Source organism: Cygnus atratus, chromosome 1 (assembly GCF_013377495.2).
Source record: "Cygnus atratus isolate AKBS03 ecotype Queensland, Australia chromosome 1, CAtr_DNAZoo_HiC_assembly, whole genome shotgun sequence".
Lineage (NCBI taxonomy): Eukaryota > Metazoa > Chordata > Aves > Anseriformes > Anatidae > Cygnus > Cygnus atratus.
Window position 1 is genome coordinate 107,259,176 of NC_066362.1, and position 72,089 is coordinate 107,331,264.

Consider the following 72,089-nt stretch of genomic DNA (forward strand, 5'->3'; position numbering starts at 1 on the left):
TATGATGTATTTACCTGCTGATGAAATTTGTAGAATAGCATAGCATAGCATAGCATAGCATAGCATAGCATAGTATAGAATAGAATAGAATAGTTCAGTTGGAAGGGATCTTCAAAGATCATCTAGTCTAACTGCCTGATCACTTCAGGGCTAAACAAAAGATAAAGCATATTATTAAAGGCATTATCCAAATGCCTCGAACACTGACAGGCATGGAGCCTCAACCACCTCTCAACCTCCTGTTCCAGTGTCTGACTGTCCTCACAGTAAAGAATTTTTTCCTAATGTCCAATTTGAACCTCTCCTGGTACAGTTTTGTTCCTATATGTCTTTTCATTGATAACTACAGAAAAGAGACTGGCACCTCCCTCTCCACTTCCCCTCCCCAGGAAGATCCAGAGAGCAACGAGACTGCCTTTCAGACTTCTCTTCTCCAGACTAGACAACCCAAGTGCCCTCAGCCTCTCCTCACGGGACATGCCTTCCAGCCCTTCTACCATCTTTGTTGCCCTCCTCTGGACACTTTCAAGTACTTTAACATCCTTTTTACATTGTGGAGCCCAGAACTGCACACAATATTCAAGGTGAGGACACACCAACACTAAATAGAGTGGGAGAACCACCTCTTTTGACAGCTGGCTATGCTGTATTTAACACACCCCAATATGCTGTTTGCCCTCTTGGCTGCTGTACTGGGTCTGGCTGGGATGGAGTTAATCTTCCCTGCAGCAGCCCATACAGAGCTGTGCTCTGCACTTGTAGCTAAACAGCATTGGTATCACACCAGTGTTTTTGTCTACTGTTGAGCAATTCTGGCACAGCATCCAGACTCCCTCCAAACCCCCCAAAGCCAGTAGGCTGGGGGTGGGCAAGAGGTGGGGAGGGGACATCACCAGCTGACCTAAACCGACCAAAGGCATATTCCACAGCATGTGGTGTCACACTCTGCGGTAAAAGGTGGGGAAGGGAAGGAGGCGGGTGGGGGAGGGGTGGGGGTGTTCTCGTTATGAAGATGTCTAGCCTCCCAAACAAGCGTTATGCGTATTGAGACCCTGCTTCCTGGGTGTTCTCGTTATGAAGATGTCTAGCCTCCCAAACAAGCGTTATGCGTATTGAGACCCTGCTTCCTGGGATGTGGCCAAACATCGCTCATGGATGGGAAGTAGAGAGTAATTTCTTTTCTCTCTCTGTACTTCTGAGTGGCCTTTGCTTTTTTTTTCCCCTATTCCTTTTCCCTTTAACTAATTCATTATTATCTCAAAAAAAAAAAAAAAAAAAAAAAACATACAAACAAACTCCTGCGGCCTGTGGAGAGGCTCCTGGTGGAGCAGGCTGTCCCCCTGCGGCCCATGGGTCCCATGGTGGAGCAAATCTCCACGCTGCAGCCCGGGGACGAGCCCCTGGTTGGAGCAGGTGTATGTGGCCTGGAGGAGGCTGCGGCCCATGGAGAGACCCCGCAGGAGCAGGCCCCGGAGCTGCAGCCCATGGAGAGGAGCCCAAACAGGAGCAGGGGGTCTGGCGGGAGCTGCCACCCGTGGGGGACCTGTGATGGAGCAGTTTGCTCCTGACGGATGGACCCCATGGTACGGACCCATTTTGGAGCATTTCTTGAAGAGCTGCTGCCTGTAGACAGCCCCCGCAGGCTCAGTTCGGGAAGGATGGCATCCTGTGGGAGGGACCCCATGTGGAGCAGGGGCAGAGAGTGACCATGAAGGAGCAGCAGAGACGAAGCGTTAGGGACTGACTACAGTCCCCTTTCCCCCATTCCCCCGCATTGCTCTGGGGGAGGAGGTGGACGATGGTGGATGGGAGGAAGGTGTTTTTAGTTTCTTTCCTTTGTTTCTCACTTTCCTAGTTTGTTAGTAATAGGCAATAAATTTTACTAATCTGTTTACACTGAGTCTGTTGGCCCGTCATGATAATTCTTGAGTGATCTCCCTGCCCTTACCTCAACCCTTGAGCCCTTTTCATCATATTTTCTCCCCTTTCGCTTTGAGGAGGGGGAATGAGTGGTTGTAGTGGAGCTCAGCTGTAAGAGCACACTGCTGGCTCATATTTACTCATCCTCCAGTCTGTACTTGTGTCCAGCCTTACTCCATCCCAGCTGCAGAACCTACCATTTACCTTTGTTGAATTTCATGCTGTTGCTTATCACCCAATGCTCCAATTCATTTAAATCCCTCTGAAAGGCCTCTCATCCCTCCAGGGAGTCAACAGCACCTTCTAGTTTACTATCATCAGCAAACTTGCTGAGGATGCATTCCACTCCTGCATCCAGGTCATTGATAAAAATGTTGAACGCAACTGGCCCTAGAGCTGAACCCTGGGGAACACCTAGATCGATCAGATGCCAGACAGATGTAGCCTCATTCACTACAAACTTCTGAGCTTTGCTGTTGAGCCAGTTCGTCACCCAGTGTAATGTTAACCTTTTTTTTTTTTTTTTTTTTTTTTTTCTCACAGTTGGTCAAGTTCTCCAGAAGGATGCTGTGAGGGACAGTACCAAAGGCCTTACTAATATAGAAAGATTACATCTACTGCCTTCCTTTCATCTACCAAGCAGGTGACCTTATCATAGAAGGAAATCAGATTACTTAGGGAGGACTTTCCCTTGATGAAAACATGTTGACTATGCCCGATAAGAGCTTTGTTCTTAAACTGACTTTCAATAACCCCAGGATATCCTTCTCCATAACTTTTCCTAGGACTGAGGTTAGATGAACTCCTCCATAGTTTCCTGAGTCTTCTCTCATGCCCTTTTTGTAGATGGGTATAATGCAGGCTGGCTTCCAGTCAGAAGGGACCTCCCCAGATTCCAATGACTCTTGGTAAATAGTTGAGAGGGGTTCAGCTATAAAGTCTGCTAACTTCTACAGCACTCAGGGGTGAATCCTTCTGAAAACTTCTAAAATGTCTTTCTCGTATACAATCTAAGATCTATACATCCATTCCCATATAAGAAAGTGTGAGTGCTCCCTACACTTGAGATTATTGTACCCAGACACATGCACACAATTTTCACTTAATATGCATTTTAAGGTTAATTGGAGGGTAGCAGAGAAAGGGAAACAGTCCTACCGGTAAGTTGGATTCTTTTTTTGTTTTCCCCATTATAGAAATGGGTCTATAGAAATGGGTCGCCACTTGATGAGGCGACCGGCTCCGGGGCAGACGGGCTGGGGCAGACGGGCTGCCGTCAGCTGGGCTGCAATGGTCTCCACCAGGCACGGTGCTTTCTCTAGGAAGTCAGTACACACCCAGACCGACTGCCCGTCCAAACATGCGGCAGTTCAGGTCTCCGGATGCGGGGAGTGTCTGAGCCTCTTGCTGCCATCGGCGGGAGGCAGAGGGACTGCTTGCATGAGGTGCGAGCAGGTGGACGACCTGGTCCGCATGGTGGTGGAACTCAAGGAGGAGGTGCAGAGGTTGAGGGATATCAGGGAGTACGAGCGGGAGATAGACTGGTGGAGTGACTCCCTGCAGGACCGGAGGGAGAGGGACCAGGGTGAGACGCCCCAAAGGGGGGTGGACCCCCTGCCCTGTCGCCATCGGGCAGAGGGAGGGGACCTGCGAGTTGAGGAGGAATGGAGACAGGTCCCTTCTCGACCTCGCAGGAGATGCCCTCCCCTTCCGGCGCTGCCTTCCCAGGTGCCCTTACACAACAGGTTTGAGGCTCTGGAGCTTGAGAGACCGGTGGGTGAGGACGAGGTAGGAAGCCTACCCAGGAGGATGCCTGAGGTGAGGAAGTTGACTCCACGCCTCAGGACTGCCTCCACCAAGAAAGAAAGAAGGGTGATTGTTGTGGGCGACTCCCTCCTCAGGGGAACGGAGGGCCCTATTTGTCGGCCTGACCCCACACATAGGGAAGTCTGCTGCCTCCCTGGGGCCAGGGTCAGAGACGTTACCAGGAAGCTTCCAAACCTGGTTCGCCCCTCTGACTATTACCCGCTTTTGATAGTCCAGGCTGGCAGTGATGATCTTGAAAAGAGAAGCCTCAAGGCTATCAAACAGGACTATAGGGGGCTGGGACGATTGGTGGAGGGAGCGGGAGTGCAGGTGGTGTTTTCGTCTATCCCTACGGGGGAAGGGAGAGGCACGGAGAGGACACGGAAAGCTCACGTGGTTAATAGGTGGCTCAGAGGCTGGTGCCAGCACAGAAATTTTGGGTTTTTTCACCATGGGGAGCTTTACTCGGCACCCGGCCTGATGGCCCCAGACGGGTCCTTATCTCCAAGGGGAAAACGGGTCCTAGGCCAGGAGCTGGCGGGGCTCATAGAGAGAGCTTTAAACTAGGCAAGAAGGGGGACGGGGCTCAAACAAGGCTTGTTGGAGCTGTGCTGGGGGAAACAATGGCTAGGCTGGGGAAGAAGGCGATGGCCCAGCTGAAGTGCATCTACACTAATGCACGCAGCATGGGTAACAAACAGGAGGAGCTGGAAGCCATCGTGCAGCAGGCAGGCTACGACTTGGTTGCCATCACGGAGATGTGGTGGGACCGCTCCCACGACTGGAGTGCTGCAATGCCTGGCTATCGGCTCTTCAGGAGGGACAGGCAGCACAGAGGGGGTGGTGGCGTGGCTCTCTACATTAGAGAATCTTTTGATGTTGTGGAACTCGAGACTGAGTCTGGGAATGGTAAGGTTGAATCCCTGTGGGTTAGGATCCGCGGGAAGGCCGGCAAGGCTAGCGTCCTGGTCGGGGTCTGTTATAGACCGCCGAACCAGGATGAGGAGACGGATGAGGGGTTTTATAGGCAACTGACAGAAGTTGCAAAATCGTCGGCGCTTGTCCTCGTGGGGGACTTCAACTTCCCGGATATATCCTGGAAACACAACACGGCACAGAGAAAGCAGTCTAGGAGGTTTCTGGAGAGCGTGGGAGATAGCTTCCTGACGCAGCTGGTCAGTGAACCTACCAGGGGTGGTGCCCCGCTAGACCTTCTCTTCACAAACAGAGAAGGACTGGTGGGAGATGTGGTGGTCGGAAACTGTCTTGGACAGAGTGACCATGAAATGGTAGAGTTCTCTATTCTTGGCGAGGCCAGGAAGGGGACCAGTAAAACTGCTGTATTGGACTTCCGGAGGGCTGACTTTGAGCTGTTCAGGATGCTGGTTGGCCGAGTCCCTTGGGAGGAGGTTCTGAAGGGCAGAGGAGTCCAGGAAGGCTGGGCGCTCCTCAAGAAGGAAATCGTGATGGCACAGGAGCGGTCCGTCCCCACGTGCCCAAAGACGAGCCGGCGTGGAAGAAGACCGGCCTGGCTGAACAGAGAGTTGCGGCTTGTGCTTAGCAGAAAAAAGAGGGTTTATAATCTTTGGAAAAAAGGGCGGGCCACTGAGGAGGACTACAAGGATGTAGCGAGGCTGTGCAGGGAGAAAATTAGAAAGGCCAAAGCTCATCTGGAGCTCAACCTGGCTACTGCCGTTAAAGACAACAAAAAATCCTTTTACAAATATATCAACGCGAAACGGAGGACTAAGGAGAATCTCCATCCTTTACTGGATGCGAGGGGAAACCTAGTTACTAAGGATGAGGAAAAGGCTGAGGTGCTTAGTGCCGCCTTTGCCTCAGTCTTTAGCGGCAATACCGGTTGTTCTCTGGATACCCAGTGCCCTGAGCTGGTGGAAGGGGATGGGGAGCAGGATGTGGCCTTCGCTATTCATGAGGAAATGGTTGGCGACCTGCTAAGGAGCTTGGATGTGCGCAAGTCGATGGGGCCGGATGGGATGCACCCGAGGGTACTGAAAGAACTGGCGGAGGAGCTGGCCGAGCCGCTTTCCATCATTTATCGGCAGTCCTGGCTATCAGGGGAGGTCCCAGTTGACTGGCGGCTAGCCAATGTGACGCCCATCTATAAGAAGGGCCGGAGGGCAGACCCGGGGAACTATAGGCCTGTCAGTTTGACCTCAGTGCCAGGGAAGCTCATGGAGCAGATTATCTTGAGGGTCATCACGCGGCACTTGCAGGGCAAGCAGGCGATCAGGCCCAGTCAGCATGGGTTTATGAAAGGCAGGTCCTGCTTGACGAACCTGATCTCCTTCTATGACCAAGTGACGCGCTTGGTGGATGAGGGAAGGGCTGTGGATGTGGTCTACCTTGACCTCAGTAAGGCTTTGGACACCGTTCCCCACAACATTCTCCTCAAGAAACTGGCTGCTCGGGGCTTGGACTGGCGTACGCTTCGCTGGGTTAGAAACTGGCTGGATAGCCGGGCCCAGAGAGTTGTAGTGAATGGAGTCAAATCTGGTTGGAGGCTGGTCACAAGTGGTGTCCCCCAGGGCTCAGTACTGGGGCCGGTCCTCTTTAATATCTTTATCGATGATCTGGATGAGGGCGTCCAGTGCACCCTCAGTAAGTTTGCAGATGACACCAAGTTAGGTGCGTGTGTCGATCTGCTCGAGGGTAGGAAGGCTCTGCAGGAGGATCTGGATAGGCTGGACCGATGGGCTGAGGTCAACTGTATGAAGTTCCACAAGGCCAAGTGCCGGGTCCTGCACCTGGGGCGCAACAACCCCAAGCAGAGCTACAGGCTGGGAGATGAGTGGCTGGAAAGCTGCCTGGCCGAGAAGGACCTGGGAGTATTGGTTGATAGTCAGCTGAATATGAGCCAGCAGTGTGCTCAGGTGGCCAAGAAGGCCAACAGCATCCTGGCCTGTATAAGAAGCAGTGTGGCCAGCAGGTCTAGGGAAGTGATTGTGCCCCTGTACTCGGCTCTGGTGAGGCCGCACCTTGAGTACTGTGTTCAGTTTTGGGCCCCTCGCTACAGGAAGGACATGGACGTGCTCGAGCGAGTCCAGAGAAGGGCGACCAAGCTGGTGAGGGGTCTGGAGAACAAGTCTTACGAGGAGAGGCTGAGGGAGCTGGGCTTGTTCAGCCTGGAGAAGAGGAGGCTCAGGGGCGACCTTATCGCTCTCTACAGTTACCTTAAAGGAGGCTGTAGAGAGGTGGGGGTTGGTCTGTTCTCCCACATGCCTGGTGGCAGGACGAGGGGGAATGGGCGAAAGTTGCGCCAGGGGAGTTTTAGGTTGGATGTTAGGAAGTACTTCTTTACCGAAAGGGTTATTAAGCATTGGAATGGGCTGCCCAGGGAGGTGGTGGAGTCACCATCCCTGGAGGTCTTTAAAAGACGTTTAGATGTAGAGCTTAGCGATATGGTTTAGTGGAGTACTTAGTGTTAGGTCGGAGGTTGGACTCGATGATCTTGAGGTCTCTTCCAACCTAGAAATCTGTGTCTGTGGCTGTGTCTGTGTCTATAATGAACACTTAATCTTCCTTTTCCCATAATCATCATAGAACAATTTCTTCAGACATTTTAAAAATTCGATTCTAGTACTTATAAAATGGACTATAATGTCCCTGAAACCCTAATACTGTAATGCAGAAAACACTGATAGTTTAGTCCTCTACAGAACATCATTACTGTAGTATTTGACCACCTCAAGACTTCTTTTATATGTTTATCTATGAGGTAGTCAACTACTTTGTCATTTTATAAATGAGAAACTGAGTTCCAGAAATACTGTATAGCAGAGGAAATGTTTGTTTCCTTATCTCAGGATTTAAAACAAATGTTTTAATGAATGGCATCCTGGAAAGATTATTTGTTAGCCTCCATTTCTTCCTTTAGCAGCTCTTAATGGACTATTTACAAGTAAGGTATACATCTAAAATTTAAGTTATGCAAGGTCTTTTCCATAAATATGTTTTATCATCGCCTAGTGCAGGAGGAAAGGCCAACTCTGAAGATATAAAGACACAGAGGAAAAAAAACAAATTCATGATTGTATCAGTAAAACACCAGTTGCAGTAGCACTAAGCATTGGGAAGTGTCTGTGTTTGAATGGTATTGGGAGAGAGCTCACAGAAAAAGGCTTGATTCAGAACATACTTCTCAAAAGCCGTAGGGAGAGAATATTACAGTGTATGATGATATTTTTACCCATTTCACAAAATCCATAGTCAGTGATAAACACTGTGCATAAAAACCATCTACTTGTTTTAGCTTGTCCTACGAATATTTATACTGATGAGCTCCATCTCTGCAGTTCTGCATCTTAAGATACTGTGTTTAACTGGGGGGTGGGGTAGGGAGGAAACGTAGAATTTCATTCAATACTGTGTAGCCAAGTAAAGAAGATAAATGAGTGGAGCAGGCTGATAAATGAGTAAAAGAACCATGCAAATCTGAAGACAGGCAAGACTGCTAAATCCTAACAAAAAGACAATAGCAAGCATCTGTGCCAGAAAATTGAAGATTTCCTGAACGAGGGAAATAAAAGATGGATGGGTCCCTCTGTGAGTCATCACAGGCAGGCAACAGGAACGACCACAGACTCGTAGCTAAAATGCAAAGAGTAGATTTATTCTTGTTACCTCGCCAAGCGGAGAATCCCCGAGCACCCGAGTACAGGTACACAAACACAGGCACACAAGTGGGAATGCAGGAACTGCTAAATAGGGTCCATGCTAGGAGATCACCAGCCTGCTGGTTTCACCTGTTTTTATCAAGAGTTCATGCAGGCGCAGTTTTTACCATCATGCTATGATTCTCACTGTGCTTCTTTGATCTTCTCTGTACCAAGGCCAGGAGCTCAAGCACATCCGATATGGCACCTCCAAGTCCACCAAACACCTATGTTATCTACGCACAGGTGTGCTACTTGTCAGACACACAGAGCACAAACAGCAGCAGACAATTTACATGTTTTTCTACATTGCTGCTCCCCAGACTTTACACATTCCCAGCTGCAAGGTCACTTGTGTGTATTTACAATCCTCCTTGCCAGTCTTCAATTCTGATCCCATCCTCCTCACCAATCTTCCGTTTTTAACCCATTCCTCCCAATAGTCCTACTGAGGCTCCAGCTACTGAAAAAAAAAAAAAATCACTTGCATCTGTCATCTGAGATTCTGAGAAAAAGGAAGGGGTCAAAATGTCACAAGCTTTAAGCTGTGATCAAGTTGGGTAGGGGCACTGCAACCTGGTGTCAACACAGATGCAAGTGAAGCAGGAGCCACATGGGGAAAGACAGTGGTCTGGGGGCTAAAAGAGCCTCAAAAGGTGTGAAGGCACTTCGGCAAGAGCTCAGTGCCTGTGGTGTGATGGAGGAGGTGGTATGGACTTGGAGTGCAAAGCTTTGGTCTGCAGCAGGTTAGAAAGGAAAATGTTAACCTGGGGCTTTCTTTAGAGTAGACAAGGGTTCTGAGCTACACAAAAGTTATGCCGTGTTACTGAGTGTAGAAACTGCTAGAAATGTCATAATAATCTAGGTAAGGGCAGGGGTCACAGAAATACCATAGATACAGAATAAAACTTCACATGATGATTGTTTTGCACTTCTAAGCAAAATATTGACCATTCAAATGAAAGAGGAAAACATAGAATGAATAGCGAAAGTCCTCTCTGTTAGAACTTCAGAATTTCTGCCCTGTGCATGGCAGGGGTTCGGATGATCTTTAAGGTCCCTTCCAACCCAAACCATTCTATGATTCTATGATTAGTTTTAACCTGTTTATAAACTTATGTGTGTGTTTGGCAGAAGACTGAATGTGATGAAGGAAAACACACACTGAGAATTTTTAGGTTCAATCCAGATTTTGTTATTTTAATTTGTTCTGAAATGCCAAACTGTAAGCATAGACTTAACAGACTGAAACAGAAATCCAAAGCGGAAGGTAGCTGGACTATGGAAAAATATATTTAGGAAGCTCAGAAATTTTTAATTCAGTTCAAATCATGAGTTAATCCTGTAATGTTGTCAAACTGAAGAAATATTATGACCAAAGGGTTCATGGCACTGACACTGACTGGAATGAAGGCAATTTATTGCCCCAAACTGAGGAGCACTAGTAAACCTATGCAGTAAATAAAAAGCATACTTTTAATCATTTTATTCATACTTTTTATACTCCCAAATTTTATTTGAAGTACTGAAATCTGGTGAAAGCTTGAAATTATATTTGGAGATGTTACAGAAACTCATTCCTCTATATGTTAAGGGATAATTTTAGATAAATGCTGTTTTTATGTTGGGGAAAAAAAAAAAAGAAAAAAAAAAGTTAAATAATGTTTAATTAATTTACCATTAATTAAAAACCTCTAATGATTTGGATTGTTAATTACTAGAATAAGAAGGCAATTCTGGAGTGAATGTGTGAGTAAAATATCCACAACAGAAAATACTTTTCATTTATCAGGCCAATATGTATACCTTAGTCATTAGAGAATATTCACACCTATTTATCCTATGTGATTATAACACCAACCAAAAATAGTTATACACAATCAGCACATCTGTATCTAAAACTCTTCTAAATTTCCAGTTTTAATTATTTTATGCATTGGACATAATTGCAACTGGGAAAATTCTGTTCAGGTTGGTCTTGGAGAGAGGTCAAAAATTCATGACTGAAGAAAATCAGCACCTAAGGTATAATCATCAGATCCTTCCTCTTTCAGTGGACCCTGTTCATCTTTGAGATACTGTGATACAGAAACTATAGTAGAGATATTACACTGTACTGTAAAACCGTTATCTTGTGCTCAGACATATAATAGTTTTACACCGTAAAGAATTGCTATACTATAGCGTAAATCCTGCATATTTTCTATATTGTTTACATCATTATATTCACTGTAATATGTGATGCAAATGTATAGAAAATTTGAGGCAAGAGCAGTGAATCCATTTGCACCGAGTATTCAGACATTTAAAACATAGCTACTTATTTTAAGATTCCGTTGTGTTGCTATCAAGATCATTTAATGTTTGACTGTGCCTGAGGATTTTAAGAGGTCTAATTCTTTTCTCTTTTGCAGTCTGTGAAAAAATGAATGCAGAGTATGAGATCACACTAATGGGATCACACTTCATCACCTATCTGAATGTAGAAGTGAAGCAGAAACAAGACCTTGCTACCTCAGGTTGCCCTGTCACCACCTGCTAACCACTCTAACCTGGGATCGTAGAATCATAGAATCGCTGAATCATTTGGGTTGGAATAGACCTCTAAGATCATCAAGTCCAACCAATCTAGCACTGCCAATTCTACCACTAAGCCATGTCCCTAAGAACCACATCTTTTGCATACCTCCAGGGAGGGTGACAACCACTTCTCTGGACAGCCAGTTCCAATGCGTCACAACCCTTTCAGTGAAGAAATTTTCCCTAATATCCAGTCTAATCCTCCCCTGGAGCAACTTGAGGTCATTTCCTTTTGTCCTATTGCTTGTTGCTTGAGAGAAGAGACCGACCCTCACCTCACTACAACTTCCTTTGAAGTAACTGTAGAGAACAATAAGATCTCCCCTGAGACTTATTTTCTCTAGGCTAAATAACCCCACTTCCCTCAACCACTCCTCATAAAACTTGTTCTCTAGACCATTCAGCAGCTTTGTTGCTCTTCTTTTGACATGCTCCAGCACCTTGATGTCCTTCTTGTAGTGAGGGGCCCAAAACTGAACATGGTATTTGAGCTGCAGTTTCACCAGAGTTGAGTACAGAGGGACAATTGCTTCCCTAGTTCTGCTGACCATATTATTTCTGATACAAGCCAGGGTGCTGCTGGCCTTTTTGGCCACCTGAGAACACTGCTGGCTCATATTCAGCTGCCTATTGACCAATACCCTCAGGTCCCTTTTGTGGTGGTTTTACCTTGTTGGTCAGCTGAACTCCACCAAAATCACTCTCTCACTCCCCCTCCTCGAAAAAAAAGAGGGAAAAATATGACGGAAAGGGCTCAGGTGTTGAGATAAGGACAGGAAGATCACTCAAGAATTATTGTCGTGTAAAATCAACTCAGCATAGGGAAGTAATATAATTTATTGCCTATCACTATCAGACTAGAACAATGAGAAAATAAAAGCAAACTGAAAACACCTTTCCCCACCATCCACCCTCTTCTACCTCCTCCCCCTGAGCAGTGCAGGGGAATGGGGAATGGGGTCTACGGTCAGTCACTAATGCTTCGTCTCTGCCGCTCTTTCATGGTCAGTCTCTGCCCCTACTCCACATGGGATCCCTCCCATGGGAAGCTGTCTTTCCTGAACTGATCCTACTTGGGCTTCCCACAGGCAGCAGCTCCTCAAGAAATGCTCCAACATGGGTCTGTACCATGGGGTCCATCCATCAGGAGCAAACTGCTTCAACATAGGTCCCCCACGGGTGGCAGCTCCCCCCATACTCCCTACTCCTGTGTGGGCTCCTCTCCACTGGCTGCAGCTCCGGCCTGCGGCCTGCTCCTGCGGGGGCTCTTCATGGGCCGCAGCCTCCTTTAGGTCAGATCCACCTGCTCCACTGGGGGCTTCTGCACAGAATGCAGTGTGGAGATCTGCTCTGCCGTGGTACACCATGGGCTGCAGAGGGACAGCCTGCTCCACCAGGGGCCTCTCCACAGGCCGCAGATGAACTGCTGCTCCATTGCCTGGAGCACCTCCTGCCCTCCTTCTGTGCTGATCTTGGTGTCTGCAGGGCTGTTTCTCACTCCTCACTCTCCCAGCTGGTGTCGTGCAGCAGTTGTTTTTCTTTCTTAAATCTGGTCACACAGAGGTGCAACCAGCATTGATCCTTGTTTTGGCTCTTGCCAGCAACAGTTCTCTTCTGAATCCATCTGGAGCTGGCCCTTATCTGACCTGGGACAGCTGCTGGTCTCTTCTCACAGAGGCTACCCCTGCAGCCCCCTGCTACCAAACCCTTGCCATGTAAACCCAATACAACTTTCCACTGGGCAGCTTTCAAGTCACTCTTCCCCCAGCCTTTACCTTTGCATGGGGTTGTTGTGATCCAAGCGCAGGACCTGGCACATAGCCTTGAAATGCTACAGAGAAAGGTGTTAGAATTAAATCCTTATGGAAGTGGGGATAAAGGGATAAAGGACGAAAAAAATATAGACAGAACCCTTTTTTTTTTTTTTTCTTATGACTAGGGCAACAAAGATCTATGAGAAATGTGTACTGGGATGTAAGCTGCGCCAGGGGAAGTTTAGGTTGGATATTAGGAAAAATTTCTCCACTGAAAGGGTCGTAAAGTATTGGAACAGGCTGCCCAGGGAAGTAATTGAATCACCATTCCTGGAGGTATTCAAAACACACATAGATGTAGTTCTTGGTGATATGATTTTATGGTGGACTTGACAGTGCTAGGTTAAAGGTTGGACCAGGTCTTTTCCAACCTCAGTGATTCTATGACTCTATCTCACTAAAATCAGTCATACTAATTTACAATCTACTGCAGAGACAGAGACCTGGAGCATATTTTGAACCAAAAGCTTGAACTCCCAAGGCTTGATACCAATGAATGAAATTTAAGTGAGACAGAATGAATATCTATGGATTCATATCCAATGCAAGACTCAGATGAGTCTTCTCATCGCAATTTGAGGATCACGACCATCCTTTAACATGTTTGTGCTGCTTCATTTTTATGGTGGGTTGACCTTGCCTGGCAAATAAGACCCCACCCAGCTGCTTACTCACTTCCTCCAGCAGCAAGGCAGGGGAGAGAATCAGAAGGGAAGAAGGGAAAAACCTCATCTTGATGATAAAGACAGTTCAATAAGTGAAGCAAAGCAAAATAAAGCGTTCATTCACTACTTCCCGTGGACAGGCAGATGTTTAGCCATTTCCTGGAAAATGGGGCTTTGGCACACAAAACAGTTGCTTGGGAAGACAAACATCATAACCACAAATGTTCTTTCTTTCTCCTTTTTCTTGAACTTTTATGGTGAGCATGTCGTATAGTATAGGATATCCCTTTGGTCAGTATGGGTCAGTTGTCCTGCCTGTGTCCCCTCCCAGCTTCTTGTGCACCTCCAGCATACCTAATATGGGGACAGAGTGGGAGAAAGAAAAGTTCTTGATTGTGTGCAAACACTGCTCAGCAATAAGACACTGGTGTCTTACTGTGCTGACGTCTCTTTGACATCAGCACAGTTTTGGTCACAAATTCAAAACACAGCACCATAAGGGCTGCTATGAAGAAAATTAACTCCATCCCAGTACAAAACCAGTACAATTTATTAAATAGTGTTGTAAAGTGCTCTGTGATTAATATAATTCATGTATAAGCTCAAATCTTTGAAAAATACATGTTTTCAGTAAATTAAAATAATTCTTGTAAATTTGTGTCTTTTAACATTGCAGTAGCTTCAGAAATGTGTCAAGATCCTCGGAGAATACTAAGAGATCAGAAATTGAGTTAACTATGCAGATTTCATAAATTTCATTACATCCTTGGCTTGGCATGTCACCATGCCAACAAGACTGAGCATATACTAGTACTATCAACCTTATTTTGATTAATTTATGGAAAAAAGGTATGATCCCTTAATGACTAATGGCAGGGTTAACATGCTGCCTAAAAGTGATAAAACTGTTGTCATGCAACTCTGAAAGACACTGTTTATTTTAATCTGAAAGTCAAGTCTATGATATGTCTTCTACTGTATAACAAAATAATGTTTTTGAATTACGTGCAGTTTCACAAAATTTATCTTCTTCCTTGATTTCTTCCCTATTGTTTTACCTCATATGTTTTTTCTCCTTTGATAAATATACCCAGAAAAAGCTTACAAGATTTTGTAAGAAACTTCTGTAGTGATAATGACTCCACTTGAAAAAGACCGCAGTTTGGTATTAAAGGTTTATAAAGAATTAAAGCTTAAAATAAATAAATATATGTATATATATATTAATGCAACTTAGCAACTTTCCTGGAATTTTTGAACTACAGAATTTTCACTCTTTTTATAAATGCTCAGTAATGTTGATACCAGAACAACTGATGTCAGTGAACCTGAAGAGTTAATAGGACTCTGCGAGCTTGTCAGCAACTATGAGAGATGCAGTCTAGACAGATGTCTAAGAGAGAGACGTGTGGGATGGAGACTAAAGGGGACTGAATTGACATTCTGAGATAGAGTTCATCAGATTACTCAAGCTCTTCTTTTTCTTTTCCTCTATTTTTGTCTTTTTACCCCTAAACTAATTCCAGTTTGACTAAAAGCAAATTTGATTTTAACTACACAGAAGACAGTTATATCCTTTGACTCAATCTCCTTTCAAAAGGTGAAGAAAAACACCTTTCCAGCAGTGATCAAGGTTTTGAAAATATTTCACAACTACAATGCTGCATCATTACCAACATAATGTATTATTTTGCTGTAGAATAACAAGCCACATTGTACAGTATTTAAGCCTGTGATTTTTTTTTTAATTTTAATTTTATGTTTTTTAATTTTATAGGCAGACATGAAGAAACATTTTGGCCACTTGGATATTTTTTATTTGTTCTCTACTGAAATAATCTTCTACCAATTGTCAGAGATGAAAAAAAAAAAAAAAGCTTAAACTGTGAATACCAACAGGAAGCACATAATTGCATATATGTGTATGTTGAGGGGATGAATGTCCAAACATAAACAGAAGCCCACCAGTTGCAGAACTGAAGAAATTTCAGGGTTTTGTGCCATGGAGCCAGAAGCCGGCCGCAACAAGTACCAAGTAGACTGAGTACAAATTCTAGGTTCTGCTTCTTATACAAGTATCTACTAACACTATTTCCTCATCTAGCTTTAACACCTGAGACATTTCTAGTAAGGAAAATAGATCGTCAGTGGGTACATCTGCATCACAGATCACAACAGCTGTGTAATAGGGTGAAATTTTTGTTACTGCCACCTCCAGATATATTGCTTCCAAGGCTTGAGCTTGCTAGGCTGGAACACTTCAGGTACAGCTTCAACAACAGTGTAAACAGTGCAGTGTGCACAGTACTCATATCCTTATTTTGGTGTTTTCATCTTAATGCTGCACCTAGGGAAAAAAGAATTTTTTTGTTGTTTGTTTGTATTTTCAGCTAAAGCCTTAAAAAAAAAAAAAAAAAAAGCATACAGTATTCTCAGGAAAAAAGTGAAACGTGGAAATTCATGGTGAGTTTTGGGTCCCAGAAGACTTCTCATTCTAAATTTTATACCTGTTTCTTCACACAGCCTGTTCTCAAATTAAACTGCAGCTCACATAATAAACTCTTCTAGGATACTGCAAGTATGACCCAAGACATTCTGTTCCACAACAGCTAAATAAAGCAAAGACTGCAATGATCATTTCCACCTGACTACTGTCTCTGGCACCAAATGATTTAGTTTAAAATAGCTAATCCAGCACACATTGACTTAAAGTGAAGTGCTGTCACACTTACCTCATTTTGCCAGAACAGCAGTGCCCATTATCTGCAGAGATTCATGTCAGAATTTGACTTTGACCCTAAAGCTGCCTGTAGTATTAATGTCCAGAATGACTGACATAAATTATCAGTACTTTATAACATCCAATAGTAGCATAAGCAAATGGAGAATGTGAAATTAAAAATATTTAAATATCTAATTAAAACCCATAATTTAATTATATGAACATGGGCTCTATGCCTGCACAACTTCTATGGGATTAAATTGGATTTAACAACCTAATACTGTGAACAATTCCAAGTGCTTGTCTTTCTTAGTCAGAATCCCTTCACTCATGTGCAGTTATGTGGAAATATACATGAAAAGTAAAGGTGTAAATGGACTATGTATTGGTCAAAACTGTACTATACTACTTAAGCTGCTTCTGATGATATGGAAACTGGATTGAAGACTATAATTCAAAACTCTAGAGAATTACTAGGCAAGAGACTATGATTTAGTTGGTCAAAGAAGAGACATAAAACCTTACTTCAGAAAGGCAACATTTTAAAGAGTGACATAATAAATTTTATAATGAAAAAATGGTTCACAACCACATTTTTGTCTCATTTGCTACCATTTAAAAGCTATGGATATTATTATTTATTTATTTTTATGTACATTTTTTAAAAAGCACCACACAGTCCACAGGTCCTCGATTGACAATTTCCTTCATTTTTTAAAGTGATAATAAATATGATGTTGAGTACTGGAAAAGACTAACTTTTATATTAGTCATTTGTGTGTGATAACTGACTTTTAGAAAGGTTAACTGGACACTGGTCCTGCAAAACTAAATACATAGAGGAGAAAGCTATTTATTACATATTGTCCTTTAACACTGGGCCTCAGTAATCAAGTACAACGAGGTAAGGAAAAATAAGCAATCAGCTAAACAGTATTGAATAACTACAAGATTAGTTATACATATAAATGGCATATATATTAATATAAATAATAACAGGTCCTCAAGAATTCACATAGTTCTGTAATAATCATGCAAGACAGAGATCAAGTGAACTGGTGGCAATTACATGACTACCAAGAGGGCATTTTTGACTTAATCAGCCCTAGCAAAAGGGAAAATGAAAAAAGCAACATGAAGCATTGCAAGCATGAAGAAATAAAATTTAAGCCATCATATGGAAGACTTCAAAAATGACGTATTAGGAGACAAGCTTTCTTGTTCTGAACTGTCTTCTATTGGATTAGGAACTATGATCTGAGAAACAAAAATGAGGTTCAGAAACAAGCTTACTTCGTGAAAAAAAATCTGAAACAAACCAAAAGTGAAAGTATTTCAACAAAAGGGGCTATGAGGAAGACTCCCTAAAATTTAGCAACTTTTATGTTTGAGGATTCACTAGGGAAACAAGAGTTTGACATTCAAATGTGAGTTCTGCATCAGAGCAAGAATTTAAATACAGGTATGTTATATTCCAGATATTTTAATTAACTATTATATATATATTTTTTGATGATTCTTATAAACCTGAAAATAAAGACTTGATGCTACAGACATGAATCTCTTTTACTTACAAAACGACATCTAGGCAGAAGATTTTTTGTACCAAGCAAAAGCGAATATGTTGGCAGGATGGTATTAAAAAGCTGAAAAATTTCACTCCATCAAAGTAAACTCTAAACCTGCTTTTACTTTTACAAATCACACATACAAATTTGTTCAAATAACTGGTGCTAATTTCTACACCAAAAACTGTACACAATATCAAATTACAAAATTTACCATGAAGGTATAGTTGCAACTCCTCTGCACATTACTGTCAAGACACTGAGACTAGCATTATAATGTGTGTTTGGATTCTACATGGGCATGAGAAACACTAATGTATTAGATATTCAAAGAAAAGCTCATTAATGTTTTCTTGATTTTGAGAAGACTGTTGGTAAAACCCAATATATCAGACTGATACATATTTTTGAATATGTAATGGTGACTTATGAAATATGCAGCTAATAAAAAAATGCACTTTGTGAGAAAGCAGCAATACAAACAGATTGTGAAGCTGATAAACAGTGTGACATCAAGAGAGATATATGCCAAGGTTGCATACTTCATCTCTGTAACTATTCAACACAGATGCAGAAAGTATATCGATCTGCAGAACAATCAAGAACATTGTAAATGAGACATTTGAATGAATGAAGTGAATATTAACAACACCGTGTATGTTGGTGACCTTGTCTGAATATCATTGACTAGACCAGAATTCAGGAATTTGCCGTGAACAGTATCAGCAAGAATTGCAGAAGTGCTAAAAAAAAAAAAAGTTTAGGAATCCATGGCAACCACATGGGAAAAAAAAAAAACAACAAAAAACAACACCCTCAATAAAAATAAGAATAGAAAATCCCACATCTTGCTGGACAAACTAAATACATCTCTCTTCTCAAGGAATTTTATAACAGATGGGAAATAAGCCAAACAAAACTTCAAAAGCACAAGGAAAATGAATTGTTGGATCTCAAAAGTCTCTACTTTAGAAAATTTCATTTCCACATCCACTTAAGATTACAGTTGACCTTCTTGTACACTTGTGAAGACGGGAACCAGACAGAGATAAATGTGAACATTCGAAGGTTCTTCTAACTGTTGTGTTCCCTAGACACCTGTATTGAAAATAAATATGTGTGGAAAGCCAAAATGAAAGCTTTGACTCTGGAGAGCTAAGTATTCTAATGCATCACTAAGAATCTAAACATCTTATAATTTTCCTTACCTTTCTTATATTCTCTCTCTTTTCCATAAGCATTACTGAAGTTATTACCTTTACTTGTCATCCACCTCTTCTCCTTAGGTGGTATCAGCTTTTCTTTCAAATTGTCTCATCAGTTAATACAATCTGATTAAACTCAACAGTTGTACCCAACTTGCACATAGTTTAAGATTACCGATTCAGCTTTAGACCTGAAGAAAGCCTGTGCGTTCTACAGCCTATTGTTTTCCCAGCTACATCAACTGTTATATAAATATTATCTTGCACTAAAAATTAACTTTGCAAATCAACCAGTTAATCAAGCAAGCAAGCAAACAAAAACGGTGTTCTTTCTTGAGGCAGAATTCCTTAAAAGCAGGGACAAGGTAGTTCTGTTGTTCATTAGGAAGTGAAAAGATTTTGAGGTCACACATATTTGGAGAGCAGCTACCTCCTCTCACATTTTAGCATTAGGTTAAGAAAAAAACATGTGATATGTAGATAAATGAATTTTCATCTTATTCACTCTCTATTGTACATAATTATTCTGCAAACGACTCATGACTGCTGCCTGAATCTGTGGCGTCAGAGGCTCAAGAAAAAAAAAAAAAAACTGAGAAAGAGTGAAACTGAGAAAAGTGGGACAAACACTAATGTTCCCCATTGCCATAAAGCATAAAGCCACTGTAACTTTCATGAATTAAGTAGATACAACTCTCAAATCCAGATAATGATGTGCACCTACTGCAGAGTTTAAAAGTACACAAACACATTAATTATCAGATATATTTTTTAAAAAAATGTACTGTTTATTTCTGAGTGCAAATTGACTCTGGATGAATTTTCTAGACTTTCTGAGTAAAAACAGATCATGACACTGTGGTGGTTTTAACCATCTGGGCTGCTGAGCTTCACCACGGCTACTCTCTCATTCCCCCTCCTCAAAGGGAAAGGGGAAAAAATACGATGAAAAGGGTTCAAGGGTTGAGATAAGGACATGGAGATCAGTCACCAATTATCGTCACAGGTAAAACAGACTAAGTGGAGGGAGATTAATGTAATTTATTGCCTACTAATAACAGACTAGAATGATGAAAAAAAAATATAAGCATACTACAGGCACCTTCTCACCATCCACCCTATTCTACTTCCTCCCCCCTGAGTGGCTCAGGGGAATGGGGAATGGGGGCTGTGGTCAGTCCCTGATGCTTCGTCTCCGCCGCTCCTTCACGGTCACTCTGTGCCCCTGCTCCACATGGGGTCCCTCCCAAGGGATGCCATCCTTCCCGAACTGAGCCTGCTGGGGCTGCCCACAGGCAGCAGCTTTTCAAGAACTGCTCCCACATGGCTCCGTACCACGGGGTCCATCCCCCAGGAGCAAACTTCTCCAGCACGGGTCCCCCACGGGCGGCAGGTCCCCCCAGATCCTGAGCTCCTGCATGGGCTCCTCTCCACTGGCTGCAGCTCTGGCCTGGGGCCAGCTCCTGCAGGGGCTCTCCATGGGCTGCAGCCTCCTCCAGGCCACATCCACCTGCTCCACCGGGGGCTCGTCCCCGGGCTGCAGCATGGAGATCTGCTCCATGTGGGACCCATGGGCTGCAGGGGGACAGCCTGCTCCACCGGGGGCCTCTCCACAGGCCACAGGGGAACTTCTTCACTCGCCGAGGCGATCGGCTCCGGGGCAGAAGCATTCTGCAGCGGAGCGGGGATCGAGGCAGGCAGGGCTTTTTTTTCTGGCATCGAGGCCACTCAAGGCAGCGGAGGGAGTCGACAGGACCCGGCAGCCCTCGCGAGGGAGGCTGAGGAGGTGTAGGCGGAGCCAGCAACGCCCCTCTACCCTGACGTTCAAAAGCAGCCCCTAGGGAGCGTGAACGACCAGGAGTGCGGTGACCAGGATGGGCAAACAGGGCATGGCGCGTCAGAAGTGTGGGGCGCGGCAGTTTGTGCAGCAGTTTGCGCGGGCAGGGCGCGCTCAGGCAAGGCAGAGCATTCTGCCCCGCCCATAAGAACAACTCATCTAATGGCTGTCTACCACTAGCTAGGCCGCAATGGTCTACGCTAGGCGAAGAGCTCTCTCTAGAAAGTCTGTAACCACCCAGACTGACTGCCCGCTGAAAAATGCGGCAGCTCAGGTCTCTGGATGCATGGAGTGTCTGATCCTGTTGCTGCCATCTGAGGGAGGCAGAGATACTGTGTGTGTGAGGTGCAAGCAGGTGGATGACCTGGTCTGCCTGATGGCAGAGCTCAGGGAGGAGGTTGAGAGGTTGAGGGCCATCAGGGAGTGCGAGCTGGAGATAGGTGGAGCAACTCCCTGCAAGGCCTGAAGGAAAGGCACCGGGGTGAGACACCCCAAACAGTGGTGGACCCCCTGCCCTGTCACTGTCAGGCAGAGGGAGGGGACCTAGGAGTTGAGGAAGAATCGAGACAGGTCCCTGCTCGACGTCGCAGGCAACGCCCTGCCCCCTACCGGCCCCACCTTCCCAGGTACCCTTCCACAACAGGTTTGAGGCCCTGGAGCTTGAGAAACCGGTGGGTGAGGATGAGGTAGAAAGTCTATCCAGGAGGATGTCTAGGGCGAGGAAGTCGACTCCACGCCTCAAGACTGCCTCCACCAAGAAAGACAGAAGGGTAATCGTTGTAGGAGACTCCCTTCTCAGGGGAACAGAGGGCCCTATTTGTCGGCCTGACCAAACCCATAGGGAAGTCTGCTGCCTCCCTGGGGCCAGGGTCAGGGACATTGCCAGAAAGCTTCCTAACCTGGTTTGCCCCTCTGATTACTATCCTCTTTTGATAGTCCAGGGTGGCAGAGATGATATTGAAGAGAGAAGCCTGAAGGCTATCAAACGGGACTATAGGGGACTGGGACAGTTAGTGGATGGAGCGGGAGTACAGGTGGTGTTTTCGTCCATCCCTACAGTGGCAAGGAGGGGTACAGAGAGGACTTGGAAAGCCCACCTGATAAACAGGTGGCTCAGAGGCTGATGCCAACACAGAAATTTTGTTTTTTTTTGACCACGGGGCACTTTACTCGGCACCCAGCCTGATGGGAGCAGACGGGTCCCACCTATCTCTAAGGGGAAAACGGATCCTAGCCCAGGAGCTGGCAGGGCTCATTGAGATAGCTTTAAACTAGGAAAGAAGGGGGATGGGGCTGAAGTAAGGCTTGTTAGACGTGTGCCAGTGGGAACAATGGCAAGGCCGGGGGAGCAGGCAATGGCCCAGATGAAGTGCATCTACACTAATGCAAGCAGCATTGGCAACGAACAAGAGGAGCTGGAAGCCATCGTACAGCAGGCAGGCTATGACTTGGTTGCAATCACTGAAATGTAGTGGGACCACTCTCATGACTGGAGTGCTGCAATGACTGGTTATAGGCTCTTCAGAAGGGACAGGCAGCACAGAAGGGGTGGTGGTGTGGCTCTCTATATTAGAGAGTGTTTTGATGTTGTGGAACTTGAGACTGAGTCTGGGAATGGTAAGGTTGAGTCCCTATGGGTTAGGATCAGCGGGAAGGCCAACAAGGCAAGCATCCTGGGAGGGGGGGTCTGTTATAGACCGCCAAACCAGGATGAGGAGACGGATGAGGAGTTCTACAGGCAGCTGGAAGAAGTTGTGAAATCATCAGCGCTTGTCCTCGTGGGGGACTTCAACTTCCCAGACATATCCTGGAAGCACAACACAGCCCAGAGAAAGCAGTCTAGGAGGTTTCTGGAGAGCGTGGAAGATAGCTTCCTGACGCAGCTGGTTAGTGAGCCTACCAGGGAAGGTGCCCCGCTAGACCTTCTGTTCACAAACAGTGACGGACTGGTGGGAGATGTGGTGGTCGGGAGCTGTCTTGGGCAGAGTGACCACAAAATGGTAGAATTCTCTATTCTTGGCGAAGTCAGGAAGGGGACCAGTAAAACCGCTGTCTTGGACTTCCAGAGGGCAGACTTTGAGCCATTCAGGACGCTGGTTGGCAGAGTCCCTTGGGAGGCGGTTCTGAAGGGCAGAGGAGTCCAGGAAGGCTGGGCACTCTTCGAGAAGGAAATCTTAATGGCTCAGGAGCGATCTGTCCCCACGTGCCCAAAGACGAGCCGGCGCAGAAGAAGACTGGCCTGGCTGAACAGAGAGTTGTGGTTCAAGCTTAGGAGAAAAAAGAGGGTTTATAATCTTTGAAAAGAGGGCGGGCCACTCAGGAGGACTATAAGGATGTTGTGAGGCTGTGCAGGGACAAAATTAGAAAGGCCAAAGCTCATCTGGAGCTCAATCTGGCTACTGCTGTTAAAGATAACAGAAAATGTTTTTATAAATACATTAACACAAAAAGGAGGACTAAGGAGAATCTCCATCCTTTACTGGATGCGGGGGGAAACTTAGTGACGAGAGATGAGGTAAAGGCTGAGGTGCTTAATGCCTTCTTTGCCTCTGTCTTTAGCGGCAAGACTAGTTATCTGGATACCCAGTATCCTGAGCTGGTGGAAGGGGTTGGGGAGCAGGATGTGGTCCTCACAATCCATGAGGAAATGGTTGGCGACCTGCTACAGCACTTAGGATGTGGTCTATTTTGACTTCATTAAGGCTTTTGACACCATTTCCCACAACATTCTCCTCGAGAAACTGGCTGCTCGTGGCTTGGACTGGCGTACGCTTCGTTGGGTTAAAAACTGGCTGGGTAGCCAGGCCCAAAGAGTCATTGTGGTGAATGGAGTCAAATCCAGTTGGAGGCCGGTCACTAGTGGAGTCCCCCAGGGCTCAGTACTGGGGCCAGTCCTCTTTAATATCTTTATCGATGACCTGGACGAGGGGATCGAGTGCACCCTCAGTAAGTTTGCAGATGACACCAAGTTAGGTGCGTGTGTCGATCTGCTCGAGGGTAGGAAGGCTCTGCAGGAGGATCTGGATAGGCTGGACCGATGGGCTGAGGCCAACTGTATGAAGTTCCACAAGGCCAAGTGCCAGGTCCTGCACCTGGGGCACAACAACCCCAAGCAGCGCTACAGGCTGGGAGATGAGTGGTTAGAAAGCTGCCTGGCAGAGAAGGACCTGGGAGTATTGGTTGATAGTCGGCTGAATATGAGCCAGCAGTGTGCTCAGGTGGCCAAGAAGGCCAACAGCATCCTGGCTTGCATAAGAAGCAGTGTGGCCAGCAGGTCTAGGGAAGTGATTGTCCCCCTGTACTCAGCTCTGGTGAGGCCGCACCTTGAGTACTGTGTTCAGTTTTGGGCCCCTCGCTACAAGAAGGACATGGAGGTGCTCGAGAGAGCCCAGAGAAGGGCAACGAAGCTGGTGTGGGGTCTGGAGAACAAGTCTTACGAGGAGAGGCTGAGGGAGCTGGGATTGTTCAGCCTGGAGAAGAGGAGGCTCAGGGGCGACCTTATCGCTCTCTACAGGTACCTTAAAGGAGGCTGTAGCGAGGTGGGGGTTGGTCTATTCTCCCACGTGCCTGGTGACAGGACGAGGGGAAATGGGCTAAAGTTGCGCCAGGGGAGGTTTAGGTTGGATATCAGGAAGAACTTCTTTACTGAAAGGGTTGTTAGGCATTGGAATAGGCTGCCCAGGGAAGTGGTTGAGTCACCATCCCTGGAGGTCTTTAAAAGACGTTTAGATGTAGCCCTTAGTGATATGGTTTAGTGAAGGACTTGTTAGTGTTAGGTCAGAGGTTGAACTGGGTGATCTTGGAGGTCTCTTCCAAGGTAGACGATTCTGTGAGTCTGTGAGTCTGTGATTCTGTGTGCCTGGAGCACCTCCTGCCCTCCTGCTGCACTGACCTTGGGGTCTGCAGGGCAGGTTCTTACTTCTCGTTTTAATTCTCCCAGCTGCTGTTCTGTTGCACAGCACTCCCTCCCTCCCCCCCCCCCCCCCCCACCCCCCCTCAATTCCGCTCTCCCAGAGGCACAAACATCGCTTATTGTCTCAGCTCTGAGCACCAGTGGGTACCTTTGGAGCCGGCTGAAACTGGCCCTTATGTAACATGGGGTAGCTGCTGGACTCCTCACAAAAGCCACCCCTGCAGTCCCCTGCTAAAACCTTGCCACATAATGCACTACTGACACTTGATTCTCTGTCAAGAGTAAGACTGAGCTGGTAATAATGTATTATTGGATCATTCTTGTGGTTTCTGTTCTAGAGTAGGGACTGACTGAGAAGATATTTTTTTTTTCCCATTTTTTAGACTTTCACAGACTATAACTGGATCATTTTCTACACACTTTACGGCAATAGAAAAGCTACCATTTATAATACTTTTACAAGTGTGTGCTGTGAAAACAGCTAAAAGTATGTATATCAGCAGTTTCTTAACTCTGGGGACAACAGTGTCAACAAATATTTTAAAAGTATACTGTATTAAAGCAATGATTGTTGATTGTCCAATAAAAGATGGTGTTTTTCCACAGAATAATAGTGGTCAGAGCAAATTCTGCACTGTAAAATACAAGAGGAGAAAAATAGAGGAAAAAATTGTATTAGGAATTTTTAAAGCTCATTGTGATTGTCTTATGGATAGATGGAGGCCTTCTACCCTTAATGGCAACATTATAAAAAAGGGAGGTCAGACTCTTGTAATTGTACAGATGTGTTGGGAGTGTGGGTTTTCTTCTTGCAATGGACAAGCTCTCATTCTAATGGTCTTATTCCCACTGAACAGAAAGTTCTATTGTAAGCTGTTCTTTTGGCAATTGTATAGGCAAACTTTAGAAGGTGGCATTAATAGGTGTGAATAAACATAGCAGAAAGTTACTCTTACTGATCTAGCTGTAGTCTAGGGGAAAACATTCGTTCATGTTTTTGGAAACATGAATGGTTCAGTTTTGGCCTTTTTAAAATTTTTGCTTTGGAAAAAAAAATAATAAAAAGGTATTGAGGTTAAATATGGAATACTAAATATTTATTTTTTTTTTGTATCTTAATGTTGTCACTTGCTAAGGTTAAATTTAAATATGGAATCTCTCAATATTGTGTTTAAAAAGAAAGGTTTTTAAAAAAGCTTAAAAGACGTTATGATGCAAAGAACTTTTCTAAATGAGGTATGATAAAAATAATTGAAATTCATAGAGAATGTAATTTTTACATTTATTTTTACATTTATTTATTTATTTATTATGTTGAAATATTTCTGTCTCAGTTGTACTCCTCTGGGATATTACTCTTGTCATTTGTACCCTCTGTCCTTCTTCTGATAACCTTAGCAAAATGCTTTGTTAGAAACCATGAGCATCTTTGCTGCAGATCTGTGACCTGGTCTTTGAAATGTGTCACTAAAAGCAGAATTTGAACCTCTCTTCTTAACGGCCACTGATTCAGAAACAGTGTGGTGTTTGTTTTTGTTTGTTTGTTTTGCTTTTGTTTGCTTGTTTGTTAATTTTTTTAATGAAAAGCAGTTTTCCAATCAATACACCCCAAATGAGAGTTCTATGCCTGCCTTCACAATGCTAAGCCTCCTGTCTGATGCTGTCACAGACATCTCTCCTCCTTTCTATTTGATATTTGGCCTATTGGGCTGGTTTAGCCGGGATAAAATTGATTTTCTTTGTAGTAGGTAGTATGGTGCTGTGTTTTTGATTTGTGATGAAAATAGTGTTGATAACACATTAATGTTTTAGTTGTTTTTGACTAGTGTTTACACAGAGTCAAGATCTTGCTTCTCACACTGCCCAGACAGTGAGCAGGCTGAGGGTAACCAAGAAACTGGGAGGGGACATAGCCAGGACAGCTAACCCAGGCTGGCCAAAGGGATGTTTCACACCATGCAGCATCATGCTCAGCAATGAAAGCTGGGGGAAAGAAGGAAGAAGGGGGAATGCTTGAAGTGATGGCATTTGTCTTCCCGAGGAACCATTATGTTTTATGGGCCCTGCTTTCCTGGAAGTGGCTGAATATCTTCCTGCTGACGGGAGGTAGTGAATGATTTTCTTGTTTATCTTGATTGTGCAAACACCCTTTTTTTTTTTTTTCCTCCCTCCCTAATAAACTGCCTTTATATGAACTCATGAATTTTCTTATATCTTTTTGATTCTTTTCCCCATCCCACTCAGGAAGAGTGAGTGAGTGAGTGAGTGAGTGAGCGAGCGAGTGAGTGAGTGTATGGGGCTTAGCTGTCTTCCGGGGTTAAAACACAGCACCTATATATTACTTTTACTTTATAAGAATATGGACCCTTTTAAAATTCTCATATTCACCATTTTATTTTCTTGTTAATCTATGTAGCTCTACTCAGCTCATGTCAAAAAAATAAAATCATGACTCTCTTCAAATTAAAGTTCAGAATAAAATCTTTAAATAACTTAAAGGTTGTTATTACTGTGTTCATACAGTCCCCAAACCTCTCTTTGCAGTGATTGCCAAACAGCTTGTGTTTATTAGGATGAAAATTCTTCAGGGGAGAGTTTATAACTTACGTACAACTGTGTCTAAGGAGACTAGCAAACACAACTGTCTGTAGCCTTCAGGTTTCCATAAAAATTCAGTCAATTAATACTGATTGTAACTACCCTTACTGTAATTTGTAGTTAGACACAGCCAGAGCTAGTGTGAATAGCAGTTCAAAGCAGTTCACTGGAGACAGAAGACAATTAGCTGAGTTTATCAACATGGAGTGTCTGGGAGCCACAGTTTTCCAGCTTTTGTAGGTCCCAATCAAACTTTAAGCTTTGTTTGTCTGTATGGTTACAAGCACAGTTTTGTTTAAATTAGCCTGCTTTGTTGAAACTGTAGGATCTGAGAAATGTTGTCTTCTCTTTTTGCTAAAGCTAGATGGAAAGCTATATTGCTTGCATGAACAGCAGTTTTTATTAATGATTCAGATAAAGATCAGCATCATTAGATTGAAAAGTACAGCTGTCTTCATCTTTCTGAAGAAGTAAGGGGGAAATGATTATTAAGGCTATTTTAGATACAGTACATTGAAATTAAAAAAATATACTATTGCAAAGTCAGATACAAATCAGTGCTTTAATATTAAATAATTTTAATCCAAATGTCTATAGTTGAACACAATTATTGCTCCATTATGGAGAATGTTCAATTTATGCAATGAATAGATTGGCTTCATACAGAATGAATCAAGAAATGAAATTTGAGCATGAGAGAAAATAATCTTGCTCCAAATTAAAACAGCTATTCCAAGTACTTTGCAAAACCAAGACATCTGTGATGGACTTTTTTCTCCTCTATAGTGAGATAAATGAGACAGTAAAAAAAGTTGCCAATTACAGGTGGACAAAATCAGTAACAACTTTGAGAAACCTATTACTAGTCCTGATTCTATAGTATAATTCCAACTTTTTCAATTTCTAAAAGGTTAATTTTTTAGGTTCTGATCACCTTCTCTTTTAATGGTGCACACTGTAAGGAAATACTCCATAGTCTCTAAGAGTAGACCCAAAACCTAGGAAGGAGAAGTTCAGTGTTCTTATGTGTAATAAGTGAGCAATTCTTTCTGTAGTACAGCTCTCTTTGCAATAGAAACCTGTGAAAAAAACATGGGTGATTTTTAATTGTGATGTTGGTACACGTATTCTGCTTTTATTTGAATATCATGTTTTACAACCTGATGTTTCCTTTAGTATGATATTTCTGAAATTTATGGGAATTAAATATGATTCTGGTCTTTTCCTAAATACGGGTAACTCCTGAATTTATGTTTAAACATCTATTTTAAAGCCTGCTAATGTAATAACCAAACAACTCTTCACAGGCGTATGCAAAAAAAATAGCAAAAACCCACAAAAATTAGTTAACAAAACTTTCTAACCCAGGTACTATTTTTATGAGCATTTTTCAGGCATGAGGTGGAGAGACAAAGGACCAGAAATTCTCAAATGATCAGAAGTATATTATGTTCTGCAAATGAATCTTTCTAGAGATTCTTTATAATAATTAGTAGAAAATGTTATTTTCTAAATGTTAGAAAAAGTCTCTGCAATATATAGTGGCCAATGAAGTATAGTTGTTGGAATATGTCTTGGTTTGTGGTTATTATTATTTATTAATTTTAGGAGTAAGACCTTTTATAAATTTGTGACAGCATCCTACTTGATCCATTCATAATCTGATTAAAAATTTCCTTTATTTTATTTTATTTTATTTTATTTTATTATTTTTTCCCCTTGGGGATGGGGGGGTGCAGGGAGTAGATCATGAACTAAAACCTTCAAAACCTTCATTCTCCAGATGTTACCCACATAATAGTCCTAAATCTGGCCTTTTCCGCAGGACACAAATTCTGGAATGCTCTCTATATTAGAATTACAACAGTAAGACCAAAGAAAAGAATGGACACACATAACATTGCTGCTGTGCTGACAGTATTAATATTTGGTATTTGTATAATGTAGTCCACAGATAAAATAAGTCCTAAATAAAAACATAAGAGCAAAAATTACTCAGATGTATAGACAAAAAAAGCTTGAGATGAAGTTTGAGTACTTTAGTTCCAAAGTTAGTTGACCCAACAAAAGCTATTTTTAATGTGGGATGAAGAACTCTTCATTTCATGTTCTTTAAGCCACTAAAAAATAATTTAGGCAATTCTTCACCTCTTAATTTATCTGTCACTTTAAGATTAAATAGATAGGTGAATCTGTCCTTAAAAGAAGCAAACATTAAAAACAAATATATTTTTTATTCAATTATCATATTTTCTTATAGCATTAGGGAGTAAGAAAGAGACAAAAGTAAAGTTTAGAAACAGTTATGGCCTCAGTCTATGTTTGTAACACAAAAATATATTGCATATATTTATATGTATTATATTGGCTTTTGTACTCAAAATATCTGTGGTTGAAGCATTGGTGTATATGGGATTTCACCTTTGCCATGGCACAATGCTGCAGAAAATGTCAAATCTGTATGTAGCACTACTGCAAAATATGGGCTCTGCTTTCTCTTTGTAAGGGACAAAAGCTTTGATATCAAAAACAAATATTCCAAGATCATGCAAGGAAGCATGATGACCAATGTCATAACTCATTCATTTCAGAGGAAAAGACTCACCAATTAGACTCTTTGTATGACCTTTTGCATCACAACTCTCTACTGCTTTGTGATAGATAAAATTTTGCAAAGACGCTGAAAAGAGAAAGAAGGATTGAAAATATTAGAAATCTTCAGTACATCTGTTCCTATTTCCTATCTGATTGCCTACTGAGACTCAGTTAATAATAACTCTTGTGATTCATTCCCACTACACCAATTTAAGAGCAAAAAAGGTACTGCCAGATAAGCGTATCAATGCAGAGTTTAATTAAGTCATAAATTATAGCTTCAGTTTGTGATTTTAACCTCAGTCTCTTTTTTCCTCAGACTTCAGAGATATTGTATCTCATTTTTTAATGATGCAATGATGACATGTGATTGATTTTCTATTGTGACTTACTGAGTATATAAAATGGGAATTAGCTGCTGTATCCAGGGTCAGCTCTATTTTGGAAGGACACATTTGTCAGAGAGCATCTCTGCTGCTTGACAGTCTGTGGGTTGGAGTACTAGCAAAATGAAATATATGGAACACTTCAGTCTAACATCCAGCCCTCTACTGAAAAGGGAGAGAGGAAAAAACATCAGTTGCACAATAGGAAAGTAGAAAAGTGAGTGTGAAAGATGGAGATCTGTAGGCATTCCAGGAGCAGATTGGGGAAGTATTTTAAGCAGTTTCCTGAAATCACTAGGGAGTTAAAGAAGAGAAGGATGGTTGGATGTGTGGATGGGTGAATGGAAAGTATATGTGCCAGCACTTTTTTTTTTTTTTTTTAAATGAATTTGACCATTTTTAAGCCTCTTTGTGTCTTTCCAGGGAAAATAAATATTTGAATTACTGCATCTGCATGATAAAGTTTAGTCAGCAAAACAGTAATAAGCAAGGTACAACAGTGACAAGTGGTATCTCTCAGGGGTCCATATTGGGACTAGTTTTATTTAATACCTTTATTAATGACATAAACAGCATTGAGTAAACCCTCAGTGAGTTTGTGGATGACACCAAGCTGAATGGTACAGTTGATACGCTAGAGGGAAGGGATGACATCCAGAGGGACCTGGACAGGCTTGAGAGGTGGTGGGCCCCTGTGAACCTCATAAAGTTCAAGAAGGTCAAGTGCAAGGTGTTGTACTTGAAGCTCAGAAAGCTGATTGTGTCTTGGGCTACATAAAAAGAAGCGTGGCCAGCTCGTTGAGGTGATTCTTTCTCTCTGCTCTGCACTTGTTAGAACTCACCTTGAGTACTGTACTTAGCTCCAGGGCCCACAGTACAAGACAGACAAGGATCTGCTAGAGTTGGTCCAGAGGAGGGCCATGAAAATGCTCTGAGAGCTGGAATACCTTTCCTGTGAAGACCGTTTCAGAGAGTTGAGGTTGTTTAGCCTAGACAGAAGGTTCCAGGAAGAACTTATTGTGGCCTTTCAATACTTAAAGTGGGCTTATAAGAAATATGGATAGAGATTTTTACCAGTGTCTGTAGTGATAGGACAGGAGGAAATGGTTTTAAACTAAGAGGGTTGATTTAGATAAGATGTAAGGAAAAAAGTATTTACTATGAGGATGGTGAGACACTGGAACAGGTTGCCCAGAGAAGTTGTGGATGTCCCATCCCTGGAATTGTTCAAGGTCAGGTTGGACAGGGCTTTGGGAAACTAGGAGTGAGAGATGTGCTTACCCACAGCAGGGAGGTGGGAAGCAGATGATCTTTAAGGGTCCTTTCCAGCCTAAACCATTCTATGATTCTATGAAACACAAAATAGCAAGCAGCTCAGGAAACTATAGGAGATATAGGTCCACAACAATGTATGCCTATGACTGGCTGGAAGCAGCTTAGAAGGAGGCTGACAAGGAAGAATGTGTTATTTGTTATTGCCTTTTCAAGTTTCTGCTTGAAATTCAAGTTCTGAAAGCATATAAGAAAAAAAAAAAAAGGAACTAATAATAATCACATAAGTAGTGATGTGATACGAATGTACACAATCAACTTGTTATCAAAGATGATTCACTTCCACCAGTGAATGGTCAGGGCTATATATGTCCAGAGAAGCTGTGCAATCTTGACTCTTCCCTGAAGATCACAACAAAATATGAGAGGAATGCTTTGGGAAAGGGTGCAGTGAACGCAAAGGCTTCTTTTTGGTTTTGGAACACGGATGAAGTTCTCTGTACACAGACTTGTCCAAAGATGTGATGTTGATAAAGTTGATAAAGTTGATGAAGTCTGATGTAATTGACTGATATTTTGTTAGGCAATGACATATCCAGATGCTTGGGCCATTGTAGTCTCTGCTTAGTAGAAGAGAGGAGTTCATGTAAGTGCATATCATGCTTGTGGAAACCAAAGGACTGAATTTTGACACACTGGTCACCCACTTGTGAAGCATCCTGCTGTTATTTATGTGAGTGTATAATGTCCTAGATGCCTGCGTTGCCCAGTATGAAGGTGAAATTCTGAGATTTGTTATGTCTGAAGGATGTGGGTGTTCCCTGCTGTGATTTCTCAGACCATATGTATTGACTGGCTAATGAAGCTTATCAGGGAGTGTTAGGAAGAGCTGGGTCCTCCAACCAGTGTTTTAGGCAGCGTACTGCTGAGTGCTAGAAGGACTACATCTGAGATATGCTAATAAGTTTCTTAAAATGTTCCCTGAAGACAGAGAGCTTGGCTTTGGAGAAACTATAAAGACTGTTCAGGCAGAGCAGACAATGCCAGCTTGGTCTACTAGAAACAGAGTGAAAAATACTAGAAGAACAAAAATAGGCATTGAGAACATTAAACAACTATTCAAGCTGTATGGGAAATTATTTTTCAGATATTCTTTCTTACGTTTCAAAATATATTCCGCTTTTCAAGTCTGGACCTATCTGAGTTTGTTTTGGAAACATCACTAAATTGGTTCAAGTTCTTCTTCCAGTAATAGCAGACTTCTGTCCTTCAGTTATCTCACCTGAAACATATAGCTCCTACATAACTATTCCTAAAAGAATGTTAGGAAATTTAAATATTTTTTTTCTCTCCCCCAAAACTCTCCAAAGCTCTCCAGTTATTTGTTATCATTTTAGAGCTCCAGACCACTCTAGTGCTGAGGTTTTCCACCCAAGTGTTTCTCATCATGCACATCTTTCCATTGGTCCTTGAAATCCCTTAGTAATCTCTCTCAGCCATTTAGATCTTTTTCAATGACACTGTGAAATCACCTTTCTATTTCAGGCTCTCTAATTTTCTCCAGACTGCCACAGACATTTCTGTAGTTCCCTAATCCCTTCCAACACATACACATTGTAATAAAGCTCACCTGTGCCAGCAAGCCTGACAAACCCATCAAATGCATGCTGTATTTTTTTTTTAATGAACTCACTCACCTGAGGGCTTTTCTAAGCTGGCTCATTTCTAATATAACTTTGACAGCACCTGGGAGACTGAAGTGCTAGGGACAGCAACTTGCACGCTCTTAGAATATATTTATTTTTTTAAATTTTGTCTATTCAGAAAATATTTTCCTATCTTTAAGTATGTAATAAATCTATAAAATTTAATTGGATTAAACATGTTATTAGAAGCAGACACATTTTGTCTTTTTTTTTCTTTTAAAATATTTGAGAGTCTGATTATTCATTCAAAATTAGCTTCTTTTATTGATTCAAAAAGAACCAAATGTTGAGATATCACTCAAGCTGCAAACAAAATTATGCCACAATGAACAAACCAAAATAGTAAAAAGCCCACCATATTCCTAAGATTATTAACTTAAAAAAAGAAAAGAAGAAAAGAAAAGAAAAGAAAAGAAAAGAAAAGAAAAGAAAAGAAAAGAAAAGAAAAGAAAAGAAAAGAAAAGAAAAGAAAAAGAACATATTATACCACTTATAAAAATTCCAAATTACAATTTCAGATTTTTTTTTTCCCTGAAAGTGACATTTCATGGATGTCTGAATCAATATAATGAGATAAATATCCAGATTTAAGCAAGTGTTATTATGAATCTGCAGCTTTACTTTAATCAAAGCACAGATTAAACTTCCTCCTTAGAGAAATTTTTAAAATTTTTGCAGTCTGCATATCAAAACTGATGTTATTTGTAAGTGCAGAGAAGCTGCCTTAACTTGTCTTTTGAGTAGTAAAAATCACTTGAGTAGCTGCACATTTGATTACTCTGTACAACTGTTCTGATCACAGTGGGTTGCTTGGTCACTCACTTTAAATTAGTATCATCAGTACACGAATTAGGTCATAAGCATCAGGTAATAGCAGTCCCAAACCTGGAGACAGAAGTTAACAACCACCTTTCAGTTTAGCTTGCTTTCTTCCAGTAGTGCAAACTTAATTGGATCATATTCATTTCATTTTCAAGTGACACGAACACTTGGTGCTATTGTCAATGCTAAAGGAGCAAATAATGAAGTATGAAAAAGGATTTGGGCTGATTCTGTTGCAGGTTGAGACAGCTCTGAGCTACTTGGCAACACAAAATACTGTCTACAACTGTTTTAGCTAAGAAGCACAGAATTTGTGAAGCAGACAGTTCTATTAGTGTAGCAAGAAGCTCACACAGGAGTTCTGGAATACTCCATGTTTGAAAGTATTTTAAAACAGGTACCTTGAATACCTTATACCTGACTAATCCTTACTGACATAACAACCTCTTGGGTCTACTTATAGATAGAAAAAATACCAAGAGTCTTTGTGAATTTAGGACTAGGAAATGCAAGGGATCTGCTATACTTCATGTTCCTTAGCTCTATACAATCAAACAAAAAAACACCACATTATTTTAATTCAGTTGTACAGAGTCAGGGAAAAACAGAGAAAAATAAAGAAAAATGAAGCAAAGCAAAAATAAACAAACAAAACCATCATACAATTAGTACACTGGGAAATGCCTTTATTTCAAAATCTTACGTTGTTATTTCTGTTAGAAATATTTAATACCTTAACTTGGCCTGAAAAGTTTATCATATTAATAGCATGAATGAATTATGACATGCATTTTGATTCTAATTATATTAAATTTAAGCATTAAATATGGTATTTTAAAATGAAAAAAAATGCAAACATTTATAATGTGTGTTGGGGTAAAGTGTTCATAACCAAGTGTTTGGATGTGTTTCCTTCCTTCCTTCCTTCCTTCCTTCCTTCCTTCCTTTCCTTCCTTTCTTTCTCTTTCTCTCTCTTTCTTTTTCTCTCTCTCTCTCTTTCTTTCTTTCTCTTACTCTCTCTCTTTCTCTCTTTGTCTCTTTGTCTCTTTCTCTTTCTCTCTTTCTTTCTCTCTTTCTCTTTTCTTTCTTCCTTTCTTTCTCTCTCTTTCTCTCTTTCTCTTTCTCTCTTTCTCTTTCTTTCTCTCTTTCTTTCTCTCTTTCTTTTTCTTTCTTTTTCTTTCTTTCTGTCTTTCTCTCTCTCTCTCTTCTTTCTCTCTTTCTTTTTCTTTCTCTCTTTCTCTCTTTCATGTTATATTTCTATACAAACTATTTTTTAGAGGTTTTAAAGACCTTGAACATTAATTAAGGTAGAAGAACACAATCATAAGATTACAGATTGTACTGAATTCTCCATTCCTTGCCTACATATAAAGTCTGGAGGACCTCTTTATACAGACACTTGAGGAAACAAAAGTGTTAAATCTTAAGTATTCAAAAAAAAAAAAAAAAGAATTAGGTTCCTGTTTTTTTCAAATCCACAGTTGAATATCTCTGACTGAAAAATACTACACTGTATATGGCAGTCAAATTCTATTTTACTTTTTTATGGGTTAACCAGTATTGACATTGCATTTCTAAATGAAAACTCAGGGAAATGTTTGTTTGTTGGGGAAAGTCTACATGTAGTGATGACTACTGGATAATAGCTTTGATAAGATCTTCATGATCTTTTAACTTTCCTTTTGATTCCTTAGAACTGACTATAGGATTGCTAGAATGGGGAAAGGAATTGGTGGGTTCCACCACTTCAGTGCACTGAGTACAACTTGTCTATGTGAAGGAGGAAATTATCTGTTTCTGATAGTAACCAATCTGTGCAGCACTATTCATATGCACTTTGTGTTATTAATGTCAGAGTGTGATTTGAAACCTATTTATTCTGTGCATTAAAAAAAAAAAAAAAAAAAAAAAGTTATTCTCCATACACACATCCTGATTGGTATTAAGCACATTTCGTGTGCTCTGCTAAAAACTCTGACAATGTCGTTTTTAGAGGCTGTTATTTTGCTGTGAAAGAATTAAGATTTTAGGCAGCTCTTTGTGTATTAGGGACTATTATAAACAATATTTACATTTAATGTTCAGTAAGAAGTTGAATGACATTTTACAAACAGAGGGATGAACATTTTGTAAGGCTTTCCTGTGTTAATTGTAGCCCATACCTTGTCACTCTCATCTGCAACTGAGACTAATTGTCTGCCTTATAAAGAGACATGCTTATTGATTTTGCAAAGGCTGGAACAGACTAAGCTGTACTCTCTTTCTATTGATATAAAAAGCATTGCCTGCCTGTATTGATTGCTTACCCCACAGAGCAATGGCAAATTGCTATTGTGGAAACATAATGATGTTGAACATTTGTTGCACAGATGATAGGGTAATGTTTAAATGCAGTGTGTCCTGTTCTTTTTAGATTTACTAATAACCTCCTTAATCATTCCTCTTCAAAAGACCATGAATTCTGGAGCAGACGCTAACCTAATGATACAACATCATTTATAGATCATAGCATTTCATAAATTCAGAATGAATTAAATCAGCTATTTTTTCATCATCAACCAGACTGGATGCCAATTTTGCTTAACATTTTTCAAGGCCTGAACAAGAATGAAATAAATTAGCTAGGGCAAGATTCTTTCAGTTCTTTTTGAATGTAGTACTTCACCTGGTGCCTAGTCCCACTGAATTCAGAAGACTTATCTGCGGAATTATATACCACTGTGAATAAGACAGACTAAATTTGCTCCTTAGTTCCATTTAAGAGAAAGTTTCACAACATTTTTGGCCTTATTTATCTGATGTTGGAAATGTGTTCTGATTAAATGAGGTGTGAACACATATATAAGTAGCGTGAATTTTGCCTAGCCAGGGGTTCTTTCTTAATATTGGAATTCTGCAAATTCATTTCTACTGAATATGCAATAAAGATAAGAATGACCCATTTTCTAATTTTGTTACAAATCAGTCTTGTGAAATTCATTTAAATATATGTTGGCAATTCCTTTGCCAAAGGTAAATAACTCCTTATATGGCATTTCCAGACGATATAAAATCCTGAAAGAACAAAGCAATTGTATAAACGTTCCTTCTTGTTTTATTGTTTACACAGAACAAACTTAAAGGTGTTCTTGCACTGCATTTTCTCCCCTTCTCTTGTTTAACAATGTGTTAAACTTCATAGTATATCTGCTGGTTTCCACTTACATATTTTTCTTCAAATACATCTTTCTTAAAGATGTTATCTTAAGATGATATCTTAAAGATAATATGGAAATTCATAAAATACCTCTGAATCTTCAGAATTCACTATGCTTTTTTGGTGAATTTTGCAATCCACTTAGAGTCTTCAAACTAGAGAGATCTAAAAAGAAAACAAATGTAGTTGTTTACTGACGCTGAACTGTTCCCTTTCTTCTGACTAACTATGATTTTAGCACTCATCTGGTAAAAAGTACAGCTCCCTCTGAGGCAGTAAGGTATTTGGGAAAGTAGACATTGGAAATAGATTGACAGAAATAGCAAAAGTTACCTGTTTAGAGAAGTGCCAAATATTAATCCTTTCTACCTTTTTTCTTTTCTTTTTTCTTTTTTTTTTTCTGTCATAAACTTCTCCTATATATCATGTAAAATCTGAAGTAAATTTGAATCCATTTCCAAGTTATTTACAGAAATTGTGAGCATCTTTGGTGCTAAATATTGGAACATAAAGAAAGGAAACTCTGTTCCATGGACCAGACAGCATGGAAAAGATAGATTCTTCACTTAAATGCAGAGGGATTAAGAAAAAGCTACACACTGTGGAAGATGGATTGTATTGTTAGGCAGAGGGACATGAATTTAAATAGGAAAAGGAGGATAAAAAACCAGAAGAGAAGGAGACGAACAGGAGGTTACAAAGAATGAGAAAGCATTGATCGGAGAACAATGAAAAGGAAAGACATGTTCCACTACTGTTTGATTTCTAGCTAGCTGTACAGAATGATTGGTTCATGTGAGAGCCCTTAAAGATGATGACCCTACACAAGATAAAACAAAGGGGCTTATAAAAAAGATGGAGAACAACTTTTTTGCTAGGGCAGGTAATGACAGGACAAGGGGTAATGCTTTTAAACTAAAAGAGGGGAGATTTAGAGTAGACGTTAGGAGGAAATTCTTCACTCAGAGGGTGGTGAGGCACTGGAATAGGTTGCCCAGAGAACCTTTGGATGCCCAATCCCTGGAGGTGTTCAAGACAAGGTTGGACAAGGCCCTGGGAAACCTGATATAGTGGGTGGCATCCCTGCCCATGGCAGGGGCTTTAGAACTGGATGATCTTTAAGGTCCCTTCCAACCCAAGCCATTCTATGATTCTATAGTAACGCAACTGATCTAGCTTTTCCTCTTTTCAAAATGCTTGTTCTTGCAAACCTGACACTGATTTGACAAGGGTTTCTCAGGCACTCAGTTTCTCAAGCATTCGGTATGAATGCTTGTCTAAAAGTTACAAAGACTGGGAGCCTTGAGATGTTCTGATAATAAATTTAGCTGGATTTTTAGTGTATCTATAAAATCTACAAATAACTAATAAAAATAGCTTTCTTATTTTTCTACTTCCCTGCAAAGCATCTTTCTACTACTCTGAATTCAACAGATTTTTCAAATAAGGCTAATCCCTGTTGTTTCAGTTTGCTCTGCAGACCTGCATTGGGGCATAGCTGCTTCCACAAGTATTGCAGTAAAGAAAGCCTGTGACATCTACAACCATGCACAAAGCATATCAGTATAAAGGAAGAAGACAGTCTTCTAAGACTAAGACTATGTTTGGTTTACCTTCTGTCTATTTCTCGCAGTGACATGAAGCAGCCCTATCTAAAGCATGTGTGCTTCTTAAAAAAAAAAAAATGCAGATTTATGTTTTAGTACATGAAAGGTACAAGGTAGTTTTGTACTACATCTTATTTTCATTACCAGGAAGAAAGTCAGGTTAGGTAAAATGTAAGCTAAGATGGAAAACAACATGACTGTTGCAATATTTAGATCTGTTTGTAATCTCTTTGCAGCAAAAATCCAAAAAACAAATCAAAGAAAGAACTTCAAGTTACTTGCCTTAATCTTTTGGTCACATATCTTTATGCGTTCTGACAAATTAGATGGATAAATAGCAGGGACTATTTCAGGTATACATCTGGTCATGTCAGCAGTTTCCCATATATTTTTTACAAAGATGATTTTCACCTTTTGAAGCAAGCTCAGTTCAACTTTTTTTTAAGAACCTCTATATATGAAACTTAGGGTTTCTCATGTTCTCTTTGCTGCATCTCTGCACAGGATGAATTTCACCCTTTAAGCTAAACAACTTGCTCTGATAGTTCTCTCTTACTTTTTAAAGCAACAAGAATAATTATGACTTAACAATTAGAACTCAAGCTGCCTTTCCATGAAACAATTTGATAAACACTACAGTTTTTAATTTTTTTTTTTTTTCAAGAAATCACCTTAGCATATACTTAAAAATTCGTTTCTAAGTCATTTTTCTAAATTGCTATGTTGCTCAGTTCCTCATTAGAGTAAAACTGTTGGAAACCTTCAGATTAAATTTATTTTATACTATAAAAATTAAAATTGACAAAAAAGGTTAAGTCCCCAAACATTAAAAGTGTTTTCCATTTGGCTTCTGCAGTAATTTTATCACAGTATTTAACTTTTACCTTCATCATAGCTTTAGGAAAGAGCAGAAACATGAGCACAATCTTTCTGGATTTTCTCTAAATGACACATTATTTCACCTTATTCTCATTCCTCATTATCCTATTCTCATTTTATTTGTGTTTTTACTCAAATGCAATTTTTACCAATTTAAATTAAGCTCAAAATATATTTACCTCTGCATGTCCACAGTTACTTGGTAATTTTTCATTTGTTCTAGGTTTGTTTCGTTTCTTTTTTTTTTTTTTTTTCTTTTCCTTTGGCACAAAAAGTCAGTGAATGAAATTAAATGAACCATACCACTCTACTATTTCTACATCCATACTTTGAAACCTGAATCTTCCAGAAGACAAAAATATCCAGAAAAACATGTAGAGGGTCAATTAATCATGTTGTATTTTCCTTCAGCCATTAAGGCTGATCTTTAGAAAATACATTACTGCTCATGTATATACATTAAACTGCATCTCCATGCAGGCAATGCATCTCTTGTCAGAGAGGTCAGCTGGAGTTTTTAATCTTCAAAAAATAAATTAATCTTTGAAGAAAATACACACAAATAAGGATTACTACAGTGATGCTAAAGTGTTTTCCCCAAATTGCCTGTTACCATAATTTCAGTTTTGTAATGAAAGATTCAGAAAAAGTACGTTGTCATGAGGCAAGTTTTTTTGTATAATTATATTGAGGAAAGAATCAGAGAAATTAAACCGCTGAAGATAACTGATCGTAATAAATCAGATTCACTTCAGTGATATATATATACTTTTTTTTTTTTTGTAATTGAGGGACTAGCTCAACAGATGTCATATGCTTCTGAGTACACAAATATATGTTGATTTCAACTTCAATAGTGTTTCTTCTCCATAAGAAAATTCTTCTCTGTCTCAGGTCCACAAGTTTCTTGAACTGCCTATAAATAAAGAGGTTCACTGAATCCTATTCACTTTGAACTCCATAGCCACAAAAACTGGATCATCTGTGCTCTATGCAAGGTGCTTAAGCTTCAGACGAAGCAAGCAAATTATCTCGAAATTCTATCCTGTAGTTAAAGTGAAAGAATGATTCAGCTGTGGTGATGGGGTAAATGAGGATCATAATGATGCTGATATGGCTAGTGCTGACCTGAAACTTTCTCCTTCATTTCTTGGCTCCCTAGAAGCTAAGACATAAAATCTTTAATTCATTGCTAAAGAGTGCATGCTTACCAGTGCTGGGTACACATGAGACAGTCAATATTTTTGCCTGTATTCTCAGGAGTTTCAAAAATATATTGATTAATGCCATGCAACTGGCTTGCAATGTTTCAAATGTTTTTGGAGAACAAAGCCTTTTAACATACTATTACTTGTCAGTTATTATCTTCTGCTTTGAATGTGTTTTGAGAGGCTTGGGGGGGGGGGGGGCGGGTAGAGGTGGAGGTAAGATAATTGTCCACATGGATATTTCTATAAGGAGTGCCACTACTTTAAAGTATTTAAAAAATATATAAATACAAGATTTATCAATGATGAGTCCATTGCAATATGAGATTAAAGAAAATTCAATCACTATTTGCCATTCTTTTCTTATCCCAGCATGTCCCAGTTTTTACTTCACTAGTACCTAATCAGTGTGCTTACTTTGAAGTTAATTAAATCAGTTAAATTATTTGAAATAAACTTTTGAGAAGTGATATATGTATTTTTAGGACTTACAGAGTGTAATTTTATCAATTGGCTAAAATGCCATTGCTCTCATTTGACATTTGATAATGATGCAACACACACACACACATACAAACTCAATTGTAATTCATAATTTCTTACACTTACATATAATAGTGCAATACAATTCCAAAATAACTTGCAAAGGAACATACTTATAATCATGTCATTGAAGTATATATGGAGGGGGAAGGTGGAGAATTTCCTACTTAAAATCAGGAAAAGAGTCACTCTTTTCCTTGTGGGTATAATAATGTGCCTGCAAGAAAGTAAAAAGTACTTAGTATTAACACAAAGCTACATATCTTCAGTGCTCTGAAGAAAATAATACATTATGAACAGGGATGAGTGTATAAAAATGATTTGATCTTTCAAAGGTTATTTTTAAGTTTTTATACTGATTGATTACCTAAGAAATATTTAAGCTCTCCTTTCCAGGCTTTCTGTTTTAGTAGTGTACTTGCAGAAAATGACTTGTATACCTTCATTAAGAAAGCATGTTTAAAAATTAGCAGTGTGATCTTATATTTTTGTTTAATTTATTACTTTGAGCAAGAGAGGTACTAGTAACATAAGAACTTAAAAATGATTTCCCAAATCAGAGACTTGTAAAGATCTAAATCTCTATCTTGAAGAGAAAAAGAAACTGCATACAAACAGTTCTATCATTTCTAGATTATAAGAAGAGTAGAATTTCACTCCTCAAGCAACAGACTGTTCAAGAAACTATTTAAAGAATGCTTAGAGACAACTCTCAAATTTGACTTTCTGAAACAATGAAATTTAAGAATTGAGTATTTTATTGGTAAGCTGAAAATCAACCTGGATGTAAGGAGTTTTATTCTTGAATGAAGTTTAGAGAAACAGGAAATGACAACAAAACAGGCCAAACGGAAGTTCTTCCTTATTTACAACCCAAGGAGTGTTTAAGCATTAAATGAAACAGGGTCCTAACTTTATCTTAGTGGGTATCATAAAAGAGAATATTTGGTGGGAAACGACCAGGTGTACATAATACTGATTTTCCTCAGTTTCATCAAATTCTTTTTTTATCCTTTTCCTATATGACATACCTGGCACCTACAGAAATGTGTTTCAAGTATCTCCTGATTACATTCTTTCCATAGATCACATTTGAGACTGAGGTTTACCCCTGATTAGGATGTGATGGCTATTATTGTAGACTGCAATGTCTGAAGGTAAATTTTCTCTCAAAAGCTATAGATAAAGCCTTAGATACATCCTGTTCCTCATAATTCAGCCTGAAGTTTTTATTTTCAATTACAATTTATTTTGTGTTTTCATAGTAATCCACACAAAATAGAGTTGAATGATAAAAATGTCTAATAAAAATCAAGAAGGGAAAAAATTAATAAGGTAAAATTCTATAACAAATTTCATAAGTTTCATTTCATTGCATCTGGAAAATACTTCAAGGAATGACGCTGGGACAAATCCAGCTAGAATTTTCATTTTAAAAAACACTTTACACACTGTTTTCATTATAACACTTACCTTATAATGACTTTCATCTGGAATCCAAAACACTTTGCAAACATTAATTAGTACATTATTAACAGCACTAATAATTCAGTGCTGTAGTGATAATTTCCTGAAGAATACTGAGAGTACTTCAAACATCCTAGTTACTTTAATGGATGTTAAAGATGTTCAACACCTTTCAGAATTTTACCAAACAGTACAGAAGTCCTCTATGTACTGTAAATTGTCTTAGATTTTAAATCCTATATCCAATTTCTTTATTTCTAGACTTTTCTATTATTTCAGGATGTTTATTTAAAACAAACTTTAAAAAAAATAAATAAAAGAGGATATATCCTCCTCTGTCTTCTGGTACTGTTATAGAGATAAGGAAGTGTGATTCTGAAGACTGGATCCAGGGAGAAATGAAAAATATTGCACAACATAGTCACAGACATCATGACTGATATACCTGGTGCAAATACAGAAGTATGCTAGATGAAATAAGCCTTCTTGAATCTCTCTCAGGAGAGAACAAAGAAACCAAAGTGCAGAGTTTCCTTGCATTGTATCTGACAACAATCCCAATTCAATCTGTCAAACAAAGTGTATTGCAGTCACTTTATTAGTGACCTTTGCTGTTAGTGACTTTGATAAAAGACCTCCCAAACTGGAGAAAGTTTATTTTCTTTTATTTCTTTTCTATATTGTATTTTGTAGACAACACTTTTTCATTTAAGATTACAGGTGCATTAGAATTTTTTTTCTCATTACTGTTTCTCATAATTACATTCTCATATTCTCATATGATTTACTCTAACTTATTTTTCCAATAAATTTATGTTGGCATCTCTCTCACCTGTTAATTATAACAGCACCAATAGATTGCCCCCACTTTAAACTAAAAGTCACCCTGTACACAAATCTATCTTTATTTTTCACCTTTGACATTGTGAATTATAGTATAATTAAAACACATGCTGCAGACCAATTATCTGATGAAAGTGTCTCTCTCTACTTTCTGCCATGCATTAACCATATTATAACTACTGTTAGGCCTTGAAACATAAGAAGTGGGTCTATATGTGTACAGATATGCCAGTTTTAGTCATTATATGCCTTATCTGTAAGTGGCTCATTGCCTTCTTACAGCTATTAGGGGCTTTCTACAACTTTTATGATACATATGGCTTAAGATACTATACCTGTTTGATAAAGAAGGATCTGAAAAGGCATTCTGTATTTCTGACAAAAAAATTGTTTTTGAATGCTTATCATCCTTTTTCAAGCCAAGCAATATAATCACAGAAGTGTATTTTATGTGACTCTCTTTCATGTTCAGAGAATCATAGAACCATCTAGGTTGGAAAAGACCTTCAAGATCATCAAGTCCAACCATCAAGCTAACCTACTAAGTCCCATCATTATATCATGTCCCTTAGTGCCATATCCACACTTAAATACCTCTGGGGACGGGGACTCCAACACTTGCTTGGGCAGCCTATTTCTATGCTTGAGAACCCTCTCCATGAATAATTTTTTCCCAACATCCACTCCAAACCTCCACTGGTGCCATTTGACACCACAGTCATTTACTAACCTGACTGTTCACACTGAAGTCACTATGCCTTTTTATGTAAGAGAATATTTGTCATTGTGAAATCAAGTTGCACAGTCTTGACATAAAAAGCACTACACAGTGTTTCCTATACTCAGTTGCACATCACAGATTTCTTTATATTAATTCCATAAAGAGCACCTACTATTTGACTCTAGAGTTAAGTAACATGAAAAAAACACTAATTACTAATTTGCATTTTTCATAAATACACATTTGCCCATTAAAAGACAATTTCACAGGACATATCTATGGGATAAGCATCCTTATGGGATGTCTCTGAAGTTCTGAATTCTAATATAATAATTACCTCTGTGATAACTATGCTAAACAATGCTAGCAGCAATTAATATGGTAAAATTTTTAATACTGTTTCCATTATATCTATGAAAACAGCACTCAACAACAACAAAATAATAAAATGTCAAATATTTCATTTTTTAAAATGTGTTTACTGTTAAAAAGGTGCACTTAAAGGAATAACATTGCCTCTCCATTATTAAACTAATGGATAACTGATTTTCTACTGCATATTCACTTTGTTTACATTCACCCATCTTTTTCTGCAACAACCTATTCTTTCCTTTCATGAAAAATGCCAAAAAAGAGTTTCTTGTTTTCTCTTTAATCTCTAAATGCAACTCTTGAATAACAAAAGAGGAAAACAAGGATGCCATGAGGATGATTAAGGCAGTGGAGCATCTCCCTTATGAGGAAAGGCTGAGGGAGCTGGGTCTCTTTAGCTTGGAGAAGAGGAGACTGAGGGGTGACCTTATTAATGTTTATAAATATGTAAAGGGTGAGTATCAGGAGGATGGAGCCAGGCTCTTCTCCGTGGCATCCAATGAGTAGACAAGGAGTAATGGGTACAAGCTGGAACATAGGAGGTTCCACTTAAATATGAGACAAAAGTTTTTTACGGTAAGGGTGACAGAACACTGGAACAAGCTTCCCAGGAGGGTTGTGGAGTGTCCTGCTCTGGAGACATTGAAAACCCACCTGGACACATTCCTGTGTGACATGATTTAAATGTTCCTGTTCTGGCAGGGGAATTGGACTAGAAGATCTTTCAAGGTTCCTTCCAATCCCTAACATTCTGTGATTCTGTGAAAAGAAAAAAGGAAAAAGGAAGATGTCAGATGTTACTTAGATATTGCTGAACATCTAGCACAGATCTTTCAAAAGCATACTACTGTAGGAACTGAAAAAGAAAACAGTGATAGATCACAGGAAAAGTGTAGTTGTCCCTATGTTCTCCCAACCTGCAAGTATTTTAAAATGAAGCAGCTCACATTTAAAAAAAAAAAAAAGCCTATTTTCCTGCCTACTTTCATCATCAGGGGTCTCCACTGATCTCCCACTAGAAATAGGAAAAAGCAATCAACTGATCTACATCTACACTAGTATCTACTGCTACACAAGTCTATACTCTGCCAAACCTTTTACTAGCCAATAGTGGCATTACCTGCCATGTGTGCAGTCATGGACAGAGTACACTGGTGGATATTAGGTACTCACAGCTATGCTAATATTGCTTCTTGTAGCAATTTGTTCCACTCTTTTCCACTCTTCATTCAGGGTGCTTGTGTGGCAATCAATGTAGGTTCTATTTGTGTTTCTCTGCTTGTATAGTACATTCTTCTACTATTCTTCTACTTCTCTTCTAATCATGAGGTTAAGTGAAACTTGCCGGAGAGAGAGGGAGATTCTTCTTGCCTTTTGGGATCAGTTGCTCCTGCCCAAAGGAAAAACATTTTGGAGAGAATGAAGGATGTGGCAGGTAAAGGAGAGTCTTGGAAGCAGGGAACCTACAGCTCATCTGAGGATGGAGAAACTACTGAAAAGAGTGGGGAAGGAGATCCACAACTAAGCCTCTCAGGCTATAGAAAGAAAAGCTTCTCATGAACCAGAGGAAATAGTAAAGGTTTTTCAACAATTCCCAAAGGCAGAGCTGAGTAAAACCAAGGCTGGAAATCAGGACTTTTCCAAAAGAATACCATGTGCAGAATGAGAATTTTGTATAAACCTCTTTTCAACTTCTTTTCTGATCTAGTCAGAATGATTTGACCCAGTTTTCTCCCTATAAATAGCCAAATATTATAGCCTACATTCTAATAACACTAGTTTTCTTTGAAGTTAAAAGCTCTTTTTGAGCTTTTAACGCACTATAAGATGTTTTTAGTAGATTGACCTCAAAGCTGTGGACATCATTCAAAGGTTGCAGAGATAACACATACATAGAAGAAGCTGTCCTAGCATAAAAAGTTTCATCACATCATGATGAAATCAGTTTCACTAAGAGAATTTCTAATTCTGGCTATGAGCCCCAGAAGTATTTCAAGAGTACACTGGAGTGAGTTCATGACAGATCATCATACCCTTCTGTATCTTTCTGTTCAAATGAAGTAAAAGTGCATGCATGGGATAGAAAGGAGTCCATGGTACAGATCCAGACTCAATTTATTATATTCTCATTCTTACTGGACCTCTACAGTACATGTGATCCCAACACCATGCCTACTGCCTTTTTTTCTTCATCTCTGATTTTTCTCTTCAGACTAAAAGAACCAGTTAGACTCTGCAGAAAGTACATGTGATGGCTTTTCCTCAATGTAGCCTTTTTGCGAGTTATAGAAAAAGTGCATTCACTCATCCATGGATAACATATCCATAAGGTACTAAACACACTCTCACAGGTTATCCATGTATCCACTTATGGATAAGTGTCCTGTATAAACGTACGTCTGTTGTCATCACTAGAAAAAAGCATACCCACTACTTCTAAAATAGATCAAAATTGTGACAGGAAGTGTCCTTCTGGTAAAGGATAGGAAAGCTTCAAGAAAATTTGCATTGCAGTGACATGCACAAAGAACTCTAAAATGGTTTTAAACATTTAATGTGGTTCTTATAATAAAAACTTCATCTAGTATGTATTTAACAGATATTGCCACATAACTATCATTGCCATTATTTCTAAACTGCACTAACGCTATTCACATTTCCAAAAATTTGATGGAGAAAATGCACGTGGTTTTACGTGAAGAAAAGAAGAAACAGCTGCTGGAAGACAAGAAGCCTTTTCCAAGGTGACTTTTAAAATCCCTGTAATAATAATATAATAATAAAATATTTAAACATACTATTTAATGTGTATCATCTAGTTGTAGTACTCACATCATTACAGAACTATTTGCTTCGGTAAAACTTGACATAGCATTCTGTCTCCCATTTCCATGGAGTTTGACGATTTCTTTAGTATCTACTAGTTTTCTCTTGTTCAAAACTTAATTCACTGTGACAAATGTATATCTTATGTACGATAAGAAACATAAGAAATATGTAACATGCTTTCTTCATATATAAGAGAATAAGGAGGCACATATATGTAGACCAACGACTGGATCATTCATTAACACTCATAACTCTCCACTGAAGGTAAGTACAATTTTCCTAATTTTACAACTGGGCCAGTCTTACGGCAGTTTTTCATCAGAGGAGGGAATTAAGCAGAAGAATAACCCGGGACTTCAGGAGAGTGGGCTTCAACTTGCTCAGTGAACTGGTAGGCAGGAAGCAGTGCAGGGTGAAGGGACCGGGAAAGCTGTCTGGTTGTGAAGGAAAGCCTTTGTAATAATACTAATGCATTCTAAAGTGCAGGAGCATACAAGTGTAGAAGGTGGACAGTGTCACTGAAAAGGAAACTCCTGAGCTGAATCACAAAAAAGGAGGAAGTACCAACAGAAAAAGTGTGGATAGGCTCGAGTTAGAGCATTATAGAAGCATTGTGTATGTGGAGACAGACATTAGGTGTTGAAACTGGTGAAAGATGTATTACCAATTGTTGTTATAGATAAAGGGGGTGCACCTTATGTATGGATTGTGCTAAGAATGTACTGGTGATCAAATAGAAGAGTCTAAAAAAATAAATCAAACAGATACTGTTAGCAAACCTTGAGCTAGCAGAATTTGGTATTTTTAAAAGGTAAATGAAGGCTGTTAGATGAGGTGGGTTAGATCTCCTACCTTAGCCTGGTCCCTATAACTGAGTTATTTTGTGAGCCCTTTATTGTGTGATGAAGATCAGACATACTCTATGCCTTGCAGTTCGCACATAAAATGACTCTATTAAACATGTATATGTTAAATAAAAGGGTATTCTACCATTTAAACTCATTTTTTTTGCTCTTGTCATCCATGACTGAAAGAAAGCTGCTGTTTGCCTATAATCTTCAATGCTAGTGGTATTTTTTATTTCTGATATCTCACCATCTGTTAAAGTTATTATCTAGGCCAGATTTTCAGAAGGTATCTATCAGCATATATCCATTAACTCCAACTTATCTGACTTTTATCAGCTAAGGAGCTGTCCTCTTGCTTTTTCTTCCTAAGACAAATGGCAATCCCGAGTCTCCCACTGATTAAAGTATTGTATTAAAAAGTACATATTTAGCCTTAATATATAATAATGTATTCTAGTGTTCTAGTGTTTTTTGGTTTTGTTTTGTTTTGTTTTTGTTTTTCCTTCTTGAAGCTATCAGTTACACAGGATAGAAAGATTCATACATGTATGTGTTTATGTTTGCACATGTACACACATACATACATATACTTTTAAGATGCTCATGCAAATATTTTGGATATCATAATTTAAATCTCATATAACACTATGTGGTTTGAAGTCTTTCCAAAGAGTCATGCACGCACACCCAAGATGTTAATAAATATATCACAATAAATACAGCATGGTCTATCATTTATGTCATTTTATCACTGGAGAATATTCAATTAAAAGTGATTTTTTTTTTTTTCCAACTGTGCTAGTTAAGAATGTTCCCGAGGTTTGAGCTGAGTAAAATTCAAGTGAGGCCATGTAGGAATGTAGGAACTTGCCTCTGGACATGCTGCAGTGCCAAAAGCAATTTGACTGTGGTTCAGAACCCTGAATTGCTATTCTGCTTTTAAATTTGAAGCAAGGTAAATAAAATTGTATTGCAGATATTTTTTTATTATTATTATTTTTTTCAGTTAGTTTTCAAGACACTTCTGTTACCAGGAGAATTCATGCAGCTCGTCCCATAATTAGGATGATAATACAAATAGGAAATAAAATTAAATAAAAAATGTAGTTACATTTGACATATTTCTGGAGAAAGACCAACTTCACTACTTTATTTATAAATTCAGTGTAGAAGGCACAAACAGATTTACCAGGACCAAAAAAAAAAAAAAAAAGCATAATTCATAGGTTATTGACAGAAAATTATACTGTGTCATCCCTTTGTACATCTGAGTTCAATTAAATTGCCTGTTTGTTGATGTACTGTTTTTCCACGAACTAAAATTTAAAGGAATCATAGAGTCATTTGGGTTGGAAAAGGTCTCTAAGATCATCAAGTCCAACCATTAACATACCACTGCCAAGTCTACCACTAAACCATGTCCCCTAAGCAGCACATCTACACGTCTTTTGCGTACCTCCACGGAGGGTGACTCAACTACTTCCCTGGGCAGCCCGTTCCAATGCCTCACAACCCTTACAGAGAATAAATTCCAAATATCCAACCTAAACTTCCCCTGGTGCAACTTGAGGTCATTTTATTTTGTCCTATCACTTGTTCCTTGGGAGAAGAGACTGAACCACACCATACCATAGCACATGGCAAATCACTACAGTGGGTAATAATTCTTTTTGTGATTTTTTTTTCCTTAATCCTGAAAGACCAAAAAAATATTTTAAGTGGTCATTATATTTAAAGTGTATATCCCATAGGGATTAATATTTATTTGTGGTTCTTCTCAATCTTCCTTCCCTTAGTTACCCTAGTTTTAGCTATTTTAGACTGAAATAATTGTTAAATAATAATTAACTGTTAAAAGTTTCTACAGCATTTGCCCCTCCTAAAGAGGTGAAGAATAAAGAGATGAAAAGAAGGCCACAGGGAGGTACGAGAAAGTCAGATGGATCTGTCAGTTGAGGACAGTGTTCAGGAAGGACTCTCAATTTACTTCTGCAAGTTTCAATCTCTTAGTAACACAAAAGATAGAAGCATCTGTAAAATGCCCAAGAATGCCAGATTTAACCAAAACCTAGACCAAAAAAAGAAACACCTTTAAATTAAAGCAGACTGTTGCAAAACATGTGTCTACACATGCATTCAGGAGTGCAGAAAACATGAAAGGTTCTATAGGAACTTTTGGCACCAGTTTGAAATTAGGCTCTTCAACCTTTTCTGTACTTGTAAATTCACTGTGTAATTCTAACAGCTCCTAGCATTTAAAATCAGGGGTCCAGCCATATACAGTCATGACATGTAACTTAGGATCATTTCACATTATTCATAATTCAGTTATTTTCCAAGCATTTATACATTTGACAAAAAGGTGCAGTATTAACATGGTAGCTGAACTAGCTTGGACTATCATTGTAATATTTCTGAACTTTGCAAGATCATTGCAAAGTTCTGAAATATTGGGGCAGACACGTTCTGCTGCGGAGCGGGGAATTGAGGCGGGCAGGGCTTTTTTGCGGCATCAAGGCCACTCGAAGCAGCCAAGGGAGCCGCCAGGACCCGGAAGCCCTCATGGGGGAGGCTGACGAGGTGTAGGTGGAGCCAGCAGTGCCCCCTCCCCGGCCACTCAAAGGCAGCCCCTAGGGAGCGCGAGCGACCAGGAGTGCAGCGAACAGGTCGGGCAAACAGGGTGAGGTGCAGTAGTAGGGTGAGGTGCGGCAGTTTGTGCGGCAGTTCGCGCAGGCAGGGCAGAACATTCCGCCCTGCTCAGAAGAACAACTAATCTACTGGCTGCCTACCTATAGGTAAACTGCCATGGTCACCACTAGGCGGAGAGCTCTTTTTAGACAGTCTGTGGCCACCCTGACTGAGTGCCTGCTGAAAAACACGGCAGTTCAGGTCTCTCGATGCACGGAGTGCCTGGGCCTGTTGCTGCCATCTGAGGGCGGCAGAGACACCGCATGTGTGAGGTGTGAGCAGGTGGACGACCTGCTCAGCCTGGTGGCAGAGCTCAAGGAGGAGGTTGAGAGGTTGAGGGCCATCAGGGAGTGCGAGCGGGAGATAGACCTTTGAAGCAACTCCCTGCAAGGCCTGAAGGAAAGGCACCAGGGTGAGACACCCCAAACAGTGGTGGACCCCCTGCCCTGCCGAGCAGAGGGAGGGGACCTAGGAGATGAGGAGGAAGGGAAACAGGTCCCTGCTCGACGTCGCAGGCAACGCCCCTCCCTACCGGCCCTGCCTCCCCGGCCCATACACAACAGGTTTGAGGCCCTGGAGCTTGAGAGACCAGTGGGTGAGGATGAGGTGAACAGTCTACCCAGGAGGATGTCTAGGGCGAGGAAGTTGACTCCACGCCTCAGGACTGCCTCCACTAAGAAAGACAGGAGGGTGATTGTTGTAGGTGACTCCCTTCTCAAGGGAACAGAGGGCCCTATTTGTCGACCTGACCAAACCCATAGGGAAGTCTGCTGCCTCCCTGGGGCCAGGGTCAGGGACATTGCCAGAAAGCTTCCTAACCTGGTTTGCCCCTCTGACTACTATCCTCTTTTGATAGTCCAGGGTGGCAGAGATGATATTGAAGAGAGAAGCCTGAAGGCTATCAAACGGGACTTTAGGGGACTGGGAAAATTAGTAGATGGAGCGGGAGTACAGGTCGTGCTTTCCTCCATCCCTACAGTGGCAGGAAGAGGTACAGAGAGGACTTGGAAAGCCCACCTGATTAACAGGTGGCTCAGAGGCTGATGCCAACACAGAAATTTTGTTTTTTTTTGACCATGGGGCGCTTTACTCGGTACCTGGCCTGATGGCCGCAGACGGGTCCCACCTATCTCTAAGGGGAAAACGGATCCTAGCCCAGGAGCTGGCAGGGCTCATTGAGAGGGCTTTAAACTAGGTAGGAAGGGTGACCGGGTGGGAATAAGGCTCATGTAGAGGTGTGCCAGGGAAAACAATGTCAGGGTCAGGGGAGCAGGCAATGGCCCAGCTGAAGTGCATCTACACGTATGCGTGCAGCATGGGCAACAAACAGGAGGAGTTGGAAGCCATTGTGCAGCAGGCAGGCTATGACTTGGTTGCAATCACTGAAATGTGGTGGGACCACTCTCATGACTGGAGTGCTGCAATGACTGGTTATAGGCTCTTCAGAAGGGACAGGCAGCACAGAAGGGGTGGTGGTGTAGCTCTCTATATAAGAGAATGTTTTGATGTTGTGGAACTCGAGACTGAGTCTGGGAATGGTAAGGTTGAGTCCCTGTGGATGAGGATCAGCGGGAAGGCCAACAAGGCAAGCATCCTGGGGGGGGGTCTGTCATAGACCGCCAAACGAGGATGAGGAGACGGATGAGGAATTCTACAGGCAGCTGGCAAAAGTTGCAAAATCATCAGCGCTTGTCCTCGTGGGGGACTTCAACTTCCCAGACATATCCTGGAAGCACAACACAGCCCAGAGAAAGCAGTCTAGGAGGTTTCTGGAGAGCGTGGAAGATAGCTTCCTGACGCAGCTGGTTAGTGAGCCTACCAGGGAAGGTGCCCTGCTGGAACTTCTGTTCACAAACAGAGAAGGACTGGTGGGAGATGTGGTGGTCGGGAGCTATCTTGGGCAGAGTGACCACGAAATGGTAGAGTTCTCTATTCTTGGCGAAGTCAAGAGGGGGACCAGTAAAACTGCTGTCTTAGACTTCCAGAGGGCAGACTTTGAGCTGTTCAGGACGCTGGTTGGCAGAGTCCCTTGGGAGGCGGTTCTGAAGGGCAGAGGAGTCCAGGAAGGCTGGGCACTCTTCAAGAAGGAAATCTTAATGGCTCAGGAGCGGTCTGTCCCCATGTGCCCAATGATGAGCGGGCGCAGAAGAAGACCGGCCTGGCTGAACAGAGAGTTGTGGCTAGAGCTTAGGAGAAAAAAGAGGGTTTATGATATTTGGAAAAGAGGGCAGGCCACTCAGAAGGATTATAAGGATGTTGTAAGGATGTGTAGGGACAAAATTAGAAAGGCCAAAGCTCATCTGGAGCTCAATCTGGCTACTGCGGTTAAAGATAACAAAAAATGTTTTTACAAATACATTAACACAAAAAGGAGGACTAAGGAGAATCTCCATCCTTTACTGGATGCGGGGGGAAACTCAGTGACGAGAGATGAGGAAAAGGCTGAGGTGCTTAATGCCTTCTTTGCCTCAGTCTTTAGCGGCAAGACTAGTTATCTGGATACCCAGTACCCTGAGCTGGTGGAAGGGGATGGGGAGCAGAATGTGGCCCTCACTATCCATGAGGAAATGGTTGGCGACCTGCTACAGCACTTGGATGTACGCAAGTCGATGGGGCCGGATGGGATCCACCCGAGGGTACTGAGAGAACTGGCGGAGGAGCTGGCCAAGCCACTTTCCATCACTTATCGGCAGTCCTGTCTATCAGGGGAGGTCCCAGTCGACTGGTGGCTAGCAAATGTGACGCCCATCTACAAGAAGGGCCAGAGGGTAGACCCGGGGAACTATAGGCCTGTCAGTTTGACCTCAGTGCCAGGGAAGCTCATGGAGCAGATTATCTTGAGTATCATCATGCAGCACTTACAGGGCAACCAGACGATCGGGCCCAGTCAGCATGGGTTTATGAAGGGCAGGTCCTGCTTGACGAACCTGATCTCCTACTATGACAAAGTAACACGCTTGGTTGATGAGGGAAAGGCTGTGGACGTGGTCTACCTTGACTTCAGTAAGGCTTTTGACACTGTTTCCCACAGCATTCTCCTCGAGAAACTGGCTGCTCGTGGCTTGGACTGGCGTACGCTTCGTTGGGTTAAAAACTGGCTGGGTAGCCAGGCCCAAAGAGCCATTGTGGTGAATGGAGTGAAATCCAGTTGGAGGTCGGTCACTAGTGGAGTCCCCCAGGGCTCAGTACTGGGGCCAGTCCTCTTTAATATCTTTATCGATGACCTGGACGAGGGGATCGAGTGCACCCTCAGTAAGTTTGCAGATGACACCAAGTTAGGTGCGTGTGTCGATCTGCTCGAGGGTAGGAAGGCTCTGCAGGAGGATCTGGATAGGCTGAAGCGATGGGCTGAGGCCAACTGTATGAAGTTCCACAAGGCCAAGTGCCGGGTCCTGCACCTGGGGCGCAACAACCCCAAGCAGCGCTACAGGCTGGGAGATGAGTGGTTAGAAAGCTGCCTGGCAGAGAAGGACCTGGGAGTACTGGTTGATAGTCGGCTGAATATGAGCCAGCAGTGTGCTCAGGTGGCCAAGAAGGCCAACAGCATCCTGGCTTGCATAAGAAGCAGTGTGGCCAGCAGGTCTAGGGAAGTGATTGTCCCCCTGTACTCGGCTCTGGTGAGGCCGCACATTGAGTACTGTGTTCAGTTTTGGGCTCCTCGCTACAAGAAGGACATCGAGGTGCTTGAGCCCAGAGAAGGGCAACGAAGCTGGTGTGGGGTCTGGAGAACAAGTCTTACGAGGAGCGGCTGAGGGAGCTGGGCTTGTTTAGCCTGGAGAAGAGGAGGCTCAGGGGAGACCTCATCGCTCTCTATAGATACCTTAAAGGAGGCTGTAGTGAGGTGGGGGTTGGTCTATTCTCCCACGTGCCTGGTGACAGGACGAGGGGGAATGGGCTAAAGTTGTGCCAGGGGAGGTTTAGGTTGGATATTAGGAAGAACTTCTTTACTGAAAGGGTTGTTAGGCATTGGAATAGGCTGCCCAGGGAAGTGGTTGAGTCACACGTTTAGATGTAGAGCTTAGTGATATGGTTTAGTGAAGGACTTGTTAGTGTTAGGTCAAAGGTTGGATTAGGTGATCTTGGAGGTCTCTTGCAAGCTAGATGATTCTGTGATTCTGTGATTGCAAGTTCTTTGTCTTTCATATAGACAAGGTTTTTTTCTGTGTTTTCCATAATCAAGTTACAAGTAGTTCTAGATGTAATTTGGCTATGTTGCATAGATCGGGTCTACATTTACATACCAGATAAAGAAAAATACATTGAATTTTCTAACTGTTCAGTTACTTTTAATGAAAATACAGCTATTGCAGCTGCATATACTGGTTAAGCTAGCAATTTGGAAGGAACAGAGAATATATAATACCTTGAAGTTGTGGCTGTTAGATCCTTACCTTATGTCGCAATATAAGTCTTCTGTAAAATACAGGTTCCAAATTTTTCTTCATGTTAGTCTAGATTTTTCCCTAATTTTAGTGGGTAGCTGCAAGGAGGTTGGAGGCTCTAAGCAGTTGCTATTCTGACAGTCTCAGAATTTCTGCAGAACTTCTAACTTTCTTGAAAATCATATAACTCACTGATTTTTCATTCTCCTGTACATGACCTACTGAATCTAGTTATGAGTCATGTCTTGAATTCATCAAAACATTAACATGCCTTATAACATACTTCATGGCAAGCTTTGCTAAATACTCCTTACTTTTTGTATTTACGAAAAATGTTTTCTAGCTTATATGAAACTATGGGAAATTTATATTTTAAATTTTAAATACTTGATGGTTCTGAATCATTTGACCATGAATTTTATAAACATTCTGTGGTCATCTACTGCATTATTGTGAGCTCTTAGTTTAGTTCTTTAGTAATTAACTCTTGATTTCTGTGAAGTCTGGTCATTAATTATTAAAGGATGCATTATTTTTTCATAGCTATATGTCTCATGAAAAATTGTGAAGAGTCAGAAGCTGCTCTCTAGTGAGGATTCAAATTTTTAATTGGAAAAAAAAATACATAAAGCTTCCTAATCAAAACTGAATAGTTGCATATATCAACAGCTCTGGCCATTTCACTAACAGAAAAAAAAGTCAAGAACACAGTCAAAGAAAGAGGAGACTGACACACCTTTTAAGCAGTAATCATGGACACTAACTAGAAGTAACTGTCTGTAAGCTTAAACTTAATTGTTCTATGTAGGGATGGCTGAGATATCTTGGGTAAAAAAGTATCCTGTAATACTTCCAGTGTATTGCTAGAAATCAGCTCATGGACTGACAGTCCATTGTATTGCTAGAAATCATTGTATTGCTAGAAATCAGCTCATAGACTTGTGTGACCTTGCATAAGCAGCTAAGCAAGGGTATTAATTTGATCTCCTTGTTCATTCGGGCCCAAATCAACCGCTTAATATTTCACTCATTCTGCTTTCTAAGTATTCACTTCTCTTAATTCCAACTTCCCAGTTTTCTCTCCCACAAGTATATTAACACAATTATTTTAAAATAAATTATAAGCATTGCAAAGAAAAAAAATGTTGGTTTATGCTTAGTAAACAATTTAATCAGTGTAATTTGGGGAAGAGGAGAGAAGAAAGGAGGAAAACGCAGAGAATAGAATGGCATTGGAAGGTTAGGAAGCAGTGATATGGTTGTGTCAATGTTGTCATTTGAGCTTAGTATTCCAGTTTTATTTAGCTCAGAAACTGTATGTTTTTCATTCAAAAAAAAAATCTTCATCCCCGTTTAAACACCAAAAAACAGCAAGTTCTCCCAGCAGAGGCCTGTATGAACCAAATGAAAACTAAACAGTGTGTGGAACTGAGTAACTCACAAGTAATGGTGCAAGGTTCTTATAAATAATGGTTTTTATACAGATATATATATTTGTGGACCTACTTGCAAGAAATATAGATATATATATAAAATAGATATATAGATACATTATATAGATATATCTATATATCTGTTTCTTGCAAGTAGGTCCACAAATTCAGTCTAAATTCAAACTCAGGTCTTTTTCCAGTACTATTTGTGGACAAGTATCACACATATTCATAGGCATTATTAAGACTGCAAATTCAAACATTCAAACTTGAAAAAAAATATATACTTTTTTGTCTCCACAAAAACACAGTGAAGAGATAATATTGTTTTCACTGACATTCTGGTAGGAAGGGATAAGAAATTCTGGAACAAAAGTAGCCTTTCAGCCAAGACTCCCAGAACCTGACGGTGCCGAAGAATGATCACCTCACATGTTGTACATACTCGTGCTACTTCCAAGACTTTTGTCAGACTCCAGAGACACCAGGTTTACTTCTGGAAAAGTCTCTTTTATGTCAGGGGGTGATGTGTGGCCACCAGGGCAATGCAGTGCAGTGCCTCCCTCCCAGATCAGCCCCGTCCCACAGCCCCTTGGCGAGGCTAGCTGGGCTGAGCGAGGGATGGTGACTCTGGTCGGCCACAGCCCAGCTATCCCAGGTATTCACTGTGGGGCCCAGGCCAGGATCAGGGTGTTGCCCAGTTCAGTGGGGCCCTGGGCCATGCAGAGGCAGCTCTGTGGAAAGGCCAAAGGTGGCAGCACCCATTGTGGCAGCAGCCGCAAAGAAAATTACTCTCCACCTGCCCCCTTGCAGATGCCCGGGGCTGGTTATGCCTTTTGCTGCAGGGCTGCCTTCCCTGGGTTTGGTGGCCTGGCTCGTGAGATGGGTTGGGGAGAGGAGGCTGGGCTATAGCACCTACAGCGCCTACCTCTTCTGTTGTCCCTGCAGCATCTAGTTCTTCCTTGCTGCATCTCTTGCCTCTGGTTTTCTGTACCAGCACCCTTTGTCTCTCAGAAGAAAGAAACTCATTTCACTTCTAGGTTACCCTTATGACCAAGTAGTTTCTGTTCCCATAACCCCTGGGCTTTCAGCCCTGCTACCCTAACTCTTAATACAACCCTCTGTGCTTGCTTCCTCAGTGTTTTGGGAGGGCAAACTCAGTCCTCCTTCCACACTCATTTCTTGTTAAAACTGGCTCTTTTTTCCTTCTGTCTTCCCTCATCACTCTTTGTTCTTCCAAATATTCAAATTTTCTGTTTCCTTCTGCATTCCAAATGCACTTTATTTATTTTTTTTACTTATTTTGTGCTGCCAGTTGGCGTCTCAGTCTCTTTCTCTCCTCACCCCTCTCATCCTCAGGCCTTACCACAGGCCCCTGCAGGAGTGTGATTTTAAGCCTGTTCTCCTAAGCCTCCCACCCAGCAGAGCCTAATTCCTAGCATCCTGGCAGCATCTGTTCCAAGGAGTTTTCCCTTTCTCTTCCATGTCATTAGTGAATTTATAGTCATTCAGAAGACAGAAGACTCTGCCTTCTTGTTCCTTTTTGATACAAGGCCTATTTTATAATTTGTAGAACACAGGATGCTGCATTTTTCCTGTAACTACTGACCCATATCTTTCCCTCGTTACTAGAAAAACAAAAAAAATAAAGCAACAATAAAGCACTTAGCATAATAGTGCTCTTGAATGGCTACTGGTAGTGTAAAAGGTTTGAGGTTGATTTTCTCAAATGCATTTATTCCTTAAACGGAACCTCTCAATGCCTCGAAAATATATGTATTGTATCACCTGAAATGTTTTACAGGAACAGTAAAGACAGCTTAAAAGAGAATATAAAAATGAAAGTAAAACATGATTTAAGGCTGCAGTTCTATCTCTGGATACATCTATGACTGCCATCATAGTTAGCTAATTGGAATTGTACCTAGAAAGGGAAGAGGAAGTTTTCACCTTCAGGTATAAGAAGACAGTATAGTGAAAGCAACAGACACTTTATCAGACATACTCAATCTAGACAATTAAATTCCTTTCCCAAATAATTGTCTGCCACTGCATGTACTCTTAAGAAGAATGAAGATTCTAAATATTTTTCAGTGTCTCCTGAAATACGCGCACACACTTTTATTTTATTTTATTTTGATTTTGGGAATTCATAAATCACCATTGACACGATCAGTGATAAATGGATAAAGAAAATTTAGTTCTCTACATTATTGAACTGAATCACATTAAAATACTCTCAGAAATACAATATATCATTTCACATCAATACTGGAGTAAATTGTAGTATAAATTACTGGCACAACTGTAGTCTTAAAGTGAGGAAAACAAGGAAACCTTGAAGAAAATAGGGAGACTGGTAGCCTTGTGTAGTCTTAAGCTGAGAAAATAAGGAAGCCTTAAAGAAAACAGGGAGATTGGTAGCCTTGAGCTAGCAGAAACAAGGGAGATAAGGGATGAAAAGTAGAAAACAAGGAGATAAACAGCTGCAGGTAGATTCCAGACTGAACCTATAGTAACCTTTCATTCATTAATGGTCATTAACATATTAAAAACACGCCCATCAAAATGCTAATGTATGCTAATGGTATTCGGTGGCCCACCCCACCTGTCCTCTGTATTGCACAAACTCAGTAGAGATAAGCTAGATGAAATGAAACAGCCAATTAAAAGTAGCCAGAGAGATAGTTTCACAAGTTTGCTGTGAATGAATAATGGTGATTCAAGCCAGAGGTGTGCTTGCTGTGTGAAAGATTGCCAAGCACCTGACTCTGCAGTGATGTAATTAATTACTTAATTAAAAGACCTTTGCATGGATTCTGACTCTGTGCTTATTGGAGGGGTGCACTGGACAGGAACCTACAGATAACACAACTAAACAGCAATTTTATTGCCTTCGTTATTCAGATTACAGCAATAGCTTTAGGGCACCCTTGGCTATATTTATGTCAGATGTTGTAGCTTCTTATAGGCAACCCCTAGGGAATGTAAGCAGCCAGGAGTAAAGTGACCAGGACAGGCTAAAAGGGCATGGCACAGCATCTTGCTCAGAAGTTTGTACAGGAGAGTGCAGGTAGGGCACTGAAGCATGGCCAGCTTGACCAGGGAAAAATGGTATCCACCCAGCAGAAGGTCACAGCCTCTCAGAGCTCACCACCCACTACAATTGATGCGGCTTCCCAGACAGAGCTCCAGGGGAACATGCTGCTACCCAAGTGTCAGGCTGCAGGGTGTGCCCTACTTTTACACCAGTATAGCATGGTAGTAGTGAGCATACCTGTGGGAGGTGTACCCAGGTGGAGGCACTCTTCATCTTAGTGACATAGATACAGGAGGAGGTGAGTAATTTGAGGAGTATCAGGGAGCCAGAGATGGAAATAGACTACTGGAATTGCTCCCTACCTTTCCTGAGACAGGCCCAACAGGCTGAAGAAGCACGCAATATGGAGGATTCCCTGTCCTCTCTCCACCCAGCTGCACACAGTGACCTAATGGGTAATGGTGACAAGTTCCTGCCTGGTGCAGCAGGTGCACCTCCTCAGTGACCACCCAACCTTCCCAGGTGCCCTTGTGCAATACGTAATAAGTGCTTCACAAGTGGAACTGAGCAACATTGAGGAGTATGGTTCATCTGGCTTAGAGGTGTCACCAAGGTTAAGTTGGCCTGTTCCCTGCATTGACACAGTTCCCACCAATCAAAAAGATGGGCTGTTATCATAGGAAACTCCCTGCTGAAGGGAACAGAAGACACAATATACAGCCTGGACCCACATCATAGGGAAGTCTGCTACTTCCCTGGGGCCTGGATTAGAGATGTGAAGAGAAAGCTTCCTTCCCTGGTGCAATCCTCAGATTATTACCCATGATTGATTTTTCAGGTAGGCAATGATGAAGTTCCACCAAGAAGTCTGAGGGCAGTCAAGAGAGACTTCAGTGCCTTGGAACAACTAGTTAAGAGATCAGGAGCACAAGTAGTGTTTTCCTCTATCCCTCCAGTTGCAGGGAATGATGAGGGGCGAAATAAGAAGAGCCAGCAGATCAATACCTGGCTCTGAGCCTGTTGTCACTGGCAGATTTTTTTTTCTGTTTGTTTGTTTTTGTTCATAGATCATTGGCAGAAATATTTTTATGTTTGTTTTTGTTCATAGATCATTTTACATGACACCAGGCTTGCTGGCATCGATGGGGTTCACTTGTCTCAAAAGGGGAAAAGGATCTTTTCTCAGGAATTAGCAGGGCTCATTGAAAGGGCTTTAAAATGGATTCGAAGGGTGAAAGGGATAAAACTAGGCTTGCTAGAAATAAGCCTGGGGGCAGCATGCCAATGTTTGTGGGATGGTGGGCTAGCAAGATCACTTGGTTTGCCAGTTCAGTAGAGGTAGGAGTTGGAAAGCCATGCAACAGCAAAGGCACAAGGGATATTGATGGGTTAGAAATCATGGAAGTGCCTGAGAATGGTCAGATAGCAATTAGAGCTTTCGCCCCCCAAAAGGTGACAGGATCACTAGCCCAACTGAAGTACATCTACACCAATGCACATAGTGTGGGCAACAAACAGGAGGAGCTGGATGCCATTTTGCAGCAGGAAAACTATGACATAGTTGCTATCACAGAAACATGGTGGGATGACTCACATGACTGGTGTTCTGCAATGGATGGCTATAAACTCTTCAGAAGGGGTAGGCTAGGAATGAGAGGTGGCGGGGTAGCTGTGTATGTTAGGGAGTGTTTTAATTTTCTAGAGCTTAATAATGGCTACAACAGGGTTGAGAGTTTATGGGTAAGAATCAAGGGGAAGGCCAACGAGGAAGATGTCTTGGTGGGAATCTGTTACAGAACACCCAACCAGGATAAAGAGGCAGATGAAGTATTCTATAAACAGCTTGGAGAGGTCTCACTATATCTAGCCCTTGTTCTTGTGGGGAACTTCAACTTACTAGATGTCTTCTGGAAATACAATGCAACAGAAGGTCTTTAGTAATAAAACCAGTTGTTCTCTGGGTAACCAGCCCTTCGAGCTGGTAGATAGGAATAGGGAGCAGAACAAAGCTCTCATAATCCAAGAGGAAATAGCGATCTGCTACACCACTTAGATGTACACAAGTCTATGGGGGCAGATGGGATCTGTCCAAGGGTAATGAAGGAGCTGGCAGAAGTGCTCACCACGACAATTTTCCATCATTTATCAGCAGTCCTGGAGATATATCAGGGGAGGTGCCAGTTGACTTGCAGCTAGCAGATGTGATGCCAAGCTACAGGAAAGGCTGTAAGGAGGACCCAGGGAACTACAGGCCTATCAGTCTGACCAGGGAAGGTTATGGAGCAGACTATCTTGAATGTCATCACACAGCACATACGGGACAACCACGTGGTCAGGCCCAGTCAGTATGGGTTTATGAAAGGCAGGTCCTGCTTGATTAACCTGATCTCCTTCTATGACAAAGTGACACGCTTAGTGGATGAGGGAAAGGCTGTGGATGTTGTCTACCTAGACTTTAGTAAATCCTTTGACACTGTTTCCCACATCATTCTTCTGGAGAACCTGGCTGCTCATGGCTTGGATGGGCATATGCTTCGTTGGGTTAAAAACTGGCTGGGTGGTTGGGCCCAAAGACTTGTGGTGAATGGAGTTAAATCCAGTTTGAGGCTGGTCAGAAGTGGTATCCTCCAGGACTCTTTACTGGGGACAGTTCTCTTCAGTATCTTTAACAATGATCTGGATGAGGGAATCGAGTGCACCCTCAGTAAGTTTGCAGATGAAACCAAGTTAGGTGGGAGTGTTGATTTGCTTGAGTGTGGGAAGGCTCTACAAAGGGGTCTGGACCAATGGGCTGAGGCCAAGAGTACAAGATTCAACAAGTCTAAGTAACAGGTCCAGCACTTGGGGTACAACAACACCATCCAATGCTACAGACTGGGGGAAGACTGTCTGGAAAGCTATCCAGTGGAAAGGGACCTGGGGATATTGGTCAATAGGTTGCTGAATATGAGCCAACATTGTGCTCAGATGCCCAAGAAGGCCAACAGCATCCTGGCTTCTCTCAGAAATACTGTGGCGAGCAGGACTAGGGAAGTGGTTGTCTCCCTGTACTTGGCTCTCATGAGGCCACGTGTTAAATACTGCATTCAGATGTGGGCCTCTCACTAGAAGAAGGACATTGAGGTCTTGGAGCATGTCCAAGGAAGGGCAACAAAGCTGGCGAAGGGTCTAGAGAACAAGTCTTACGATGAGCAATTGAGGGAACTGGGATTATTTAGCCTAGAAAAAAGGAGGGTCAGGGGAGACTTTATCGCTCTCTACAACTATCTCAATGGAGGTTGTAACAGGATGGGTGTCAGTCTCTTCACCCTAGCAACAAGTGATAGAACAAGAGAAAATGGCCTCAAGCTGCACCAAAGGAGGTTTATATTTGATAAATTGGATGAATTGGGTAGTTTCAGGGAAGTGGTGGGGTCACCGCCCCTGGGGGTGTTTAAGAAAAAGTTGGACTTGGTGCTTAGGGACATGGTTTAGTGGGTGACATTGGTAGCAGGGTGATGGTTGGACCAGATGATCTTGGAGGACTTTTACAACCTCAATGATTCTATGATTCTATGATATTAGGAAAAAATTTCTTCACTGAAGGGGTTGTGAGGCATTGGAACTGTCTGCTCAGGAAAGTAGTTGAGTCACCCGCCCCGAGAGGTATACAAAAGATGTGTAGATGTGCTGCTTAGGGAAATGGTTTAGTGGTAGACTTGGCAGTGCTATGTTAATGGTTGGACTTGATGATCTTAGAGGTCTTCTTCAACCTAAATTATTCTATGATTCTACTATTCTCAAGTTGAATTTGATGTATTGTATATAAGCCATTTTAAACCGTATTACTCAAGAAAGAGATCACTTCAGTTTTCTAATCTGGTAATAATCAGTCAACATATAGCTCATCAAAAACGCAATGCAGTTTTGTCCAATGTGTTCCTCCATTTTCTCACATAACTAGTTCGCTTTCTAGTTTGAGTGATTATTATGACAGAAATGAGACTATGTCATCAATCCCTTCAATCCCTTTAGCTTTTCATTGGTCTAGATTTTGTGCTGTCATCTAATAACTCTCTTTTTTTGTGTGTGTCTGCCCCTTTATCTGTATTCAAAACACTTACTATCACACACAAATTAATTTAAAATTTGGTTGTTGTTGCTTCTTTGCAGGTGAAGCCTTGCAGAAATTCTAGAAGAATTTACTAAATCAGCATTGATTTTCTTACACTTTAAAATATTACTTTGATCTATTGTTAACTCTATGCAAAGACTACCACCATGCTGGGTGTGAAGCCTATGATAAATTGACTAGGAAGAAACAGTGTCTTTTTTTTTTTTTTTTTTTCATTAATGTAATTCAAATAAGTGTATTAGTGTGGCTTCATGTGGAGTCATGTGGAGTCCTTTCTCAGGCAGCATTTAGTGAACCCAAGTGCACTGCTTTCCAGGCAACAAAACCTTCTCTGTATTTAATGCACATGGGATTCAGATTTGTGGTGCAGTCCTAAACAGATTTGAGAAGAACACGGTTTAAGGGCATTTGTTCACTTTCTTCTCAGTTGCTTATAGTTCTCTTGTCTAGGTTTCTGTTTAATGCCTGTTAAGGAAGGTAATGAAACTGAACCATGCCTGTTTCATCAGACTTGTAACTTATAACTAATCATGACAACAGTGATTTAGGTATCCCCAAATAAAATAAATAAATACAATATACATTAGAAAAAAAAAAAAAGAACAAAACACCAGTGTGTGTATTTCAGTAAAAATTTTTAAAATATTTCTTCATGAGAGCATGCTCAAGGCTACCTTCTTGTGAAAAAAAAAAAAAGTTTACTTCACACCAGTAAGTGGGATGTGGTATGAAGGAAGTATGAAATTAGTATCCATTAAGACAATTATAGCAGCCTAGAAGCTCCTACCAATACTAATTATTGCTCTGTATACTTTAAGAATGTAGGAAGAGATTAAATAAGAAACACTGCAATGCGAATAAGTGAAACACTGCAAGTGGTGAAGCGTATTGAGGGAAGTTTTCCACGGGAAGTGAAAATAGATAACACAGCTGGAAACCTGACTTTATATTAGTATTGGAAAAAACAAAACAGAACAAAAACAAACAAACAAACAAAAAAACAACAGAGATTTATAGAAATAATTGATGAAAATGTCCAGGTACCTTCTGTTAACAATTCATTACAGATATGTTTGCCGCAGACATCAGAAATCAAAGGGTAGTGGCCTTGCCTAGGGCACATGCATTATTTTACGCAAAAGAGTGAATGTTCTTGTAGAGACAAACAAGTGAGCAGTGAAGAAATTTATACTGAAGCTTCTGAGCCACACTACTGTTTCCCAGTAGTTCAAGAAACAGGCCAATCCACTGCCCTGCCTGGCATCCCTTTCTGAGTTGTAGGAAGAAGAGCAGGAAAAAAAAAGAAAATGTCAAGCTGCCACAAAGGCCAGTGTCTCCCTGTGAGCCAGGGCAGTCTGGGTAAGGCCTGCAGGCAGGTCCTGTCCCATCATGCCAGCAGCTGGCTGGGCGCACTGTGCATCTCCCTGGGGCTGAGGAGGATCTGAGGCTGGGCCGTGGTCCAGAAGGGTGAGGGCTGTGGCTGGGCAGGGCAGGGCTGTGGAGATAGAGGTAATTTTCCTCCTAGGAGCTGGTATGGTGCTTGTTTTGGATTTAGAATGAGAATAATTTTGATAACACACTGATGTTTTAATTGTTGCAGAGCAGTGCGTACACTAAGCCAAGTACTTTTCAGCTTCTCACACTGCCCGGCCAGCAAGGAGCCTGGGGGTGCACAAGGAACTGGGATGGAACAGAACCAGGACAGCTGATCCAAACTTGCCAAAGGGGTATTCCATAACATATGGCATCATGTTCTGCAATTAATATGGGGTGGCTGACTGGGGTTATTTCTTTATTTTCTGTCGTAGTAAATTGTCTTTATCCCAACCCACAAGCTTTTACTTTCTTCCGATTCTCTCCCCCATCCCACTGGTGGTGGGGGAGGGGGAGGGGGAGTGATCAGCTGTGTGGTGCTTAGCTGCTGGCCGGGTTAAACCACAACAGTTTATGATTGCATTAGACACATTTTGGCAACCCTTCTACAAAGAAAATCCAAGATGTCTGTAGATAACCAGCTCTAGAAAGAAGAGAATCTACCATTTCCTCTGCTATACAATCTGGAAGTAAGTGATAGCAGTTGATCACATACTGTGGAATTAAGTGTTTGAATGGGGTAAGTTAGTGAAATTGCACTCTAATATAGCTGTCTTTTATCCTTCCTTACTCTCTCCCTCCCTCCCCCCCCCCACCTTTTTTTTTTTCTTTTTTTTTTTCCTGAGTTGCAGGGACAGAAAAACAGAGAAATCTGCTTGCCTTTTTTTTTTTTTCTATTGTTCTTTTTGAGGATATTTACTTTATACAGCATTACTTTTTAAGAAAGTGTTTCTAAATAACTATACTCCACAAGCTTTCCCGCCCACCTCTGCAAGTGTACCCATTAACTGTGTGACTCTTTTCTGTCATACTTTTTGACAACAGATGCTATCCTAAGATTCAGTAGAGCACTCTTGACATTCTTACAAAGGCTTTAACATTTCCAAGGGGCTGTTTTTGAAAGTCATTCAGGAAACCCATATTCATATGATGGAAGGTAAAGTTACTTAAAAGGTAATTAAAATCTTGTCAAAATCTGAAAATATAATATTTTCATTTTTTATGTCCAATGAGTCATAAGATTCTTCTGGGTGCTAGGTACACAGTACACTCTATTAACATTAGATTAGAGGTGATAATTGTAATGCAGCCAGCTACACAGTCCCAGACTTAGTTCCAAGTACAAAAACTCTGGCAACTAGGGCCAGGGTTGGGTTAAAGAACAGCCTACATTCTGAAACTATTCAAGACTAGATTTGAGATTTGATTCAGAACCGCAACATGAAGTGTCATGCCCTTGAACTAATAGTAATAGCTGATAAGGAAGCAGGCCGGCAAGTCCACTTTCATTCTTCAAACTGTTTCTGTCTCCTTTCTCCAACTTCTAGGGTCAAGCAAATATTTCTGAAGATCACATATAGTCTCATTTGGTGAACTGGTACTTTTTTCTTTTTTTAATTTTTTTATTTGTTTGTTTGTTTGGTTGGTTGTTTTTCTTTCTTTCTTTCTTTCATTAGAGGGTGGAAAAATTTAAGACATGCATGCATGCTTGGCTGCCCTGTTTCCTAACTGAGAATTGTTAGCTGTTATGAATCCAAATCACAGAGCAGAAAGCCCCCAAATAGGAAATTCTTCCCCAGGGACTAAAAGCGTCTCTTGCATATGGTCAAGTGTTTTACTGACTCTAGATATTACTAAATAAAGAAATAAGATCACAGAATCATAGAATGGCTTGGGTTGGAAGGGACCTTAAAGATCATATAGTTACAAGCCCCCTGCCATAGGCAGGGATGCCACCCACTAGATCAGGTTGCTCAGGGCCTCATCTAACCTGGTCTTGAACACCTGCAGGGATGGGCCATCCACAACCTCTCTGGGCAACCTGTTCCAGTGTCTCACCACCCTCTGAGTGAAGAATTTCCTAACATCTACCGTAAATCTCCCTTCTTTTAGTTTAAAACCATCCCCCCTTGTCCTGTCATTATCTGATTGAGCAAAGAGTCGCCCTCCATCTTTTTTTTTTATGTCACCTTTAAGTATTGAAAAGCCACACTGAGGTCCCCCCGGAACCTTCTCTTCTGTAGGCTGAACTGCCCCAGCTCTCTCAGCCTTTCTATGTAGGAGAGGTGCTCCAGCCCTCTGATCATCTTCGTGGCCCTCCTCTGGACTTGTTCTAACAGATCGACGTCCTTCTTGTGCTGGAGTCCCCAGACCTGGACTCAGTACTCCAAGTACACAAGGGCAGAGTAGAGGGAGAGAATCACCTCCCTTGACCTGCTGGCCATGCTTCTTTTGATGCAGCCCAGGATGCAGTTGGCCTTCTGGGCTGCAAGCGTGGACTGTCAGCTCATGTTGAGCTTTTCGTCTGCCAGAACCCCCAAGTCCTTCTCTGCAGGGTTTCTGTCAATGAGTTCCTCTCCCAGTCTGTACTCCTGTCTGGGATTGCCCCGACCCAGGTGCAGCACCTTTCACTTGGACTTGTTGAACCTCATTTAGTTCACGTGTGCCCAATTCTCAGTCTTTTCCAGGTCCCTTTGGATGGCATCCCTTCCTTCTGTTGTATCAACTGCACTACTCAGCTTGGTGTTATCGAGGTCTTCAGGAACAAAGTGATAGAATCTCTTACTCTACACCCTACCCTCCACTCCCGCTCATTCTTCACAATCTTACTCCCATTAAATTCTGCTACAGATGAAAGAAAATCAGAGTTAAAGTAGCACGTTTGGATTTTGGTAGCATTACTAAGTGGAAAATAAAACTTTACATGTCAGAGTGAATATATACTGATTGTATTATAGTGGCATTTTCATACCTTGCCTGTTTTGACAGCCATATATGAATACTTACATGTATGCCTTTATAAACTGAGAATAATTAATAGCATATAAACTGAATTATCTTAATGTGATTGAAAACACAGACACCTCCTCCCAAGTTGTAACATGAACACTACTTTAGCTACATATTACTATTCTGTTAATGAAATTTAATCAGTAAGAAATTCAGCTGGAGAATTATTCATTACTACCAATTGTTACTAATTGTCACTAAGGTTTCCTAATTATTCACTTTTGCTGGAAGCTGATTAGTTTCATGTCTTACTTGTTAGTTAATACATTTTCACTTATATACACCAAGAGAAAAAAAAAAAAAAGCTTATTTGCAATCAAAATATAGTTTTGATGGAAGATTTTTCCTTTCAGATATTGCAAAATTTTTGCTGGTTAAAAAAATAAAGTCCTGGTGGTGTGTCATGAAGGGGGTAAAGGCATTATTCTTAGACTATAATAAATAGTCTATTTAATTTGTCAGTTCTCTTCATTTTAATCTTGAAGATAATCTTCTCTTATGCAAATCATAAAACCTTATCTCCTTCTCACCTTGAGTGCATCAGTTACCTGAAGAGGAATTGCTGTACCAGGGTCTTTTTAGTTTTGTATTGGATCATGCTGCTGTCCTTCATTTCATGTAGCAGTAACCACACTTGATATTTTCCTAATTTCATTTTCTTTTTGCATATGGATTAGTCCCTGTTAACTTAACAGCTGACCACTTAGATAAGTTCAAACTTTAGCTAATTATTTTAGAATTTTAAGTTAAAAAAAAAAATTAAAGTTCATTTTGCAGGTTTCCATTCCTTGTCCAGGGTACATCTGTCATAGTGACTTAGCTCAGAGAATAAAAGTATTTTCGATGAGAAATCCCTAATGACATTTCATTTGCTTTCTACCTTATTTATTTATTTATTTTCTCTCAAAGTGATTTTGGTGCATTCGATATAAATTCCTCCTGGAGGAAACTGTCTGTGTGGATTCCAGAAAGTCCCTCAGCATGTGCCTAGTATCTCCACATCATCCGTTTACCTAGCAGTCTGAGGGATATCCTCAGGGCATCTCACATATCTCATGTGGTTCTCATGTTACGAAAACATTAAAGTGCTGCATCTTGTCTTTGTTTTCAGCTGCCAGATCCTCAAAAACCTCTATTTCTGTGTTATTCTTACCAGAGGTCCCTTCCAACCTCAACCATTTTGTGATTCTATGTTTAGTTCAAATTTAGGATTCTGAAGGCCATCCTTTTGAGAAAGAGCTCAACAGTCACTGATGGTAGCAATACCGCAAACTTATTTCAGTGATCTTGATTAAATATTTGGGCAAGTGGATACCATTCTTCACTTCAGGGCATGTGTAGGAGAGGCTTTCTGAGGAGAGGTTTTGTGCTCTGTTATGCATTGCATCCATGGACTCTGTCAATAACTTTTACGAAGACTTGCACTAAATTCTAAATCATTTTACCCTTCACTACAGTTGTCATCAATAGCTTCATGTGTTGCACTTTCTGCCAACACAACAATTTTAAACTCCAATAAGCATCTGGATTTGATATACATTTTTCTTGGCAGAGAAGGTAGGGGGATTTGTATTAATATGATGGCTTCCAAAGTTTGAGGAACTGCTATACATTAGAAATCACACAGCACACCTACTGTGTCACTAAAAGTACTTTTCCAGGAGCCAGAAGCTGCAGGATAAACTTAATTTAGCTACTGTCAGAAATCTGTCTATTCCTTACCTTCTATGAGCACATGGTCCAAGTGATCTGCACAGGTGACATGACATGATACTAGACCCATCTTTTGCACTTCATAAAGTAGTATGCTGTAGCTCACATCTGTAGAAGTGCAGTGTCAAAAATATATGTATTATCACATGTTAATTGATGTTAATAGCTTGTCCTGTAGCTGTATCACACTGTACTATCACTTTATACTTGATGTGGCAGAAGATGACAAATGTTTCTTGGTGATCACAGTTATCCTCCATCATACTTATTAAGGCTGTGTTGTGTTCTTTGTAGAAAATAAATATGAAAAGTGCCATGGCCAGATGCACACCATCACCCAGAAGCTGCATAGATAAGTAAATAAATTAAACAATTATTTCCTCATTATACCCACTGCCATGGGGAGTGTAACAGCTACCAAGCTGTAAGCATAAGTTAGGGACAGTTTTCTTAATGTTTCATGTTAATGGTTGGCAGCTCAGGCTTTAAAAGGTATTTTAGTGAAAACAGATGTATGAGAAACTCCATCTAAATTCATCTTGTCTGTGAGGGGCTCATAAATGTCAGAAGCTCCAGCAACATGCTACTTCGACCAAGTTTTACCATCGTGTGGTAAGGTATAAAGTAATCAGCTTCCAGTTACACGGATGGCTACTTGATAGAAGACAAAGAAGCAATGAGTAGAGGTTAATTAGGTCTCTCTTCTGCCAGAACTCAAGTGCGCTGTTGTCTGACATACAGAGAACAGCAATTTTTGTTAGCCTGAGAGAGCTTGAGTCCACCTCTTTTTTCAAAGTCCTGTCAACAAAGTGTCAAGAATTAAGAGCTGTGTCATAAGGCTCAGTGTTAACTGTTATTAGCAGCCCTGTCACTAGCCCAGACAATGCGTGACTCAGATGTAAAATTTCTAAGCACATCTCGTCAAATTAAAAAAAAATTAGGTGAACTATACACAGTTAATAGAAAACACATACCTGCCACCAAAAAAACTAGTCCCAATACAGGAGAATTCTGTATTTCCCTGATCCCCATTTAGCAGCAGCACCCTCCTAATTCTCTCTGTGAAACCTCTACAACCACCTGTGCCTCTGAAGCCATAGTGATTCTCCCCTGTTTTCAGACACACTCTGCTTGAGAGGCAAGGATCTATATTTCTTTTTGTGTTGGAAATCTTATATAATTTTGCCAGATGGCAATCAGATCCACAAACTGTTCTCAGTTTTTGAAGAGCCCATATTCTCTATTACAACACATGCCTGAAAATTGAAAAAATATTTTCTATTCTTTTGGAGACTGATGTTTTTCAAAATTACCATTTAAAACAGCAGCAAATGTGTTTAAGCTACTGGTTCTATCAGCCTTATCTGTTTACATTGTTATAATCAACTACCTGAAAACAAGTTTATAGACTGAATGATTGCATTCAGATTTGGGTGAAATTTAATATCCTTTCATCTTACCTGTTTTATCCAAACACGCATTTTAAAATCTCCTAATTTTTTAACAAAATACTTTAATGACTTTTCCCTTAAACTTAAAGCCTCCTTAAAGCCTCTTTAAAGCTTCCTTAAAGCCTCTTAAACTAGTTATTCAAATATCTTGTGTGTTGCATGTTTAAATACGAAATTAAATACACATAAATACAAAATTAAAATTTTAAATTTTAAATACAAAAGTAAAAGAAGTACTGAGAAATAAAAATAAAAAAGATAAAACTGTGTCTTTATGTATTTACCCA